Genomic DNA, 70044 nt, shown 5'->3' with positions numbered 1-70044 from the left:
CTCCCTCCTTGTCCAATTCGGACTAGGGGGAGAGGGGGCGCGCGGCCTGCCCTGGCAGCCCCTCCTCTTCTCCACTTTAGGCCCATGAGGCCCATTAACCCCCCCGGGGGGTTCCGGTAACCCCCCGGTGCTCCGGTTTTATCCGAAACTTCCCCGGAACACTTCCGGTGTCCGAATATAGCCGTCCAATATATCAATCTTTATGTCTCGACCATTTCGAGACTCCTCGTCATGTCCATAATCACATCCGGGACTCCGAACTAACTTCGGTACATCAAAACTCATAGACTCATAATATAACTGTCATCGAAACCTTAAGCGTGCGGACCCTACAGGTTCGAGAACAATGTAGAAATGATCGAGACACGTCTCCGGTCAATAACCAATAGCGGAACCTGGATGCTCATATTGGCTCCTACATATTCTACGAAGATCTTTTATCGGTCAGACCGCATAACAACATACGTTGTTCCCTTTGTCATCGGTATGTTACTTGCCCGAGATTCGATCGTCGGTATCCCATACCTAGTTCAATCTCGTTACCGGCAAGTCTCTTTACTCGTTCCGTAATACATCATCTCACAACTAACTCATTAGTTGCAATGCTTGCAAGGCTTATGTGATGTGTATTACCGAGAGGGCCCAGAGATACCTCTCCGACAATCGGAGTGACAAATCCTAATCTCGAAATACGCCAACCCAACATGTACCTTTGGAGACACCTGTAGAGCACCTTTATAATCACCCATTTATGTTGTGACGTTTGGTAGAACACAAAGTGTTCCTCCGGCAAACGGGAGTTGCATAATCTCATAGTCATAGGAACATGTATAAGTCATGAAGAAAGCAATATCAACATACTAAACGATCGGGTGCTAAGCTAATGGAATCGGTCATGTCAATCAGATCATTCACCTAATGATGTGATCCCGTTAATCAAATAACAACTCTTTGTTTATGGTTAGGAAACATAACCATCTTTGATTAATGAGCTAGTCAAGTAGAGGCATACTAGTGACACTCTGTTTGTCTATGTATTCACACATGTATTATGTTTCCGGTTAATACAATTCTAGCATGAATAATAAACATTTATCATGATATATGGAAATAAATAATAACTTTATTATTTCCTCTAGGGCATATTTCCTTCAATCAGGACTTCAAAGGCGTTTCTAACATCATGGAACATATGAGATGTTCCAGGAGTTGAAGTTAATATTTCAAGCAAATACCCGAGTTGGGAGATATGAAGTCTCCAACAAGTTCTATAGCTAAGAGATGGAGGAGAATAGCTCAAGCAGCGAGCATGTGCTCAGATTGTCTGGGTACTACAATCGCTTGAATCAAGTGGGAGTTAACCTTCCAGATAAAATAGTGATTGACAGAATTCTCTAGTCACCATCACCAAGTTAGTAGAGCTTCGTGATGAACTATAATATGCAAGGGATAACGGAAACGATTCCCAAGCTCTTTGCGATGCTTAAATCGACGAAGGTAGAAATCAATAAAAGCATCAAGTGTTGATGGTAAACAAAACCACTAGTTTCAAGTAAAGGGACAAAGGGAAGAAAGGGGAACTTCAAGATGAACGGCAAGCAAGTTGCTGCTCAAGTGAAAAACCCAAGTCTGGACCGAAGCCTGAAACTGAGTGCTTCTACTGCAAAGGGAGTGGTCATTGGAAGCGGAACTACCCCAAGTATTTGGCGGATAAGAAGGATGGCAAAGTGAACAAAGGTATATTTGATATACATATTATTGATGTGTATTTTACTAGTGTTCGTAGCAACCCCTCGGTATTTGATACTGGTTCAGTTGCTAAGAGTAGTAACTCGAAACGGGAGTTGCAGAATGAACAGAGACTAGTTAAGGGTGAAGTGACAATGTATGTTAGAAGTGGTTCCAGGATTGATATGATCATCATCGCACACTCCCTATACTTTCGGTATTAGTGTTGAACCTAAATAAGTGTCATTTGGTGTTTGCATTGAGCATGAATATGATTTGATCATGTTTATTGCAATACGGTTATTCATTTAAGTAAGAGAATAAATTGTTGTTCTATTTACATGAATAAAACCTTATATGGTTACACACCCAATGAAAATGGTTCGTTGGATCTCGATCGTAGTGATACACATATTCATAATATTGAAACCAAAAGATGCAAAGTTAATAATGATAGTGCAACTTATTTGTGGCACTGCCGTTTAGGTCATATTGGTGTAAAACGCATGAAGAAAATCCATGCTGATGGGCTTTTGGAATCACTTGATTATGAATCAATTGATGCTTGCGAACCATGCCTCATGGGCAAGATGACTAAGACTCCGTTCTCCGAAACAATGGAGCAATCAACAGATTTGTTGGAAATCATACATACTGATGTATGTGGTCCGATGAATATTGAGGCTCGCGATAGGTATCATTATTTTCTGATCTTCACAGATGATTTGAGCAGATATGAGTATATCTACTTGATGAAACACAAATCTGAAACATTTGAAAAGTTCGAAGAATTTCAAAGTGAAGTGGAGAATCATCATAACAAAAATAAAAGTTTCTACGATATGATCGCAGAAGGAAAATATTTGAGTTACGAGTTTGGCCTTCAGTTAAAACATTGTGAAATAGTTTCACTACTCACGCCACCTGGAACACCACAGTGTAATGGTGTGTCTGAACGTCGTAACCGTACTTTATTAGATATGGTGCGATCTATGACGTCTCTTACTGATTTACCGCTATCATTTCGGGGTTATGCATTAGAGACAGCTGCATTCATGTTAAATAGGGCACCATCTAAATCCGTTGAGACGACACCGTATGAACTATGGTTTGGCAAGAAACTTAAGCTGTCGTTTCTTAAAGTTTGAGGTTGCATTGCTTATGTGAAAAAGTTTCAACCTGATAAGCTCAAACCCAAATCGGAGAAGTGCGTCTTCATAGGATACCCAAAAAAAATGTTGGGTACACCTTCTATCATAGATCCGAAGGCAAGATATTGATTGCTGAGAATGGATCCTTTCTAGAGAAGGAGTTTCTCTCGAAAGAAGTGAGTGGGAGGAAAGTAGAACTTAATGAGGTAACTGTACCTGCTCCCTTACTGGAAAGTAGTTCATCATAGAAATCTGTTCCTGTGACTACTACACCAATTAGTGAGGAAGCTAATGATGATGATCATGTAACTTCAGATCAAGTTACTACCGAAACCTCGTAGGTAAACCAGAGTGAGATTCGCACCAGAGTGGTATGGTAATCCTGTTCTAGAGGTCATGTTACTTGACCATGACGAGCCTACGAACTATGAGGAAGCGATGATGAGCCCAGATTCTGCGAAATGGCTTGAGGCCATGAAATCTGAGATGAGATCCATGTATGAGAACAAAGTATGGACTTTGATTGACTTGCCCAATGATCGGCGAGCCATTGAGATTAAATGGATCTTCAAGAGGAAGACGGACGCTGATATTAGTGTTACCATCTACAAAGCTAGAATTGTCGCAAAAAGGTTTTCAACAACTTCAAAGTGTTGACTACGATGAGAGTTTCTCACTCGTATATATGCTTAAGTCTATCCGAATCATGTTAGCAATTGCCGCATTTTATGAAATCTGGCTAATGGATAAACAAAACTGCATTCCTTAATGGATTTATTATAGAAGAGTTGTATATGATACAACCAGAAGGTTTTGTCAATCCTAAAGGTACTAACAAAATATGCAAGCTCCAGCGATCCATCTATGGACTGGTGCAAGCATCTCGGAGTTGGAATATACGCTTTGATAAGTTGATCAAAGCATATAGTTTTATACAGACTTATGGTGAAGCCTGTATTTACAAGAAAGTGAGTGGGAGCACTACAACATTTCTGATAAGTATATGTGAATGACATATTGTTGACCGGAAATAATGTAGAATTATTCTGCAAAGCATAAAGGAATGTTTGAAAGAAGTTTTTCAAAGAAAGACCTCGGTGAAGCTGCTTACATATTGAGCATCAAGATCTATAGAGATAGATCAAGACACTTGATAAGTTTTTCAATGAGCACATACCTTGACAAGATTTTGAAATAGTTCAAAATGGAAAAGTCAAAGAAGGAGTTCTTGCCTGTGTTACAAGGTGTGAAGTTGAGTAAGACTCAAAACCCGACCACGGCAGAAGATAGATAGAAAATGAAAGTCATTCCCTATGCCTCAGCCATAGGTTTTATAAAGTATGCCATGTTGTGTACCAGACCTATTGTATACCCTGCCCTGAGTTTGGCAAGGGAGTACAATAGTGATCTAGGAGTAGATCACTAGACAGCGGTCAAAATTATCCTTAGCGGAATAAGGATATGTTTCTCGATTATGGAGGTGACAAAAAGGTTCGTCGTAAAGGGTTACGTCGATGCAAATTTTGACACTGATCCAGATGACTCTAAATCTCAATCTGGATACATATTGAAAGTGGGAGCAATTAGCTAGAGTAGCTCCGTGCAGAGCATTGTTGAGATAGAAATTTGCAAAATACTTACGGATCTGAATGTGGCAGACCCGTTGACTAAACTTCTCTCACAAGCAAAACATGATCACACCTTAGTACTGTTTGGGTGTTAATCACATAGCGATGTGAACTAGATTATTGACTCTAGTAAACCCTTTGGGTGTTGGTCACATGTTGATGTGAACTATGGGTGTTAATCACATGGTGATGTGAACTATTGGTATTAAATCACATGACGATGTGAACTAGATTATTGACTCTAGTGCAAGTGGGAGACTGAAGGAAATATGCCCTAGAGGCAATAATAAAGTTATTATTTATTTCCTTATTTCATGATAAATGTTTATTATTCATGCTAGAATTGTATTAACCGGAAACATAATACATGTGTGAATACATAGACAAACAGAGTGTCACTAGTATGCCTCTACTTGACTAGCTCATTGATCAAAGATGGTTATGTTTCCTAACCATAGACATGAGTTGTTATTTGATTAACGGGATCACATCATTAGGAGAATGATGTGATTGACTTGACCCATTCCGTTAGCATAGCACTTGATCGTTTAGTTTGTTGCTATTGCTTTCTTCATGACTTATACATGTTCCTATGACTATGAGATTATGCAACTCCCGTTTACCGGAGGAACACTTTGTGTGCTACCAAACGTCACAATGTAACTGGGTGATTATAAAGGTGCTCTACAGGTGTCTCCAAAGGTACATGTTGGGTTGGCGTATTTCGAGATTAGGATTTGTCACTCCGATTGTCGGAGAGGTATCTCTAGGCCCTCTCGGTAATACACATCACATAAGCCTTGCAAGCATTGCAACTAATGAGTTAGTTGTGAGATGATGTATTACGAAACGAGTAAAGAGACTTGCCGGTAACGAGATTGAACTAGGTATGGGATACCGATGATCGAATCTCGGGCAAGTAACATACCGATGACAAAGGGAACAACGTATGTTGTTATGCGGTCTGACCGATAAAAGATCTTCGTAGAATATGTAGGAGCCAATATGAGCATCCAGGTTCCGCTATTGGATATTGACCGGAGACGTGTCTCGGTCATGTCTACATAGTTCTCGAACCCGTAGGGTCCGCACGCTTAAGGTTTCGATGACAGTTATATTATGAGTTTATGAGTTTTGATGTACCGAAGGAGTTCGGAGTCCCGGATGAGATCGGGGACATGACGAGGAGTCTCGAAATGGTTGAGACGTAAAGATCGATATATTGGACGACTATATTCGGACATCGGAAAGGTTCTGAGTGATTCGGGTATTTTTCGGAGTACCGAAGAGTTACGGGAATTCGCCGGGGAGTACATGGGCCTTATTGGGCTATACGGGAATAGAGGAGAGAGGCCAAAAGGAAGGAGACGCGCGCCCCCCCTCTGGTCCGAATTGGACAAGGGGTGCAGCCCACTTTTCCTTGTTCCTCTCCCCCTCTTTCCTTCTCTCCTACTCCAACAAGGGAAGGAGGAGTCCTACTCCCGGTGGGAGTAGGACTCCCCCCTTGGCGCGCCCTCCTCCTAGGCCGGCCGCCTCCCTCCCTTGCTCCTTTATATACGGGGGCAGGGGGGCACCCCATAGACACAACAGTTGATCATTGATCTCTTAGCCGTGTGCGGTGCCCCCCTCCACCATAGTCCTCGATAATATTGTAGTGGTGCTTAGGCGAAGCCCTGCGACAGTAGAACATCAAGATCATCACCACGCCGTCGTGCTGACGGAACTCTTCCCCGACATTCTGCTGGATCGGAGTCCGGGGATCGTCATCGAGCTGAACGTGTGCTAGAACTCGGAGGTGCCGTAGTTTCGGTGCTTGATCGGTCGGGCCGTGAAGACGTACGACTACATCAACCACATTGTGCTAACGCTTCCGCTTTCGGTCTACGAGGGTACGTGGACAACACTCTCCCCTCTCGTTGCTATGCATCACCATGATCTTGCGTGTGCGTAGGAAAATTTTGAAATTACTACGTTCCCCAACAAAATCAACAACGACGGTTACGACACCTCCGGAACATTTTCGGTTTTTTCTCTCCGAAAATTCCCAAAAGTTGCAAGACCAATTATGGGGTCCTCTAACAATTTCCAGGCGAGTGCCGAAACCATTTTGACCTAATAATATATTCTGAAACAACTTTTCGGTTTTACCAAAACTCTTTCGGTGTTCTCTCTTCGGAACTCTTCCGTTGTCTCCGAAACTTTTCCGGTGACTTTCTCTCAGACTCCCTGTCTAGTATTCAGCAGATAGATGACTCTTAAGCGTGTGACCCTATAGGTTCGGTGAAGTATAGACATGAACTGGAACCCCTTCTGATCAATGATCAACATCAGAGTCGTGGACACCCATATTGACCCCTATACCCACACGAATGGATATTCAAGTGAACCCCCAGTTGCCGTGTGCTATTCCTATTGCTTCGTGATATGTTACAAATACCCGAGGTGAGATTTACTTGCATCCCCATGGATCAACGACTTGTCCACTATGCTAGTTACCTCGTTACCGATTTTGTTCTCTTTTCTCGTTTCCGTGTCGCGGCATCCCTGTGATCAAATCACACTGTGTCTGGCCAGACGATGATGGATACCGTAACACCGAGAGGGCTCGAGAATATCTCTCCATCGTCGGAGGAGCAAATCCCAATCTTAAGCTATCAAGTTACTTGACACACTTTTCCATGAACCCGTAAGCCGCTGTAATAGCCACCCATTTACGGATGACGTTTAACGAACCCCAAAGTTCATGAAGCAAGTATGAAGAAACTTGATACTCTCATGGTCTAAGGAGTTATGCAAACGTTAACCGTCTTTGTGTTTTGTATCATTAATTTGTGACGAATGAATCTCATAGTATAACATCAATCCGGGTCGATTCAACACAAATGTTCTCTTAACATTGTGCCCTCAAAGTTGTTGGCATAGACATGCCCATGACCAGGAAAACAGAATCATCATGCAACACTTGAGCTAGTCTTAGAGGCCAGACTAGGAATAATTATTACCGTTTATTATTCCACACGTGCATATGAGTCTTCCTCCGAGGCTCGTGTTATTGCAGACTCGAGAACCATATCAGTTATAACATGGAACATAAACATAATTATGAACATGGAGATAAGTAATAGCATTTATTATTGCCTCTAGGGCATATCTCCTACGAAAATGGTGTGAGAAACAATATTTTGAGAAAATTAATATATAACCATTGAAATAAGAACTATGAGAAAACTTTTTCTGTTAGAAACAGGAGTCAACACAATTATTATTTAGCTAAATGTTTTTTGTGAAGTTATAAAAAATATTGAGTTGAAACAATAGTCTGATTGCCATTGCAGGGTGAGGTATTTCGTTGTTCTTAAGATAAGTAATTTAATTAAAATCTATCCACTGCTTTGGAGATAGTTTTATTTAATTAATTTTATAGAAGGGTGGGGTGAATATCCATGTATGTTGATGTGGAATTCAGCGGACCAGTATAAGCAATTTCTCTAATATTGCTGAATTTAAATTAAACTAGTTGTGCTTTGCTTCAGTTCTATTTCTCGGATGATGATTGTCCGCCTCACTACAATATGCTTATTAATTTGTACTGAACTTTTTTATCCTTTCTTAACTAATTTTCCGCTGAAGTATAGTGATTTTCACTCGCCCAAACAAATAATATCACGTTACCCCACAAATAAATCAATTTAAGTGTTTTTCATGCTTGGTGAGTATTCTCCATTAAAGGGATGTCTATATGACTTGATTGATTGCATCGGACCACATCATAGTGTTTTTATTGTGTATGTATCCATAATATCTTAAATATCTATAGAACTTGCTGTTGGAAATATGCCCTAGAGGCAATAATAAAAGTATTATTATTATATTTCCTTGTTCATGATAATTGTCTTTTATTCATGCTATAACTGTATTATCCGGAAATCGTAATACACGTGTGAATACATAGACCTCAATATGTCCCTAGTGAGCCTCTAGTTGACTAGCTCGTTGTGATCAACAGATAGTCATGGTTTCCTGGCTATGGACATTGGATGTCGTTGATAACGGGATCACATCATTAGGAGAATGATGTGATGGACAAGACCCAATCCTAAGACTAGCACAAAAGATCGAGTAGTTCATTTGCTAGAGCTTTGCCTATGTCAAGTATCTCTTCCTTTGACCATGAGATCGTGTAACTCCTGGATACCGTAGGAGTGCTTTGAGTGTATCAAACGTCACAACGTAACTGGGTGACTATAAAGGTGCACTACAGGTATCTCCGAAAGTGTCTATTGTTTTATGCGGATCGAGACTGGGATTTGTCACTCCGTGTAAACGGAGAGGTATCTCTGGGCCCACTCGGTAGGACATCATCATATGCGCAATGTGACCAAGGAGTTGATCACGGGATGATGTGTTACGGAACGAGTAAAGTGACTTGCCGGTAACGAGATTGAACAAGGTATTGGTATACCGACGATCGAATCTCGGGCAAGTAAAATACCGCTAGACAAAGGGAATTGTATACGGGATCGATTGAGTCCTTGACATCGTGGTTCATCCGATGAGATCATCGTGGAACATATGGGAGCCATCATGGGTATCCAGATCCCGCTGTTGGTTATTGACCGGAGAACGTCTCGGTCATGTCTGCATGTCTCCCGAACCCGTAGGGTCTACACACTTAAGGTTCGATGACGCTAGGGTTATAAAGGAAGCTTGTATGTGGTTACCGAATGTTGTTCGGAGTCCCGGATGAGATCCCGGACGTCACGAGGAGTTCCGGAATGGTCCGGAGGTAAAGATTTATATATAGGAAGTCCTGTTTCGGCCATCGGGACAAGTTTCGGGGTCATCGGTATTGTACCGGGACCACCGGAAGGGTCCCGGGGGCCCACCGGGTGGGGCCACCTGCCCCGGGGGGCCACATGGGCTGTAGGGGGTGCGCCTTGGCCTACATGGGCCAAGGGCACCAGCCCCTAGAGGCCCATGCGCCAAGATAAAGGAAAAAGGGAAGAGTCCTAAAAGGGGAAGGCACCTCCGAGGTGCCTTGGGGAGGATGGACTCCTCCCCCCTCCTTAGCCGCACCCCTTGCTTGGAGTAGGGGGCAAGGCTGCGCCTCCCCCCTCTCCCCTGCCCCTATATATAGTGGAGGGGAGGGAGGGCATCCATACCTGAGCCCCTGGCGCCTCCCTCCCTCCCGTGACACCTCCTCCTCTCCCGTAGGTGCTTGGCGAAGCCCTGCAGGATTGCCACGCTCCTCCATCACCACCACGCCGTTGTGCTGCTGCTGGATGGAGTCTTCCTCAACCTCTCCCTCTCTCCTTGCTGGATCAAGGCGTGGGAGACGTCACCGGGCTGTACGTGTGTTGAACGCGGAGGTGCCGTCCGTTCGGCACTTGATCATCGGTGATCTGAATCACGACGAGTACGACTCCATCAACCCCGTTCACTTGAACGCTTCCGCTTAGCGATCTACAAGGGTATGTAGATGCAAACTCTCCTCTCTTTCTACTCGTTGCTGGTCTCTCCATAGATAGATCTTGGTGTTTCGTAGGAAAATTTTTGAATTTCTGCTACGTTCCCCAACAGTGGCATCATGAGCTAGGTCTATTGCGTAGATTCTTTGCACGAGTAGAACACAAAGTAGTTGTGGGCGTTGATGTTGTTCAATATGCTTACCGTTACTAGTCCAATCTTGTTTCGACGGTATTGTGGGATGAAGCGGCCCGGACCGACCTTACACGTACTCTTACGTGAGACAGGTTCCACCGATTGACATGCACTTGGTGCATAAGGTGGCTAGCGGGTGCCAGTCTCTCCCACTTTAGTCGGAACGGATTCGATGAAAAGGGTCCTTATGAAGGGTAAATAGCAATTGGCATATCACGTTGTGGTTTTGCGTAGGTAAGAAACGTTCTTGCTAGAAACCCATAGCAGCCACGTAAAACATGCAAACAACAATTAGAGGACGTCTAACTTGTTTTTGCAGGGTATGCTATGTGATGTGATATGGCCAAAAGGATGTGATAAATGATATATGTGATGTATGAGATTGATCATGTTCTTGTAATAGGATTCACGACTTGCATGTCGATGAGTATGACAACCGGCAGGAGCCATAGGAGTTGTCTTTATTTATTGTTTGACCTGCGTGTCATTGAAGAACGCCATGTAAACTACTTTACTTTATTGCTAAACGCGTTAGTCATAGAAGTAGAAGTAGTCGTTGGCGTGACAACTTCATGAAGACACGATGATGGAGATCATGATGATGAAGATCATGGTGTCATGCCGGTGACAAGATGATCATGGAGCCCCGAAGATGAAGATCAAAGGAGCTATATGATATTGGCCATATCATGTCACTACTCTATTTGATTGCATGTGATGTTTATCATGTTTATGCATCTTGTTTGCTTAGAACGACGGTAGTAAATAAGATGATCCCTTACAACAATTTCAAGAAGTGTTCTCCCCTAACTGTGCACCATTGCTACAGTTCGTCGCTTCTAAGCACCACGTGATGATCGGGTGTGATGGATTCTTACGTTCACATACAACGGGTGTAAGACAGTTTTACACAGCGAAAACACTTAGGGTTAACTTGACGAGCCTAGCATGTGCAGACATGGCCTCGGAACACGGAGACCGAAAGGTCGAGCATGAGTCGTATAGTAGATACGATCAACATGAAGATGTTCACCGACGTTGGCTAGTCCGTCTCACGTGATGATCGGACACGGCCTAGTTGACTCGGATCATGTGATCACTTAGATGACTAGAGGGATGTCTATCTGAGTGGGAGTTCATAAGATGAACTTAATTATCCTGAACATAGTCAAAAGACCTTTTGCAAATTATGTCGTAGCTCGCGCTTTAGTTCTACTGTTTTAGATATGTTCCTAGAGAAAATATAGTTGAAAGTTGATAGTAGCAATTATGCGGATAGTAGAAAGCTTATGTCCTTAATGGACCGCTTAGTGTGCTGAACCCCAAACGTCGTTTGTGGATGTTGCGAACATCGGACATACACGTTTTGATAACTACGTGATAGTTCAGTTAAATGGTTTAAGTAGAGGCACCAAAGACGTTTTCGAAACGTCGCGGAACATATGAGATGTTTCGAGGGCTGAAATTAGGATTTCAGGCTCGTGCCCACGTCAAGAGGTATAAGACCTCCGACGATTTTCTTAGCCTGCAGACTAAGGAGAAAAGCTCAATTGTTGTGCTTGTGCTCAGATTGTCTGAATACAACAATCGCTTGAATCGAGTGGGAGTTGATCTTCCAGATGAAATAGTGATGGTTCTCCGAAGTCATTACCACCGAGCTGCTAGAGCTTCGTGATGAACTATAACATATCAGGGATAAATAAGATGATCCTTGAGGTATTCACGATGTTTGACACCGCGAAAGTAGAAATCAATAAGGAGCATCAATTGTTGATGGTTGGTGAAACCACTAGTTTCAAGAAGGGCAAGTGCAACAAGGGATACTTCATGAAACGGCAAATCAGCTGCTGCACCAGTGAAGAAACCCGAGGTTGAACCCAAACCCGAGACTAAGTGCTTCTGTAATAAGGGGAACAACCACTGGAGCAGCATTACCCTAGATACTTGGTAGATGAGAAGGCTGGCAAGGTCGATAGAAGTATATTGGATATACATTATGTTAATGTGTACTTTACTAGTACTCCTAGTAGCACCAGGGTATTGGATACCGGTTCGGTTGCTAAGTGTTAGTAACTCGAAATAAAAGCTACGGAATAAACGGAGACTAGCTAAAGGTGAGCTGACGATATATGTTGGAAGTGTTTCCAAGGTTGATATGATCAAGCATCGCACGCTCCCTCTACCACCGAGATTGGTGTTTGCGTTGAGCATAGACATGATTGGATTATGTCTATCGCAATACGGTTATTCATTTAAGGAGAATAATGGTTACTCTATTTTTGAATAATACCTTCAATGGTCTTGCACCTAAAATGAATGGTTCATTGAATCTCGATCGTAGTGATACACATTTTCATGCCAAAAGATATAAGATAGTAATGATAGTACCACTTACTTGTGGCACTGCCATGTAAGTCATAATGGTATAAAACGCATGAAGAAGCTCCATGTTGATGGATCTTTGGACTCACTCGTTTTTGAAAAGTTTGAGACATGCGAACCATGTCTATTGGTGTATATGCATGAAGAAACTCCATGCAAATGGATCGTTCGGACTCACTTGATTTTGAATCACTTGAGATATGCAAATCATACCACATGGGCAAGATGACTGAAAAGCCTCATTTTCAGTAAGATGGAACAAGATAGCAACTTGTTGGAAGTAACACATTTTGATGTGTGCAGTCGAATGAGTGCTGAGGCATGCAGTGAATATCATTATGTTCTTACTTCACAGATGATTCGAGTAAATGTTGAGAATATTTTCTTGATGAAACACAAGTCTGAATTATTGAATGGTTCAAGTAATTTCAGAGTGAAGTAGAAGATCATTGTGACAAGAGGATAAAATGTCTATGATATGATCATAGAGATGAATATCTGAGTTACGAGTTTTGGCACACAATTAAGACATTGTGGAAATTGTTTCGCAATTAATACCGCCTGGAACACCATAGTGTGATGGTGTGTCCGAACATCATAGTTGCACCCTATTGGATATGGTGCGTACCATGATGTCTCTTATCGAATTACCACTATCGTTCATGGGTTAGGCATTAGAGACAACCACATTCACTTTAAAATAGGGCACCACGTAATTCCGATGAGATGACACCGTATGAATTATGGTTTAGAGAAACCTAAGTTGTCGTTTCTTAAAGGTTTGGGGCTGCGACGCTTATGTGAAAAAGTTTCAGGATTAAGCTCGAACCCAAAGCGGATAAAATACATCTTCATAGGACACCCAAAACAGTTGGGTATACCTCCTAATTCAGATCCGAAAGCAATATGAATTGTTTCTAGAATCGGGTCCTTTCTCGAGGAAAGGTTTCTCTCGAAAGAGTTGAGTGGGAGGATGGTGGAGACTTGATGAGGTTATTGAACCGTCTCTTCAACTAGTGTGTGGCAGGGCACAGGAAGTTGTTCCTGTGGCACCTACACCAATTGAAGTGGAAGCTTATGATATTGATCATGAAACTTCGGATCAAGTCACTACCAAACCTCGTAGGACGACAAGGACACGTACTACTTCGGAGTGGTAAGGTGATCCTGTCTTGGAAGTCATGTTGCTAGACAACAATGAACCTACGAGCTATGGAGAAGCGATGGTGGGCCCGGATTCCGATAAATGGCTCGAGGCCATAAAATCCGAGAACGGATCCATGGACTTTGGTGGACTTGCCCGATGATCGGCAAGCCATTAAGATAAATGGATCTTTAAGAAGAAGACGGACGTGGATGGTAATGTCACCATCCATGAAGCTCGACTTGTGGCAAAAAGTTTTTCACAAGTTCAAGGAGTTGACTACGATGAGATTTTCTCATCCGTAGCGATGCTTAAGTCCGTCGGATTCATGTTAGCATTAGCTGTATTTATGAAATCTGGCAGATGGATATCAAAACGAGTTTCCTTACCAGTTTTCGTGAGGAAAGGTTGTATGTAATACAATCAGAAAGTTTTTTGTCGATCCTAAGGATGCTAAAAGGTATGCTAGCTCCAGCGATCCTTCTAAGGACTGGAGTGAGCATCTCGGAGTTGGAATGTATGCTTTGATGATGATCAAAGATTTTGGATTTATACAAAGTTTATAAGAAACTTGTATTTCCAAAGAAGTGAGTGGGAGCACTATAGAATTTCTGATGAGTATATGTTGTTGACATATTGATGATCAGAGATGATGTAGAATTTCTAGAAAGCATATAGGGTTATTTGAAAGGTGTTTTTCAATAGAAAACCTGGATTAAGCTACTTGAACATTGAGCATCAAGATCTATAAGGATAGATCAAAATGCTTAATAATACTTTCAAATGAGCACATACCTTGACATGATCTTGAAGGTGTTCAAGATGGACCAGTCAAAGAAGGAGTTCTTCCCTGAGTTGTAAGGTACGAAGTTAAGACTTAAAGCTCGACCACGGCAGAAAAGAGAGAAAGGACGAAGGTCGTCCCCTATGCTTTAGACGTAGGCTCTACAGTATGCTATGCTGTGTACCGCACCGAGAGTGTGCCTTGCCATGAGTCAGTCAAGGGGTACAAGAGTGATCCATGAATGGATCATAGGACAGCGGTCAAAGTTATCCTTAGTAACTAGTGGACTAAGGAATTTTCTCGATTATGGAGGTGGTAAAAGAGTTCGTCGTAAAGGGTTACGTCGATGCAAGCTTAACACCTATCCGGATAGCTCTGAGTAGAGATACCGGATACGTATAATGGAGCAACAATTTAGAATAGCTCCAAGTAGAACAGTTATTTGGAATAGCTCCAAATAGAGCATGGTAGCTACATCTAGGAGATGACATAGAGATTTGTAAAGCACACACGGATCTGAAAGGTTCAGACCTGTTGACTAAAACCTCTCTCACAAGCAACATGATCAAACATAAAACTCATTGAGTGTTAATCACATAGTGATGTGAACTAGACTACTGACTCTAGTAAACTCTTGGGTATTAGTCACATGGCGATGTGACCTGTGAGTGTTAATCACATGGCGATGTGAACTAGATTATTGACTCTAGTGCAAGTGGGAGACTGTTGGAAATATGCCCTAGAGGCAATAATAAAAGTATTATTATTATATTTCCTTGTTCATGATAATTGTCTTTTATTCATGCTATAACTGTATTATCCGGAAATCGTAATACACGTGTGAATACATAGACCTCAATATGTCCCTAGTGAGCCTCTAGTTGACTAGCTCGTTGTGATCAACAGATAGTCATGGTTTCCTGGCTATGGACATTGGATGTCGTTGATAACGGGATCACATCATTAGGAGAATGATGTGATGGACAAGACCCAATCCTAAGACTAGCACAAAAGATCGAGTAGTTCATTTGCTAGAGCTTTGCCTATGTCAAGTATCTCTTCCTTTGACCATGAGATCGTGTAACTCCTGGATACCGTAGGAGTGCTTTGAGTGTATCAAACGTCACAACGTAACTGGGTGACTATAAAGGTGCACTACAGGTATCTCCGAAAGTGTCTATTGTTTTATGCGGATCGAGACTGGGATTTGTCACTCCGTGTAAACGGAGAGGTATCTCTGGGCCCACTCGGTAGGACATCATCATATGCGCAATGTGACCAAGGAGTTGATCACGGGATGATGTGTTACGGAACGAGTAAAGTGACTTGCCGGTAACGAGATTGAACAAGGTATTGGTATACCGACGATCGAATCTCGGGCAAGTAAAATACCGCTAGACAAAGGGAATTGAATACGGGATCGATTGAGTCCTTGACATCGTGGTTCATCCGATGAGATCATCGTGGAACATGTGGGAGCCAACATGGGTATCCAGATCCCGCTGTTGGTTATTGACCGGAGAACGTCTCGGTCATGTCTGCATGTCTCCCGAACCCGTAGGGTCTACACACTTAAGGTTCGATGACGCTAGGGTTATAAAGGAAGCTTGTATGTGGTTACCGAATGTTGTTCGGAGTCCCGGATGAGATCCCGGACGTCACGAGGAGTTCCGGAATGGTCCGGAGGTAAAGATTTATATATAGGAAGTCCTGTTTCGGCCATCGGGACAAGTTTCGGGGTCATCGGTATTGTACCGGGACCACCGGGTGGGGCCACCTGCCCCGGGGGGCCACATGGGCTGTAGGGGGTGCGCCTTGGCCTACATGGGCCTAGGGCACCAGCCCCAAGAGGCCCATGCGCCTAGGGAACCCTAGAGGGAAGAGTCCTCGAGGGGGAAGGCACCTCCGAGGTGCCTTGGGGAGGATGGACTCCTCCCCCCCTCTTGGCCGCACCCCTTTCTTGGAGTAGGGGGCAAGGCTGCGCCTCCCCCCTCTCCCCTGCCCCTATATATAGTGGAGGGGAGGGAGGGCATCCACACCTGAGCCCTTGGCGCCTCCCTCCCTCCCGTGACACCTCCTCCTCTCCCGTAGGTGCTTGGCGAAGCCCTGCAGGATTGCCACGCTCCTCCATCACCACCACGCCGTTGTGCTGCTGCTAGATGGAGTCTTCCTCAACCTCTCCCTCTCTCCTTGCTGGATCAAGGCATGGGAGACGTCACCGGGCTGTATGTGTGTTGAACGCGGAGGTGCCGTCCGTTCGGCACTTGATCATCGGTGATTTGAATCACGACGAGTATGACTCCATCAACCCCGTTCACTTGAACGCTTCCGCTTAGCGATCTACAAGGGTATGTAGATGCACTCTCTTTCTACTCGTTGCTGGTCTCTCCATAGATAGATCTTGGTGTTACGTAGGAAATTTTTTGAATTTCTGCTACGTTCCCCAACAGTGGCATCATGAGCTAGGTCTATTGCGTAGATTCTTTGCACGAGTAGAACACAAAGTAGTTGTGGGCGTTGATGTTGTTCAATATGCTTACCGTTACTAGTCCAATCTTGTTTCGACGGTATTGTGGGATGAAGCGGCCCGGACCGACCTTACACGTACTCTTACGTGAGACAGGTTCCACCGATTGACATGCACTTGGTGCATAAGGTGGCTAGCGGGTGCCAGTCTCTCCCACTTTAGTCGGAACGGATTCGATGAAAAGGGTCCTTATGAAGGGTAAATAGCAATTGGCATATCACGTTGTGGTCTTGCATAGGTAAGAAACGTTCTTGCTAGAAACCCATAGCAGCCACGTAAAACATGCAACAACAATTAGAGGACGTCTAACTTGTTTTTGCAGGGTATGCTATGTGATGTGATATGGCCAAGAAGAATGTGATGAATGATATGTGATGTATGAGATCGATCATGTTCTTGTAATAGGATTCACGACTTGCATGTCGATGAGTATGACAACCGGCAGGAGCCATAGGAGTTGTCTTTATTTATTGTATGACCTGCGTGTCATTGAAGAACGCCATGTAAACTACTTTACTTTATTGCTAAACGCGTTAGTCATAGAAGTAGAAGTAGTCGTTGGCGTGACAACTTCATGAAGACACGATGATGGAGATCATGATGATGGAGATCATGGTGTCGTGCCGGTGACGATGATGATCATGGAGCCCCGAAGATGAAGATCAAAAGGAGAAAAATGATATTGGCCATATCATGTCACTATTTGATTGCATGTGATGTTTATCATGTTTATGCATCTTGTTTGCTTAGGACGACGGTAGTAAATAAGATGATCCCTTACAAAATTTCAAGAAGTGTTCTCCCCTAACTGTGCACCGTTGCTACGGTTCGTCGCTTCTAAGCACCATGTGATGATTGGGTGTGATGGATTCTTACGTTCACATACAACGGGTGTAAGACAGTTTTACACAGCGAAAACACTTAGGGTTAACTTGACGAGCCTAGCATGTGCAGACATGGCCTCGGAACATGGAGACCGAAAGGTCGAGCATGAGTCGTATGGTAGATACGATCAACATGAAGATGTTCACCGATGATGACTAGTCCGTCTCACGTGATGATCGGACACGGCCTAGTTGACTCGGATCATGTGATCACTTAGATGACCAGAGGGATGTCTATCTAAGTGGGAGTTCATAAGATGAACTTAATTATCCTGAAATAGTCAAAAGACCTTTTGCAAATTATGTCGTAAGCTCGCGCTTTAGTTCCACTGTTTAGATATGTTCCTAGAGAAAATATAGTTGAAAGTTGATAGTAGCGATTATGCGATCAGTAGAAAGCATATGTCCTTAATGCACCGCTCAGTGTGCTGAACCCCAACGTCGTTTGTCGATGTTGCGAACATCGGACATACACGTTTTGATAACTACGTGATAGTTCAATTAAATGGTTTAAGTAGAGGCACCAAAGACGTTTTCGAAACGTCGCGGAACATATGAGATGTTTCGAGGGCTAAAATTGGGATTTCAGGCTCGTGCCCACGTCAAGAGGTATAAGACCTCCGACGATTTTCTTAGCCTGCAAACTAAGGGAGAAAAGCTAAATCGTTGAGCTTGTGCTCAGATTGTCTGAGCACAACAATCACTTGAATCGAGTGGGAGTTGATCCTCCAGATGAGATAGTGATGTTTCCCCAAAGTCATTGCCATCAAGCTGCTAGAGCTTCGTGATTAACTATAACATATCAGGGATAGATATGATGATCCTTGAAATATTCATGATGTTTGACACCGCGAAAGTAGAAATCAAGAAGGAGCATCAATTGTTGATGGTTGGTGAAACCACTAGTTTCAAGAAGGGCAAGGGAACAAAGGGATACTTCATGAAACGGCAATTCAGCTGCTGCTCTAGTGAAGAAACCCAAGGTTGAACCCAAACCCGAGACTAAGTGCTTCTGTAATAAGGGGAACAACCACTGGAGCAGCATTACCCTAGATACTTGGTAGATGAGAAGGCTGGCAAGGTCGATAGAAGTATATTGGATATACATTATGTTAATGTGTACTTTACTAGTACTCCTAGTAGCACCAGGGTATTGGATACCGGTTCGGTTGCTAAGTGTTAGTAACTCGAAATAAAAGCTACGGAATAAAAGGAGACTAGCTAAAGGTGAGCTGACGATATATGTTGGAAGTGTTTCCAAGGTTGATATGATCAAGCATCGCACGCTCCCTCTACCACCGAGATTGGTGTTTGCGTTGAGCATAGACATGATTGGATTATGTCTATCGCAATACGGTTATTCATTTAAGGAGAATAATGGTTACTCTATTTTTGAATAATACCTTCAATGGTCTTGCACCTAAAGGAATGGTTTATTGAATCTCGGTCGTAGTGATACACATTTTCATGCCAAAAGATATAAGATAGTAATGATAGTACCACTTACTTGTGGCACTGCCATGTAAGTCATAATGGTATAAAACGCATGAAGAAGCTCCATGTTGATGGATCTTTGGACTCACTCGTTTTTGAAAAGTTTGAGACATGCGAACCATGTCTATTGGTGTATATGCATGAAGAAACTCCATGCAAATGGATCGTTCGGACTCACTTGATTTTGAATCACTTGAGATATGCAAATCATACCACATGGGCAAGATGACTGAAAAGCCTCATTTCAGTAAGATGGAAGAAGATAGCAACTTGTTGGAAGTAACACATTTTGATGTGTGCAGTAGAATGAGTGCTGAGGCATGCAGTGAATATCATTATGTTCTTACTTCACAGATGATTCGAGTAAATGTTGAGTATATTTACTTGATGAAACACAAGTCTGAATTATTGAATGGTTCAAGTAATTTCAGAGTGAAGTAGCAGATCATTGTGACAAGAGGATAAAATGTCTATGATATGATCATAGAGATGAATATCTAAGTTACGAGTTTTGGCACACAATTAAGACATTGTGGAAATTGTTTCGCAATTAATACCGCCTGGAACACCATAATGTGATGGTGTGTCCGAACATCATAGTTGCACCCTATTGGATATGGTGCGTACCATGATGTCTCTTATCGAATTACCACTATCGTTCATGGGTTAGGCATTAGAGACAACCACATTCACTTTAAATAGGGCACCACGTAATTCCGATGAGATGACACCGTATGAATTATGGTTTAGAGAAACCTAAGTTGTCGTTTCTTAAAAGTTTGTGGCTGCGACGCTTATATGAAAAAGTTTCAGGTTGATAAGCTCGAACCCAAAGCGGATAAAATGCATCTTCATAGGAAACCCAAAACAGTTGGGTATACCTCCTAATTCAGATCCGAAAGCAATATGGATTGTTTCTAGAATCGGGTCCTTTCTCGAGGAAAAGTTTCTCTCAAAAGAATTGAGTGGGAGGATGGTGGAGACTTGATGAGGTTATTGAACCGTCTCTTCAACTAGTGTGTGACAGGGCACAGGGAGTAGTTCCTGTGGCACCTACACCAATTGAAGTGGAAGCTTATGATATTGATCATGAAACTTCGGATCAAGTCACTCCCAAACCTCGTAGGATGACAAGGATGCGTACTACTTCAGAGTGGTACGTAATCCTGTCTTGAAGGTCATGTTGCTAGACAACAATGAACCTACGAGCTATGAAGAAGCGATGGTGGGCCCGGATTCCGATAAATGGCTTGAGGCCATAAAATCCGAGAGAGGATCCATGTATGAAAACAAAGTGTAGACTTTGGCAGAACGGCTCGATGGTCGTAAGGCTAATGAGTACAGATGGATTTCAAAAGGAAGACGGACAATGATGGTAAATGTCACCATTAAGAAAGCTCGACTTGTCGTTAAGATGTTTTCCGACAAGTTCAAGGAGTTGACTACGATGAGATTTTCTCACTCGTAGCGATGCTAAGAGTCTGTTGGAATTATATTAGCGATTACTGCATTATTTATGAAATCTTGCAGATAGGATGTCAAAACATTGTTTCCTCGACAATTTTAATGAGGAAAGGTTGTATGTGATACAACCGGAAGGTTTTGTCAATCCCGAAAGATGCTAATAAGTATGCAAAGCTCCAGCAATCCTTCTAAGGACTGGAGTGAGCATCTCGGAGTTGGAATGTATGCTTTGATGATGATCAAAAATTTTGGGTTTGTACAAAGTTTATGAGAAACTTGTATTTCCAAAGAAGTGAGTGGGAGCACTATAGAATTTCTGATGAGTATATGTTGTTGACATATTGTTGATCAGAAATGACGTAGAATTTCTGGAAAGCATATAGGGTTATTTTGAAAGTGTTTTTCAATGGAAAGCATGGATTAAGCTACTTGAACATTGAGCATCAAGATCTATAAGGATAGATCAAAATGCTTAATAATACTTTCAAATGAGCACATACCTTGACATGATCTTGAAGGTGTTCAAGATGGACCATTCAAAGAAGGAGTTCTTGCCTGAGTTGTAAGGTACGAAGTTAAGACTTAAAGCTCGACCACGGCAGAATAGAGAGAAAGGACGAAGGTCGTCCCCTATGCTTAAGACGTAGGCTCTTCAGTATGCTATGCTGTGTACCGCACCTGAAGTGTGCCTTGCCATGAGTCAGTCAAGGGGTACAAGAGTGATCCAAGAATGGCTCACAGGACAGCGGTCAAAGTTATCATTAGTAACTAGTGGACTAAGGAATTTTCTTGATTATGGAGGTGGTAAAAGAGTTCGTCGTAAAGGTTACGACGATGCAAGCTTGACACCTATCCGGATAGCTCTGAGTAGAGAGACCAGATACATATAATGGACCAATAATTTAGAATAGCTCCAAGTAGAACAGTTGTTTGGAATAGCTCCAAATAGAGCGTGGTAGCTGCATCTAGGAGATGACATAGAGATTTGTAAAGCACACACGGATCTGAAAGGTTCAGACCCGTTGACTAAAACCTCTCTCACAAGCAACATGATCAAACATAAAACTCATTGAGTGTTAATCACATAGTGATGTGAACTAGACTACTGACTCTAGTAAACTCTTGGGTATTAGTCACATGGCGATGTGACCTGTGAGTGTTAATCACATGGCGATGTGAACTAGATTATTGACTCTAGTGCAAGTGGGAGACTGTTGGAAATATGCCCTAGAGGCAATAATAAAAGTATTATTATTATATTTCCTTGTTCATGATAATTGTCTTTTATTCATGCTATAACTGTATTATCCGGAAATCGTAATACACGTGTGAATACATAGACCTCAATATGTCCCTAGTGAGCCTCTAGTTGACTAGCTCGTTGTGATCAACAGATAGTCATGGTTTCCTGGCTATGGACATTGGATGTCGTTGATAACGGGATCACATCATTAGGAGAATGATGTGATGGACAAGACCCAATCCTAAGACTAGCACAAAAGATCGAGTAGTTCATTTGCTAGAGCTTTGCCTATGTCAAGTATCTCTTCCTTTGACCATGAGATCGTGTAACTCCTGGATACCGTAGGAGTGCTTTGAGTGTATCAAACGTCACAACGTAACTGGGTGACTATAAAGGTGCACTACAGGTATCTCCGAAAGTGTCTATTGTTTTATGCGGATCGAGACTGGGATTTGTCACTCCGTGTAAACGGAGAGGTATCTCTGGGCCCACTCGGTAGGACATCATCATATGCGCAATGTGACCAAGGAGTTGATCACGGGATGATGTGTTACGGAACGAGTAAAGTGACTTGCCGGTAACGAGATTGAACAAGGTATTGGTATACCGACGATCGAATCTCGGGCAAGTAAAATACCGCTAGACAAAGGGAATTGTATACGGGATCGATTGAGTCCTTGACATCGTGGTTCATCCGATGAGATCATCGTGGAACATATGGGAGCCATCATGGGTATCCAGATCCCGCTGTTGGTTATTGACCGGAGAACGTCTCGGTCATGTCTGCATGTCTCCCGAACCCGTAGGGTCTACACACTTAAGGTTCGATGACGCTAGGGTTATAAAGGAAGCTTGTATGTGGTTACCGAATGTTGTTCGGAGTCCCGGATGAGATCCCGGACGTCACGAGGAGTTCCGGAATGGTCCGGAGGTAAAGATTTATATATAGGAAGTCCTGTTTCGGCCATCGGGACAAGTTTCGGGGTCATCGGTATTGTACCGGGACCACCGGAAGGGTCCCGGGGGCCCACCGGGTGGGGCCACCTGCCCCGGGGGGCCACATGGGCTGTAGGGGGTGCGCCTTGGCCTACATGGGCCAAGGGCACCAGCCCCTAGAGGCCCATGCGCCAAGATAAAGGAAAAAGGGAAGAGTCCTAAAAGGGGAAGGCACCTCCGAGGTGCCTTGGGGAGGATGGACTCCTCCCCCCTCCTTAGCCGCACCCCTTGCTTGGAGTAGGGGGCAAGGCTGCGCCTCCCCCCTCTCCCCTGCCCCTATATATAGTGGAGGGGAGGGAGGGCATCCATACCTGAGCCCCTGGCGCCTCCCTCCCTCCCGTGACACCTCCTCCTCTCCCGTAGGTGCTTGGCGAAGCCCTGCAGGATTGCCACGCTCCTCCATCACCACCATGCCGTTGTGCTGCTGCTGGATGGAGTCTTCCTCAACCTCTCCCTCTCTCCTTGCTGGATCAAGGCGTGGGAGACGTCACCGGGCTGTACGTGTGTTGAACGCGGAGGTGCCGTCCGTTCGGCACTTGATCATCGGTGATCTGAATCACGACGAGTACGACTCCATCAACCCCGTTCACTTGAACGCTTCCGCTTAGCGATCTACAAGGGTATGTAGATCCAAACTCTCCTCCTCCTTCTACTCGTTGCTGGTCTCTCCATAGATAGATCTTGGTGATACGCGTAGGAAAATTTTGAATTTCTGCTACGTTCCCCAACACTTGCTAGAGTGTTTTAGAGTATATGAATCTAGTAAAGAACTTGGAAGAGGTTTCATAAGTAAATAACATGCAAGGCAGGTTGTCGTACCACTTATTCGACACAATTTTTTTGAAAAGATCATGCAGCACAAAACTGTTGTCATGCACCAATTCGCAAAATTGTAGGGTCGCCCGTGCCTGCCTAGGAGTCATGCTAACATGAGCCTTGACATACTTGATATCATACAGACATAACTGATTACAAGACTGGTTCATGAAGCCATTATTTTTTTATTGTCCATATATTATATTTTTTTGTAATCACTTATTGATTTACCAAAGAAAACATAAGTTTATTCAGCAAGTAGAAGATGGGACAGTTAAGGTGGGTTTCGAGGAATGATGTTTGGTAAGAGTACATATCTAGTGCAAACCGTACATTCAACGGAAACATGGAAACTTGATCCGCTGTCGTTGGATTGGAAATGTGCGCTGCGAGATGGGAGTACGTACAAATTGCAAATTGGACCCCGCAATAATTTTGTACTTCGGTACAGAAGCATGCCGAGGCTGAGTCGTCTCATACCTTTCCCCATGGCGGCATCCAATCCCGATCGAGTTCCTACCATGGGAAGCTAGGGTTAGGAGACAATGCTTCCCTCCAGCAGGACCCCCTCGTTCCGCTCTGGGCCAGCAAGCGGCTAAATCCTCTCTGGTGATTGTCCCGCCAGCAGTGACAGTCCTCCTCCGAGCGTTTCGTGGTGGGCCTGCGGTCAGCGAGCGGCGCAGCTGATTCCTCTCCGGCGATTGTCCGGCCAACCGTGTCAGTACTCGTCCGAGCGTTCCCCAACGACGTCGTGCTGGATCTAGGTCCCCAGGTATGAGGATGTCTAGTGTCCATGTTTTCTGCTTTCCCCTGTTCTCCTCCCGTGGCTCATCTAGTGGTTCCCTCTTCCCTAGATTGGGCTAGATTTGCAAAGCAAATAGACGAGGGGACAAGGTCGTAGCTAATTGGGTTGTCTCCTCTAGGATCATCACATCCTTTGAAGGAAGTAGGAGAGGGAACGAAGTAGTGGCATATTGTCAGCAGATGCAGATGTTGGTCTTGAAGAAATTGGGAAGGTATAATTTATTTTCTCCTAATTAAGTGTTATATACGTCTATGACTATATGTGCCTAGAGTGTGTGCTCTGTGCGACCGTGGTCTAATGAAAATTGATATATGTCTATGAACTGCTACTACTACTGCCTAGATGGAATTTAGATGATGATAAGTATGTGAATTTAGAAAACTCGAGTGGTGTCTAGGGCTTGTACGTGCTTCTGCAAATTTGCTAGATTAATTTATGTGTGTGTGCTACTGCTAGTAGTGTGATTGACAGCGAGAAAAAGAATGTGTGCCATTGGTACTAATCCTATTGACAGTGAACTGGTACTGCTAGTGCCATATTTACATCATTTTTTGGCTGAAAACATTCATGTGTAGTTTAAATACATGTGGAATAGATTAACTTACAACCCAGTCATTTCATTTAAGTCAACATGTGGAATAGATGATTGAACTTATATAATCAGCAAATTATATATGAAACCCATTTAAATACATTGTTTAAACTATTGAAAATAGTAATTTCAGTTAAAATTCTGTGTAGAGTAGCCATCTGCAGCAAAGACACAATCGAGTCATTTAGAGTTACAAAACCTCCAACCGTGAAACTTGCAGCCCAAACAAACACACCCTTAATGCAGCAACAAGGAACTCTTATGGCGATAGAATTGTGTGTAGTACGATGGGGAATAAGAAAGATGTTGGAACTGGTTGAACATAGAAAATTGTAGAAATGATGTTTGCCATTAGGTTTAGTTTCTATTGCTATTGATTAGTGAAGTGAGCTGAGATTAGGTATTGCAATTAGTTTCTATTGCCTGACCGATTCAACTCTTCTTTCAGGTTGCTTGGTGGCAAGATTTCTGCAAGTTATTAGGACTAATAGTACTGCATTGGTTTTTTCTTCTCCTAGTGCACTAGAACTAGGTGTTGAATGACTGATGTACAAATCCGCAGATTTGCCATCACTGTTAATTACTGTTTTCGGACCATTATCTTAACTGATGTACTTATGTATTGAAGTGATGCATTATTGAATTTGACTGACTCATATTGGTGCTACATAATCAGCACTATGTGCAACTGAACTGTTTGATTTACTTTAATTTGTTCTAGGCAATGGTTCCGGTTGTTAGAATGTGCTATGTAAAGTGCAAGTGTTTGGTCGTGGTTTCGGCTGTTGTATTGAGTCGTTTGCTTTACTTAAATTTACTAGGAACTGGGCAGAGTTCTCTTTTTCAGGGGTAGAGTTCTGTTGGACAGAGTTCTAATTCTACTCCTAGCATCTTTGTATTGAACTGTTTGCTTTACTTGCCTATGGCAGAATTGTGTTGAGAGAGTGTACTGTTGTTTTGTTTACCCAAATGGGGCGTTTGCTGATATAATATCAAAAATTTTACTTGCTTACCCCGTGTTGATTGCAACTAGTTTCACACCGCTGGTACAAAACGTCTACGTGGAGACATGGGGCGACGATGCTAGCTTTGATGACTTGTAAACACCGAGGGGTTATGTGCAAAATATCATTGCAACCCAGCGGGCGTTTATTTGCAAATAGCAAGTAGCAATGATGGATGGATCTAGTCCATACACACAGGATCCAACAGCCTGTGCTCAGGTTTCCAAGCTTCCACTGAAAATGTGATTTCCACCTGATATTGTCTCGTTTGGTAAAAGAATGGAAGGTTGGACGAAGCACTCCGCCTGTCAGGAAATTGAACACTATCCTTTCTTATAAGTAGTAGAGAAATCACTTATTGGTTTACCAAAAAAACCATAAGTTTATCGGTAAGTCAATAAAAGGCGAGACAGTAAGACGGGTTTCAAGGAATCATGCTTGGCAAAGAATTTAAGGTTGGAAGAAGCACTCCGGCTGGCAGGAAACGAAACACTATTCTTTTTTAAGTAGTGGAGAAGTAATAATAAGTAGTAGAGATATTAGTTCTGTCTTAAGCCAAACTTTCTAAAGTTTGATATAATTTATGGGTGTGGCTAGATCTCAGTTGACTGAGACTTAACCAAGTCTCAGTTAAGTGATAGTATATAAGATAGAAAAAGGCAAAACTAGAAAGAAATTTTTTGTATGAATTTTCATGCAAGATCAAAAGAATATAGTATCGACTGAGACTTAGCAAAAGTGATAATTTATATAGAAATATAATAATATCTGCAATACCAGATAAATATAATAAGGGCAATACATTTTATGATGGATCAAATGCTATTGAGTGAATGTTGCAATTTTTCTATAAATGTGGTCATACTTAAAAAAAATAAACTTAGAGAAAAACTAATATGTGAAAAAAAAAACCCGGAGGGAGTACTATTTTTGTGGGCACAAGCTCTGCGTGCTCAGTTAAGCAGAAACTAACATTTTTTGAGCGTGTCAATCAAGTAGGCCTAGTGTCAATGTTGAGAAGAGGCTTGGTTTCAGCGTGGATGTTTTATGCCAACATCGACAGGGTTTGATGCATGACGGTGACCTGATAGGATAATTGGTCATGGATGACGCATCACCATCGATGCTGCAAGTTGCAGCTGCATAATTTTGACACATGATCCTAGCAGCCTCCACCTTTCTTGACCAGATGTGTCACTTAGCCGCCACTACAGTCGCCACCCGCCACTCTCTTCTCCCCTTCCCTGGCCACATGATCCACAGTCCTCACCTTACTCAAATGGGAACTAGTATGGATACGACGTGGACAGTCTGAATCTCACACCATTTTTACATATTATATACACTCTCACAGATGCCATGGCGTGTGCAGTGTGCTGTATAAATTAATGGATGCCTCCACCTCCATCGCCCATCTCCATTGATCAATCTCACGAGCTCGCCGCGATGGAGCGGCAGGCCGAGTCCAAGCCCATCCCGCTGATGACGCCGTACAAGATGGGCACGTCCCTCGACCTCGCCCACCGGGTGGTGCTGGCCCCGCTGACGCGGCAGCGCTCCTACGGCAACGTGCCGCAGCCGCACGCCGCCGTGTACTACGGGCAGCGCGCCACGCCCGGCGGCATGCTCATCACGGAGGCCACGGGGGTCTCCGACACGGCGCAGGGGTACACGGACACCCCGGGCGTCTGGACGGCCGAGCAGGCGGACGCGTGGCGGCCCGTCGTCGACGCCGTGCACGCCAAGGGCGCCCTCTTCTTCTGCCAGCTCTGGCACGTCGGCCGCGTGTCGAAGTACGGGTTCCAGCCCGGCGGCGCCGCGCCCGTGTCGAGCACCGAGCGGATGGTCGGCCCGCAGGTCAGGCACGACGGCTCCACCGAGGAGTTCTCGCCGCCCAGGAGGCTGGCGGTGGAGGAGATCCCCGTGATCGTCGACGACTTCAGGAAAGCTGCACGGAACGCCATCAACGCCGGTACGTAGTACATGAGAACATATTGTACCCTGCTTTCCTCTGCTTTTCATTTTACACTCTGCTTTCCTCTGCTTTACATTTCAACTCTTTGTTAACACTCTGCTTTGCTCTGCACATCGACGGGCCAGGCTTCGACGGTGTGGAGATCCACGGCGGCAACGGGTACCTCATCGAGCAGTTCCTCAAAGACAGTGCCAACGACCGTGAGGACGGCTACGGCGGCAGCCTGGAGAACCGGTGCCGCTTCGCGCTTGAGGTGGTGGACGCCGTCGCCAAGGAGGTGGGCGCCCACCGCGTGGGCATCCGCCTCTCGCCCTTCATGGACTACATGGACTGCCACGACTCCGACCCACATGCTCTTGGCCTCCACATGGCCACGAAGCTCAACGACCACAGCATCCTCTACCTCCACATGATCGAGCCCCGGATGGCCCTCGTTGACGGCCGGAGGGTGGTCCCGCACCGGCTGCTGCCCTATAGAGAGGCCTTCAAGGGCACCTTCATCGCTAATGGAGGGTATGATCGGGAGGAGGGGGACAAGGCGGTCGCCTCGGGGTACGCCGACCTTGTCTCCTTTGGGCGGCTCTTCCTGGCGAATCCAGACCTGCCGAAGAGGCTAGAGCTCAACGCACCACTTAACAAGTACAATAGGATGACGTTCTACATCTCCGATCCCGTTGTCGGCTACACCGACTACCCGTTTCTTCCTTGATGCGTCATTGAACCATGAATAATGATTGCTCCATATATTGCCATGTGAAATTCAAATGGAACCTTTTCTTTTTCTCGGCTCTTCCCTTTTCCCGACATGTACAATGTGGCTTTCTTATGTACAATTTTTCCGGCTGTATAGAAGTCGCAAAATTCCGAGTGTTTAAGTTTTGAAAGATTAAATTTGAAAATATTGAAAGATCAAGTTTCAAATTTTCAAATTCCAAAAGTTTGAAAGTGTCAAATTATTGTTGGAAAATCCCAAGGCCTGGCATTTGTATAATTTGATTTTACCGGACAATTTAGATGACCCTTGTAGCCTATATGCAATATGCTAGAAAGATATTGTAGTTTTACTATCCATTTCTTAGCAATACATACAGCTCATTTATTCCTGTTCCAGGTATACATTGGTGTTGTCTGCACCAACACAACACAAACTCTCCTTCGCAAACTACAAATTCATAACCGGAAATCAGAAATAGCAGTTTTTGCATCTAACCCTATGGAGAAATAATGCTTCATGTAATCTCTCACAAGAGTTTCCCTATACAATGGTTTGTTCTCTTCAGACAACAGCTCCTTGATTGGACCATAAATCCTCGTCGAGGCTGGATGGAAATGCGTGCTGAAGAAGAATGCGATCGACACCCTAGGGGCAGCGTTCTTCGCCAACACCCTATGCTCCACACTCCTGAACCCGTCATTGGAGATCAGCTACACATTTTTTTTAACAAAATACATATAGTTCAAAATGATCAAGCACACTGCTTATTTGTTAAACAAAGGATTTAGGGTTGGATGGACACGATATATATACCTGTAAGAGATCGCCGATGTTCACAATGAATGCTCCTGGTGTGGGCGTGACATCTACCCACCGGTCCTCGTTGAAGGTCTGTAGTCCGCCGACTTCATCTTGGAGGAGTATGGTCAGGAAGCCGGCGTCTGAATGCCGGCTTGTCCCGGTTGCGAGTTCAGGCTGAGGGCAGGGAGGGTAATAGTGGCAGATTAAGATCTGTCCTTGGTCGCACTCCATTTCTGTTAGGTAACTTGGTTTGAGCCCAAGAGCTTCGGAGAGCAACTCAAACAAAGTCTTTCCCAATTTATTAACTTGCTCGGTATATTCAATCAGTGCATCCCTGCAAATCAACATTTTAGTCCCAATAAATCAGATCAAGAGTGATTCCTCACTAGTGCCGAGTGATTTTTTATAGAGCATCTTTTTGCTGTGAGTTTTCAGGAAAAAAAGATGTTCAAGAGAAAGTAAAGAAATTTTGACTCCTCGGAATAAAAATATTTTCTATAGAAAGTAATTTCGTTGCAGAACTTATCCCTGGTCATTTTGTCAATAACCAAGGAAGAATTCACATTAACAACAATACATACTCCATACTCAATACCAACTAGCGCGAAAGCCGTTGCGCGTTAGCGCATCCGTTTTCTTGCTCGGGAACGAGGGGACTAAAAAAATTGTCAAAAGCCATCTTTCTCTTTAACTAACTAAGTATTCTTAAAAATATGTATGTCTATGAGGTATTTTGACTTAATGGGAAGTAGGCATCTCATTCATAGGCAAGAGCAAGCGGCCTGAAGGCATGAACTGAAGGCAGGCAAGAAGGCATTAAATGGCTTTTAAGGATTCAGTGTAAAGATGCGGAGTACATTATCTTTCTTTCTATAAAAATACATATGTGAGTTCATCAAAGATCAATCCAACTGCCTGGTTGCTTGAGGTCAATTTGTATGTTTGTCTGTATCTCGACTAATCCACCTACTAGGTTGCTTCGGGAGATCAGCTTGTACGTTCGTTTGTGTCTCTCGATTAAAAGCATCGGCAAATCAAGTCGTACAAGTATATGCCGGAATGTATTTCGTGTATGGGGTTGTGCCGACAGATTAATGCACCGGGAGGGCTGCGCAAGGCGCGAGCAGTCGAGTACGCCATGGTTAATCTCGCAGGGCTCCTCGGGGCGACATGCCATCTTGCCGTCGTATTGGTGCTCCTTGTATCTTGGGAAGTTGGCAGAGGGAGGCAGCTGCCGATTTTTTGTCGAAATAGACCACCGGCCGAACGGAATTGTCAAAAAAGACTCCTTCCGGATGAAAGTGACAAAAAGGACCCCCTCGACCGTGGCGGCAGGCGCGCCAGGTGACACGTGGCACCTGCCGCCACGGCGCGAGGCGGCAGGCCCTGCCGCCACGGCGTCAGGCGGCACGCTGCGCAAAACGGGATACGACGTTGGCGACAGAACGGGCTGGCCTGGTGGGTCCCTGCCGCCTCAGGGGCTGGCGGCAGCCCTGGACATGTGCTGCTGCAGCGGCGTCGTTCCAAAAGAGTTAAAGGCTAGGGAACGGAACCAGTTCAGTCAAGTGTATCTACCAACTATATCTACCTAGCGGCCTGGGCTTTGATCAAAAGGAGTCCAACATGAAACGGCTTCAAATCGGTCTCTCTGATTCTATGTGAACCAAAGGCGAGAGCAGTGGTACGTTTAGGCTGCAGGGCTACCTAACTCGAGACGCTTCTTTCCAGGACTTTTCGCTTTGACTGGGACATTGTAAAATGGATCTGTCCGAACGGAGTCAATGGCGCTAGATCTTTAACTCTTTTGGAAAACGACGCCGCTGCAGCAGCGCATGTCCAGGGCCGCCGCCAGCCCCTGAGGCGGCCGGGCCCAGCTGCTACAGGGCTGCCGCCAGCCCCTTGAGGCGGCAGGGACCCACCAGGCCAGTCCGTTCCGTCGCCAGCGCCGTATCCCGTTTTACGCAGCTTGCCGCCTGACGTCGTGGCGGCAGGGCCTGCCGCCTCGCGCCGTGGCGGCATGTGTCACATGTCGCCTGGCGCGCCTGCCGCCACGGTCGAGGGGGTCCTTTTTGTCATTTTCATCTGGGAGGGGTCTTTTTTGACAATTTCATTCGTCAGGTGGTCTATTTTGACAAAAATTCGGCAGCTGCCTGGTGGAGGCGGGCAGGCCGCGTCAGGATTCCGGCGAGGTGCGGGGCGTTGTGAAACGACCAAGAGAAATTACATATCTATCCTTGAGTTAAAATTAAAACCGAAGCATAATAACCGTTGGATCGACTTAATACTACCCACTAACTTCGGTAGTATAATGCACCATAAAAAATCTCAAAAATAATGATTGCAAATAGTATCTCTCATTGAGAAAATCAGACAATAGATAATCAATACTAAATCAGTAAATTTTATCAACCCACTATGGTTCAACAAGAGGTACTCCCTCCATTCCGAATTACTTGTCGCAAATATGGATGTACCTAGATATATTTTAGTTCTAGATACATCCATTTTTACGACGAGTAATTTGGAACGGAGAGAGTATTTGTTAATGTGAATATAAATATAAGATGTTTTTGCAGTTTATCGGCCGCACTCACCGGCAGGTCTCCGGCATGTCGCCGACGTTGGGCGGGTCAGGGGTCACGCGACTCGTAGAGGTCGAAGTTGCACTGGTACTTGACCGGCTTGACGGGGTCACGCGAGTAGAGCCGCGCCTTCTCGGTGCCCTCGCCGCCGTCGGCCGCGTGGAACGCCCGCACCGCGTCCGTCGCCGCGGCCATCACCGCCTCCGGCACGCCATGGCCCGTCACCTGGAAGAACCCGCACCCTGCCGCGGCCAGGCGGACGGTCCCAAGGTCGATCACTGGGATGGCCCCTGGGTCTTCTTGGCGGCCTACGAGGACGGTGGTGTCCTGTTTGTCGTGGTGGCCTTCAGGGACGCGGAAGATGCGGGGGACGTGCGTGAGGCCGGAGGCGACGAGGCCGGTGACGCATTTTGGGATGAGAATCTCAGCGTACACATGGATATTCTTTTTCAAAATTAAACGATGTGACCATAAATTATAAAAACTATACTTATACTAGGTAATTGCTCGTGCGTTGCAACGGGGCATAAATATTCTAATGGTTCAGTACAATCATGGCAAATATATACCTTTACAATCCTCATGCACATCTTGCCAAATCATGTCTTGTTCATAAACATTTAGCTAGAAAGCAAATATAAGATGTAATGCATCCTTCGGTCCCATTTTTATATGGACAGAACATGAACGGGCAATGAAACCCCAAGATTGAGTTCTACTCCCTCTACAACAAGATATGTTTTGACTCTACGATAATGTCAAAAAATATCTTATATTATGTTACAGAGGGAATAGTTGCTTGTGTTTTTCGAACACCAACACATACATAATCATATTGTCATCTACCTCGCTTGGGAGATGAAGTGTATTGTATGTCTAATTTGCAAGTGAAACAATTGTTACCTGCACAAGAGATGTCATATTAAATTTCTCATTTACAAAAATAATGAAAGATGCATGCAATGATCACTCTAAATACAGAGTAGTACAACATGATGTTATGTGGTCCAGCTTCCACCCATGTCACCTTGCTCTTCGATGACGATCGAGTCTCTGGAGACGAAATCCCATCAGCAGCGCCCATGGCATATGATCACAATTTACAGGTTATACATTAACATATACCAACATACTGGAATGTATGGAAATCTGGACATTAGTGCATGCCTTGAATCATTGACTGTCTTGAGCTTGTACTCCTTAACTGTTTCACCACCTGAATCTGTACTTCCCCTTTATAATTTCTCATGTACAACATCAGCATGATCTGAGAAGATAAGCACTGTCCACTACCGCAGGATTGCTATTATCTGAATTCTAATTGGAGTCACATGCTCTCGCTGTCCTGTCTTGCTCTTGCAGCAGTAGCTGCTGCTGCCGCCTTTTTATTGGTGATCTCTCTGCTTTGTTACCACGCATAAGCACAATTAGAAAGCTGATGTGATGGTTGCTAATGCACGTACGCGAATGCAAGGAGCTCACCTCAGCGGGTGCTACGGACATGGCGGGCGGCCGTGGCGCAGCATCTTGAGAATCATGGTCTTGAGGTGCGGTACACCGGTGAGCCCGTTCGGTCGCCCGCGTCTACAGATGAAACGTGCCCACAACGATAGGCCATAGGGATAAGAAAGAGATATATGAATCACGTTTTCAGAAAATCCAAATGGATAGTGCATGTGCAGGGCCGTTGATGGGGGAGTGCGAGCAACCTAGAGATTTCTTTCCTTCTTTTCCGCAGATCTCGACAATTTCTTCCTGCATGCCACGCGCGGTCTCCGCGATTATCTTCCGTACATGCATCTGATTGCTTCCTTCTGATTTGTTTACCGATTGGTTGAAAAAAGAAAGGAAATTGATGACCTCCATTGAGTTTATTGCATTACCAAAGAGGATATTCATTTTTTTTGCGCAATCAAGGAGGATATTCATTACCGTACCATACATGTACTGATCACGTTTGTATTACAAAACAAAAAATTGGTTACCATACATGAATTATTTGATTGCTAAAAATATAGTGGGTCCATCCAGATGTGAATAAAACCGGCAAATAGGGAACCAGCAGAAAGAAAACCGGTGGAGGGAGGAAAGAAAATCGGTGGTGGGGTGGGGCCGTGGGGGTCGTACGAAAGGATGGACGAAGGGTGGGCGACGTAAGAGAGGAGAGGGAACCTTACGTTTCTTTTAGATAGTAGAGAAGACCATTTTTGGGGTGAAGGGAGCACATCAGATCAAACAAAAATTAAACGATGTGACCATAATTAAACGATGTACTGTTATGGGGCGAAGGGAGTACATCAGATCAAACAAAAAGAAACAACAGAAGGCCAAGATAAAACACAAAATTACATGAAAGTTCTCCATAGTCGTCGACTCTAGCTGCAATCTCTCGCAACTCGACTTTTCTTCATACATCTCATAAAGAAACCGCAGTAGATCAAACCTGCACAAGCTAAACTCATCTGAAAGGTTTCAAAGAGCCGTATCAGCCGCCCACCAAATAGGCGAGAACCTAAGATCTATTGACACACTACTGCCCGGGGCACACCCTTGCAAGACAGATTGTCGAACTATTACTTTGTTGTCGTACTATCAGGGAAGACTTCAGGAACGCAGCATAGAACGCCATCAACACCGGTACATACATGAGAACATATACTCCGCTCCCCTTTGTTTGCATTTTACACTCTGCTTTCCTCTGTTTTGCATTTAACACTTTGCTTTGCTTTGCATGCCGACGGGCCAGGTTTCGACGGCGTGGAGATCCACGGCGGCAACGGGTACCTCATCGAGCAGTCCTCAAGGACAATGCCAACGACCGGGACGACGGCAGCCTGGAGAACCGGTGCCGCTTTGCATTGGAGGTAGTGGACGCCGTCGCCAAAGAGCTGTCCCGACTCCGACCCACACGCGCTTGGCCTTCACATGGCCACGAAGCTCAATGACCACGACATCCTCTACCTCCTCATGATCGAGCCCTGGATGGCCCTCATCGACGGCCGGCGGGTGGTCCGGCACCGGCTGCTGCCCTACAGGGAGGCCTTCAAGGGCACCTTTATCGTGAATGGCGGGTACGACCGGGAGGAGGGGGACAAGGCAGTCGCATCAGGGTACGCTGACCTCGTCTCATTCGGGCGGCTCTTCCGGGCAAACCCAGACCTACCCAAGAGGCTAGAGCTCAATGCGCTGCTTGACAAGTGCAATAGGATGACGTTCTACATCTCCGATCCCGTCGTCGGCTACTGATGTCTACTACACAACCTTCATCTTGTAGACGTTGTTGGGCCTCCAAGTGCAGAGGTTTGTATGACAGTAGCAAATTTCCCTTAAGTGGATGACCTAAGGTTTATCAATCCGTAGGAGGCGTAGGATAAAGATGGTCTCTCTCAAGCAACCCTGCAACCAAATAACAAAGAGACTCTTGTGTCCCAAACACACCCAATACAATGGTAAACTATATAGATGCACTAGTTCGACGAAGAGATGGTGAAACAAGTGGTATATGGATAGTAGATAAAGGTGTTTGTAATATGAAATTATAAAAACAGTAAGGTAACTAATGATAAAAGTGAGCGTAAACGGTATTGCAATGCTAAGAAACAAGGCCTAGGGTTCGTACTTTCGCTAGTGTAAGTTCCCTCAACAATACTAACATAATTGGATCACATAACTGTCCCTCAACATGCAACAAAGAGTCACTCCAAAGTCACTAATAGCGGAGAACGAACGAAGAGATTATGGTAGGGTACGAGACCACCTCAAAGTTATTCTTTCCAATCAATCTGTTGGGCTATTCCTATAGGTGTCACAAACAGCCCTAGAGTTCGTACTAGAATAACACATTAAGACACAAATCAACCAAAACCCTAATGTCACCTAGATACTCCAATGTCACCTCAAGTATCCGTGGGTATGATTATACGATATGCGTCACACAATCTCAGATTCATCTATTCAACCAACACAAAGGAGCTCAAAGAGTGCCCCAAAGTTCTACCGGAGAATCACGACGAAAACGTGTGCCAACCCCTATGCATAGGTTCATGGGCGGAACCCGCAAGTTGATCACCAAAACATACATCAAGTGAATCACGTGGTATCCCATTGTCACCACAGATACGCACGGCAAGACATACATCAAGTGTTCTCAAATCTTTAAAGACTCAATCCGATAAGATTACTTCAAGGGGAAAACTCAATTCATTACAAGAGAGAAGAGGGGGAGGAGAAACATAAGATCCAACTATAATAGCAAAGCTCGCGATACATCAAGATCGTATCATCTCAAGAACACGAGAGAGAGAGAGAGATCAAACACATAGCTACTGGTACATACCCTCAGCCCCGAGGGAGAACTACTCCCTCCTCGTCATGGAGTGCACCAGGATGATGAAGATGGCCACCGGAGAAGGATCCCCCCTCCAGTAGTGTGCCGGAACGGGTCTAGATTGGCTTTCGGTGGCTACGGAGGCTTCTGGCGGTGGAACTCCCGATCTATTGTGCTCCTGGATGTTTTAGGGTATATGGAGATATATAGGCGGAAGAAGTACGTCAGGGGGCCACGAGGGGCCCATGAGGGTGGAGGGCGCGCCCTAGGGGGTGGGCGCCCCCCTACCTCGTGGCCTCCTCGAAGGTCCCTTGACATGCACTCCAAGTCTTCTGGGCTTCTTTTGATCCAACAATAAGTTCCGTGAAGTTTCAGGTCAATTGGACTCCGTTTGATTTTCCTTTTCTTCGAAACCCTAAAACAAGGTAAAAATAGAAACTGGCACTGGGCTCTGGGTTAATAGGTTAGTCCAAAAAGTGATATAAAAGTGTATGATAAAGCCCATAAACATCCAAAACATAAGATAATATAGCATGGAGCAATCAAAAATTATAGATACGTTGGAGACGTATCAGCATCCCCAAGCTTAATTCCTGCTCGTCCTCGAGTAGGTAAATGATAAAAACAGAATTTTTGATGCAGAGTGCTACTTGGCATAATTTCAATATAATTCTTCTTAATTGTGGTAGGAATATTCAGATTCATAAGATTCAAGACAAAAGTTTAATATTGACATAAAAATAATAATATTTTAAGCATACTAACTAAGCAATTATGTCTTCTCAAAATAACATGGCCAAAGAAAGTTCATCCCTACAAAATCATATGGTTTAGTCATGTTTCATTTTCGTCACACAAGAATGCTATCATCATGCACAACCCTGATGACAAGCCAAGCAATTGTTTCGTACTTCAGTAATCTCAAACCTATAAGCTTTCACGCAATATATGAGCGCGAGCCATGAATATAGCACTTGTTGGGGAACGCAGCAGAATTTTAAAATTTTCTATGCATCACCAAGATCAATCTATGGAGTCATCTATCAACGAGGGAAATAGGAGTGCATCTACATACCCTTGTAGATCACGAGCGGAAGCGTTCAAGAGAACAGGGTTGATGGAGTCGTACTCGACGTGATTCAAATCACCGATGACCAAGTGCCGAACGGACAGCACTTCCGCGTTCAACACACGTACGGTTGGAAAGACGTCTCCTCCAACTTGATCCAGCAAGGGGGAAGGAGAGGTTGATGAAGATCCAGCAGCACGACGGCGTGGTGGTGGAAGCAACGGTGATCTCGGCAGGGCTTCGCCAAGCGCAAGGGAGATGGAGGAGTGTCACGGGAGGGAGAGGGAGAGGCCAGGGGCTTGGGTGCGCAGCCCTCCCTCCCCCCACTATATATAGGGTGCCTAGGGGGGGACGCCGGCCCTAGGAGATCCAATCTCCTAGGGGGGCGGCGGCCAAGGGAGGTGCCTTGCCCCCCAAGGCAAGGGTGGCGCCCCCACCCCTAGGGTTTCTAACCCTAGGCGCAGGGGAGGCCCAAGGGGGGGGGGGCGCACCAGCCCACTAGGGGCTGGTTCCCCTCCCACTTCAGCCCATGGGGCCCTCCGGGATAGGTGGCCCCACCCGATGGACCCCCGGGACCCTTCCGGTGGTCTCGGTACAATACCGGTGACCCCCGAAACCTTCCCGATGGCCGAAACTGGACTTTCTATATATAAATCTTTACCTCCGGACCATTCCGGAACTCCTCGTGATGTCCGGGGTCTCATCCGGGACTTCGAACAACTTTCGGGTTACCGTGTGCTAATATCTCTACAACCCTAGCGTCACCGAACCTTAAGTGTGTAGACCCTACGGGTTCGGGAGACATGCAGACATGACCGAGAAGCCTCTCCGGTCAATAACCAACAACGGGATCTGGATACCCATGTTGGCTCCCACATGCTCCACGATGATCTCATCGGATGAACCACGATGTCGAGGATTCAATCAATCCTTATACAATTCCCTTTGTCAATCGGTACGTTACTTGCCTGAGACTCGATCGTCGGTATCCCAATACCTTGTTCAGTCTCGTTACCGGCAAGTCACTTTACTCGTACCGCAATGCATGATCCCGTGATCAACCACTTGAACACATTGAGCTCATTATGATGATGCATTACCGAGTGGGCCTAGAGATACCTCTCCGTCATATGGAGTGACAAATCCCAGTCTCGATTCGTGCCAACCCAACAGACACTTTCGGAGATACCTGTAATGTACCTTTATAGTCACCCAGTTACGTTGTGACGTTTGGCACACCCAAAGCACTCCTACGGTATCCGGGAGTTGCACAATCTCATGGTCTAAGGAAATGATACTTGACATTCAGAAAAGCTACATCAAACGAACTACATGATCTTTGAGCTAAGCTTAGGATTGGGTCTTGTCCATCACATCATTCTCCTAATGATGTGATCCCGTTATCAATGACATCCAATGTCCATAGTCAGGAAACCATGACTATCTTTTGATCAACGAGCTAGTCAACTAGAGGCTCACTAGGGACGTGTTGTGGTCTATGTGTTCACACATGTATTACGATTTCCGGATAACACAATTATAGCATGAACAATAGACAATTATCATGAATAAAGAAATATAATAATAACCATTTTATTATTGCCTCTAGGGCATATTTCCAACAGTCTCCCACTTGCACTAGAGTCAATATTCTAGTTACATTATGATCAATCGAACACCCATGCAATTCTGGTGTTGATCATGTTTTGCTCTAGGGAGAGGTTTAGTCAACGGATCTGCTACATTAGGTCCGTATGTACTTTACAAATCTCTATGTCTCCATTTTGAACACTTTCACGAATGGAGTTGAAGCGACGCTTGATATGCCTGGTCTTCTTGTGAAACCTGGGCTCCTTGGCAAGGGCAATAGCTCCAGTGTTGTCACAGAAGAGAGTCACCGGACCCGACGCATTGGGTATGACTCCTAGGTCGGTAATGAACTCCTTCACCCAGACTGCTTCTTGTGCTGCCTCCGAGGCTGCCATGTACTCCGTTTCACATGTAGATCCCGCCACAACGCTTTGCTTGCAACTGCATCAGCTTACTGCCCCACCATTCAAAATATACACGTATCCGGTTTGTGACTTAGAGTCATCCAGATCTGTGTCGAAGCTAGCATCAACGTAACCCTTTACGACGAGCTCTTCGTCACCTCCATAAACGAGAAACATTTCCTTGGTCCTTTTCAGGTACTTCAGGATATTCTTGACCGCTGTCCAGTGTTCCATGCCGGGATTACTTTGGTACCTTCCTACCAAACTCATGGCAAGGTTTACATTAGGTCTGGTACACAGCATAGCATACATGATAGACTCTATGGCCGAGGGATAGGGGACGACACTCATCTTTTCTCTATCTTCTGCCGTGGTCGGGCATTGAGCCGTGCTCAATATCGTACCTTGCAATACAGGCAAGAACCCCTTCTTTGACTGATCCATTTTGAACTTCTTCAATATCTTGTCAAGGTACGTACTCTGTGAAAGACCAATGAGGTGTCTCGATCTATCTCTATAGATCTTGATGCCTAATATATAATCAGCTTCTCCAAGGTCCTTCATTGAAAAACACTTGTTCAAGTAGGCCTTTATGCTTTCCAAGAATTCTATATCATTTCCCATCAACAGTATGTCATCCACATACAATATGAGAAATGATACAGAGCTCCCACTCACTTTCTTGTAAATGCAGGCTTCTCCATAAGTCTGCATAAACCCAAACGCTTTGATCATCTCATCAAAACGAATGTTCCAACTCCGAGATGCTTGCACCAACCCATAAATCGAGCATTGGAGCTTGCACACCTTGTCAGCATTCTTAGGATCGACAAAACCTTCCGGCTGCATCATATACAATTCTTCCTTAAGGAAACCATTAAGGAATGCTGTTTTGACGTCCATTTGTCATATCTCATAATCATAGAATGCGGCAATTGCTAACATGATTCGGACGGACTTCAGCTTCGCTACGGGTGAGAAAGTCTCATCGTAGTCAACCCCTTGAACTTGTCGATAACCCTTAGCGACAAGCCGAGCTTTATAGATGGTCACATTACCATCCGCGTCTGTCTTCTTCTTAAAGATCCATTTATTTTCTATGGCTCACCGATCAATGGGCAAGTCAGTCAAAGTCCATACTTCGTTTTCATACATGGATCCTATCTCGGATTTCATGGCTTCCAGCCATTTGTCGGAATCCGGGCCCGCCATCGCTTCTTCATAGTTCGAAGGTTCACCGTTGTCTAACAACATGATTTCCAAGACAGGGTTGCCGTACCACTCTAAGTTCAGTAGCAACTTGATCTAAAGTTTCAGTAGCAACTTGATCTAAAGTTTATGATTATACGATATGCGTGTTTCAGTAGTAGAAGTAATAGATGACGAGACAACTTCAAGAAGACACGATGATGGAGATCATGATGATGGAGATCATGGTGTCATGCAGGTGACAACGATGATCATGGAGCCCCGAAGATGGAGATCAAGAGGAGCAAAATGATATTGGCCATATCATGTCACTATTTGATTGCATGTGATGTTTATCATGTTTTACATCTTATTTGCTTAGAATGATGGTAGCTTAAATAAGATGATCCCTCACTAAAATTTCAAGAAAGGTGTTCCCCCTAACTGTGCACCATTGCGAAGGTTCATTGTTTCGAAGCATCACGTGATGATCGGGTGTGATAGATTCTAATGTTCGAATACAACGGGTGTTGACGAGCCTAGCATGTATAGACATGGCCTCGGGACACATGCAAAACACTTAGGTTGACTTGACGAGCCTAGCATGTACAGACATGGCCTCGGAACACGGAAGACCGAAAGGTCGAACATGAGTCGTATAGAAGATACGATCAACATGAAGATGTTCACCGATGATGACTAGTCCGTCTCACGTGATGATCGGACACGGCCTAGTTGACTCGGATCATGTAATCACTTAGATGACTAGAGGATGTCTATCTGAGTGGGAGTTCATAAGATGAACTTAATTATCCTGAACATAGTCAAAAGGTCTTCGCAAATTATGTCGTAGCTCGCGCTTCAGTTCTACTGTTTAGATATGTTCCTAGAGAAAAATTTAGTTGAAAGATGATAGTAGCAATTATGTGGACTAGGTCCGTAAACTAAGGATTGTCCTCATTGCTTCATAGAAGGCTTATGTCCTTAATGCACCGCTCAGTGTGCTGAGCCTCAAATGTCGTCTGTGGATGTTGCGAACATCTGACATACACATTTTGATAACTACGTGATAGTTCAGTTAAACGGTTTAGAGTTGAGGTACCGAAGACGTTTTGAAATGTCGCGAAACATATGAGATGTTTCGAGGGCTGAAATTGGGATTTCAGGCTCGTGCCCACGTCAAGAGGTATAAGACCTCCGACGATTTTCTTAGCCTGCAAACTAAGGGAGAAAAGCTCAATTGTTGAGCTTGTGCTCAGATTGTCTAAGTACAACAATCATTTGAATCGAGTGGGAGTTGATCTTCCATTAGTGATGTTTCTCCGAAGTCATTACCACCAAGCTGCTAGAGCTTCGTGATGAACTATAATATATTAGGGACATATATGATGATCCTTGAGATATTCGCGATGTTTGACACCACAAAAGTAGAAATCAAGAAGGAGCATCAATTGTTGATGGTTGGTGAAACCACTAGTTTCAAGAAGGGCAAGGGCAAAAAGGGATACTTCATGAAACGGCAAATCAGCTGCTGCTCTAGTGAAGAAACCCAAGGTTGAACCCAAACCTGAGACTAAGTGCTTCTGTAATAAGGGGAACAGCCACTGGAGCAGAATTACCCTAGATACTTGGTAGATGAGAAGTCTGGCAAGGTCAATAGAAGTATATTGGATATACATTGTGTTAATGTGTACTTTACTAGTACTCCTAGTAGCACCATGGTATTAGATACCGGTTCGGTTGCTAAATGTTAGTAAACTCGAAATAAAAGGCTGCGGAGTAAACGGAGACTAGCTAAAGGTGAGCTGGCAATATGTGTTGGAAGTTTTTCCAAGCTTGATGTGATCAAGCATCGCACGCTCCCTCTACCATCGAGATTGGTGTTTGCGTTGAGCATAGACATAATTGGATTATGTCTATGACAATACGGTTATTCATTTAAGAAGAATAATGGTTACTCTGTTTATTTGAATAATACCTTCAATGGTCTTGCACCTAAAATGAATGGTTTATTGAATCTCGATCGTAGTGATACACATGTTCATGCCAAAAGATATAAGATAGTAATGATAGTACCACCTACTTGTGGCACTGCCACGTAAGTCATATCGGTATAAAACGCATGAAGAAGCTCCATGTTGATGGATCTTTGGGCTCACTCGTTTTGAAAAGTTTGAGACATGCGAACCATGTCTATTGGTGTATATGCATGAAGAAACTCCATGCAAATGGACCGTTTGAACTCACTTGATTTTGAATCACTTGAGACATGCAAATCATACCACATGGGCAAGATGACTGAAAGCCTCGTTTTCAGTAAAATGGAACTAGAAAGCAACTTGTTGGAAGTAATACATTTTGATGTGTGCAGTCCAATGAGTGCTGAGGCGTGTAGTGGATATCGTTATGTTCTTACTTCACAGATGATTTGAGTAGATGTTGAGTATATTTACTTGATGAATCACGAGTCTGAATTATTGAAAGGTTCAAGTAATTTCAGGGTGAAGTTGAAAGATCGTCGTGACAAGAGGATAAAATATCTATGATATGATCATAGAGATGAATATCTAAATTACGAGTTTGGCACAGAATTAAGACATTGTGGAAATTGTTTCACAACTAATACAGCCTGAAACACCATAGTATGATGGTGTGTCCGAACATCATAACTGCACCCTATTGGATATGATGCATACCATGATGTCTCTTATCGAATTACCACGATAGTTTATGGGTTAGGCATTAGAGACAACCACATTCACTTTAAATAGGGCACCACGTAATTCCGATGAGATGACACCGTATGAACTATGGTTTAGAGAAATCTAAGCTGTCATTTCTTAAATGTTTGGGGCTGCGACGCTTATGTGAAAAATTTTCAGGCTGATAAGCTCGAACCCAAAGCGGATAAATGCATCTTCATAGGACACCCAAAACAGTTGGGTATACCTCCTGTCTCAGATCCGAAAGCAATAAGGGATTGTTTCTAGAATCGGGTCCTTTCTCGAGGAAAAGTTTCTCTCGAAAGAATTGAGTGGGAGGATGGTGGAGACTTGATGAGGTTATTGAACCGTCTCTTCAACTAGTGTGTGGCAGGGCACAGGGAGTTGTTCCTGTGGCACCTACACCAATTGAAGTGGAAGCTTATGATAGTGATCATGAAACTTCAGATCAAGTCACTACCAAACCTCGTGGGATGACAAGGATGCGTACTACTTTAGAGTGGTACGTAATCCTGTCTTGGAAGTCATGTTGCTAGACAACAATGAACCTACGAGCTATGGAGAAGTGATGGTGGGCCTGGATTCCAAAATGGCTCGAGGCCATATAATCTGAGAGAGGATCCATATATGAAAACAAAGTGTAGATTTTGGAAGAACTACTTGATGGTCGTAAGGCTGTTAGGTACATATGGATTTTTAAAAAGAAGACGAACAATGATGGTAAGTATCACCATTAAGAAAGCTCGACTTGTCGTTAAGATGTTTTTTCCGACAAGTTTAAGGAGTTGACTACGATGATAATTTCTCACCCGTAGCGATGCTTAAGTCCGTCGGAATCATGTTAGCATTAGCTTTATTTTTCGATTATGAAATCTTACAGATGGATGTCAAAACAAGTTTTCTTACCAAGTTTTCGTAAGAAAAATTGTATGTGATACAATAGAAGGTTTTGTCAATCCTGAAAGATGCTAACAAGTATGCAAAGCTCCAGCAATCCTTCTAAGGACTGGAGTAAGCATCTCGGAGTTGGAATGTATGCTTTGATGAGATGATCAAAGATTTTGGGTGTATGCAAAGTTTATGAGAAATTGTATTTCCAAAGAAGTGAGTGGGAGCACTATAGAATTTCTGATGAATATATGTTGTTGACATATTGTTGATCAGAAATGACGTAGAATTTCTGGAAAGCATATAGGGTTATTTGGAAAGTGTTTTTCAATGGAAAGCCTGGATTAAGCTACTTGAACATTGAGCATCAAGATCTATAAGGATAGATCAAAACGCTTAATGGTACTTTCAAATGAGCACATACCTTGACATGATCTTGAAGGTGTTCAAGATGGATCAGTCAAAGAAGGAGTTCTTGCCTGAGTTGTAAGGTATGAAGTTAAGACTTAAAGCACGACCACGGCAGAAGAAAGAGGAAGGACGAAGGTCGTCCCATATGCTTTTGTCATAGGCTCTATACGGTGTGCCATGCTGAGTACCGCACCTGATGTGTGCCTTGCCACATATATGGCAAGAGGGTACAAAGGTAATCTAGGAGTAGATCACCAGATAGCGGTCTAAATTATCCTTAGAGGAATAAGGATATGTTTCTCGGTTATGGAGGTGATAAAGAGTTCGACGTAAAGAGTTACGTCGATGCAAGCTTAACACCTATCCGGATAGCTCTGAGTAGAGATACCGGATACGTATAATGGAGCAACAATTTAGAATAGCTCCAAGTAGAACAATTATGTGAAATGGCTCCAAATGTAGCGTAGTAGTTGCATCTACAAGATGACATAGAAATTTGCGAAGTACATACAGATCTGAATGTTGCAGACCCGTTGACTGAAACCTCTCTCACAATTATAACATGATCAAACCCAAAACTCTTTGGGTGTTAGTCATATGGGGATGTGACCTTGAGTGTTAATCACATATCGATGTGAACTGGATTATTGACTCTAGTGCAAGTGGGAGACTATTGGAAATATGCCCTAGAGGCAATAATAAATTGGTTATTATTATATTTCCTTATTCATGATAATCGTTTATTATCCATGCTAGAATTGTATTGATAGGAAACTCAGATACATGTGTGGATACATAGACAACACCATGTCCCTAGTAAGCCTCTAGTTCACTAGCTCGTTGATCAATAGATGGTTACGGTTTCCTGACCATGGACATTGGATGTCGTTGATAACGGGATCACATCATTAGGAGAATGATGTGATGGACAAGACCCAATCCTAAGCCTAGCACAAGATCATGTAGTTCGTATGCTAAAGCTTTTCTAATGTCAAGTATCATTTCCTTAGACCATGAGATTGTGCAACTCCCGGATACCGTAGGAGTGCTTTGGGTGTGCCAAACGTCACAACATAACTGGGTGGCTATAAAGGTACACTACAGGTATCTCCGAAAGTGTCTGTTGGGTTGGCACGAATCGAGACTGGGATTTGTCACTCCGTGTAAACGGAGAGGTATCTCTGGGCCCACTCGGTAGGACATCATCATAATGTGCACAATGTGATCAAGGAGTTGATCACGGGATGATGTGTTACGGAACGAGTAAAGAGACTTGCCGGTAACGAGATTGAACAGGTATCGGGATACCGACGATCGAATCTCGGGCAAGTATCATACCGCTAGACAAAGGGAATTGTATACAGGATTGATTAAGTCCTTGACATCGTGGTTCATCCGATGAGATCATCGTGGAGCATGTGGGAGCCAACATGGGTATCCAGATCCCGCTGTTGGTTATTGACCGGAGAGTTGTCTCGGCCTTGTCTGCATGACTTCCGAACCCGTAGGGTCTACACACTTAAGGTTCGATGACGCTAGGGTTATAGGGAAAGTATGTACGCGGTTACCGGATGTTGTTCGGAGTCCCGGATGAGATCCCGGACGTCACGAGGAGTTCCGGAATGGTCCGAAGGTAAAGATTGATATATAGGAAGTATGGTTTTGGCCACCGGAAGTGTTCCGGGCATCACCGGTAGTGTACCGGAACCACCGGAGGGGTCCGGGGGTCCACCAGGTGGGGCCACCAGCCCCGGAGGCCTGCATGGGCCAATAGTGGGAAGGGACCAGCCCCTAGGTGGGCTGGGGCGCCTCCCACCAAGGCCCAACGCGCCTCCAAGAGGGGAAGGGGGCAAACCCTAGGCTCAGATGGGCCTAAGGCCCACCTAGTGGTGCGCCCCCCTTTCTCCCTCCTTGGCCGCCCCCTAGATGGGATCTAGGGCTGGCCGCCACCCCTAGGGAGGGAACCCTAGGTGGGGGCGCAGCTCCTCCCCTCCCCCTATATATACTTGAGGTTTGGGGCTGCCCAACACATGTGATTTGCTCTCCCTGTTGGCGCAGCCCTACCCCTCTCCCTCCTCATCTCTCGTAGTGCTTGGCGAAGCCCTGCTGGAGTCCCGCGCTCCTCCACCACCACCACGCCGTCGTGCTGCTGTTGGATGGAGTCTTCCCAACCTCTGCTTCTTCCCTTGCTGGATCAAGGCATAGGAGACGTCACCGGGCTGTACGTGTGTTAAACACGGAGGTGCCGTCCGTTCGACACTAGGATCATCGGTGATTTGGATCACGACGAGTACGACTCCATCAACCCGTTCACTTGAATGCTTCCGCTTAGCGATCTACAAGGGTATGTAGATGCACTCTCCTTCCCCTCGTTGCTAGATTACTCCATAGATTGATCTTGGTGATGCGTAGAAAATTTTGAATTTCTGCTACGTTCCCCAACACAAACCGGTCCGACGCACTCGTGTGTTGTCGCCGCCATCTTCCACAGGTCCGTCTTCAGAGCAAATATTGAGGCTTCTACCTTGTCTGGCCACTCAGCCATCGACGTTACCACGACACCAGACAGCTTCGTCCTCCTGCGCGAGTCCATCGCCACACATTGGACGCCGAATCTCCACTGCGCCACGCCACCGAGATACGTCACCATCAATGAGTAGGATGAAGCACCGCTCCGCCGAGTCCGGCAGGGTTGCTGACGACCAAGCACCGTGGAAGAAGGACTCCGAGGCTGAGCACATAGGCGGCAGAGCGCCAACGCACCGCCACCAGACGAACTCCGACCACGTCACCAACCTCCGCTAAGCACCCAAAGCATCACATCCACCCCAAGCTCACCACGAACGACACCCCCAAGAGCGTGACGACGCCTGGAGCGCCGCTGTCGCTCGATCCGGCAAGGATTTGGGCTTTCGCCCGGCATACGAGCTAGGTGGAAGGAAGAGGGGAAGGAGGCCACCTTGACAGCACCTACAAGAAGGGTACGGCGCCCTCGGGCGTCGCCGCCGTCGTGGCCAGCACTGCTGGCCTCGGATTTCTCCGGAGCCACCTCCCACCTCCAGCCGCCAAACAGGTACAACTCTAGCGACAAAGGCCGCCCAAAGCAGGACCATTGGAGGCAGCCCTGGTTGAAGTAGACGGAGGCCTTCAGATCTGGATCGGGCGCCGCCGAGACGCCCGCACCACAACCGCCACCTGCCGCCGCCTCGCCGCCCCCGCGGCCGAGGAAGAACGGCCAGCACCAACGAGCACCGGTCACCGCAGACCCGACGTCGATCCACCAGCCGAGGCCGCCGCCACGGATCCAAAGCCCCCCGAGGAAGAACAGGGCGGCCAGATCCTCGCCGCCACCTTCACCGGCGGCCGAACGACGACGAGGGAGAGGAGAGGTGGGGGAGAGGGCCGGCGGCGGGCTAGGGTTACGCCGCCCGAGTCGCCCGTGCGGGAGTGACGCGGGGGCCTAGGGGGCCTAGTTCACGCATTTGTTCTTCTCCCCTTAAAAATGGGGGAGAATTTCACTTCCCCGGCCTCTGCACCAACCGAATTTTTAAATGAGTATCAAGATATTTTTTATGAGTGGTTCCGCCACACATCAAACTTGATCCTCAATAAATAAGGGAAAATCCCTATGCATCACCTGTCAATTCTAGGAATTGAACTCGGGTCGTTAGGCTGCACAACCGCATGCCCAACCACTGAGCCAAGGCTCTCTTTGCTCAGATAACCTCAAAAGAATACTGAAATGTAACACAACAATTTATTGATAAAATAATTCAGTATAATACATGTTTCACACCAATCAAATCACATCAATAGAAGCAGTACAATGGTACACAACAGCATCAATGAGACACGAAGCACACATACACACTGACACTCTGAAAAGACACACACACACACAACAGTAATATAATGCAGTAACGAAGGCACGAAGGTAAGTTTTAAATCCTGCATAGGAGTCCGGAGCTCCACCCAGAGCACACGCACGCCCAGTGTAGATAGCAGGTCGTTAGGTTTTACTCCATGATAGAAACATCATGCGAATCAGCACTGAACGGTTGATCTTGGAGGATTATCTTTGGCCTGAAAATAGGACAGCTTGGATGTAGTGCAACAGCTTGTTCCACATGGTATGGGTCGAACTCGCCATTGAGCTCCAACTCTTTTAGGCTTGGAAGATTCCTGACGCCAGTAATGGTGTCCATGCTGGTGAAGGTCCAAACAATCTTTTCAAGATTGGGAGCTGTGCCAACGTCGAAATTAATACTTTTAATGTTGGAGACGCCCTCGATGACAAGAAATTGGATATTCATGAACTCATTAGCGATGAAGGAGAGATTGTGCTCTGTGTATGACTCATGCCGGAGAGTGAGGCAGCGAAGGCGTTCAAGCTTGCCCAGGGTTCTCATAGAACCATCTGACAACATTGTCTTGCGCAGAGTTATCTCGGCAAGATGTGGGAGCTCTTCAATCCAGTTGGGCAACCCCTTGGTGATGCCGTTGATACTAAGGCTCTCAAGTAGCTTGGGAAGTGATTGTGTGTGTTTCAGGTCCATGTTGAGATCCTCACCGCCCTTACTAGCCCAAACTGACAATTTGCAGAGATGTTCACTCAACTCAGTGACCACCCGGAGCAAATGATCGACATTATCTTGTTTACCTTGAATGACCACACCAAGATTTACAAGACGCTTGAGATTCTCGATGTGTTTCAACTCATCGCCACCTTCAAGGACTTGGACATGACTCAGTGTCTCCATTTTTGTCATGCTCCCGATCTTGCGAGGCATCCACACGGTGGAAAGCTCCTCCTCGGGCGAGGCACCGACCTGATAACCAACGGGGCCAGCTAGCAGATGCTTTAGCATCGGGAGAAAGAGGCCTTTTGTGGCAGAAGATGGAACCTTGGTCTGTCGAATATCGAGTGTCTCCAATTCATCCAGCATGTTGATTTTTCTGGGCAGCACAGAAATCTCTGTACTCACCATACTCAGATACTTGAGCTTCAACAAGTTGCTGCATATGATCTTGAGATGCCGGTTCTCTAGTTGCTTGCAGAAGTCTAGGTCCATCACCTTAACCCGTGCGGTCACTCGAGAAAACACAGGGAGCCACTCAACAAATGATGTGATTTGATCAGGGGCACCTGCTTGCGGTCCTAGCATTGCTGGAGAGAAGCAGTTGCAGATGCTACCACCACTCCCACTGCCTTGCTTCTGCTGCTGCTTCTGCTTATCTGAGACTTGGTTCCACTGGATATCACTGCTGATGGAAATATGGCTAGCAAGTTTGGCAGGCAGGCCGGCGTCCCCGAAGTTCTCATCCTTGACTGCCTTAGTAATGAAATCATAGACAATATTTTGCACCTTGCAGGAAATGACATTGCCTAAATTTCCAGTCCTGGTAATGTCCACAAACCCGTGAGCAACGAGGTCCTCAAAGCAGATCTCAGCTCTGTCTAGTGCTTCCCGGCCATCTCCTTGGGTTACATGGCCTTCGGCAACCCATCTTCTTACCAAGCTTGCCCTCCTGATATTGGAATTTGGGGCGAAGATGGATAGGTAGAGCAAACAACTCTTGTCCATCTCAGGCAGCTTATCATAGCAAAACTTCATCATCTTCATTCGGACGCGGAGACGCCGCTTGCTGCCATCAGGATCAGTTTGAGATTGGCCCGGTGATGGTGATTCGAGGCCTGTGCACAGGTCATCCAGTTGCTTCTTAACCGTATAGGGATTACCATGCAGGGTACCGAGCAACAGCTTCATGCAGAAGAGATCGGGGTCACATTGCTGCAAGACACGATGAATGCTGTCGATGGCCCCTGCCTCTCCATGGCATTGCACGGAAACCAGCCGCTTAGCTCTCTCCAAACAAAACTCGACAAAGGAATGGGTTTTAGTTCTGTTTGGAGAGAATTCCTTGGCCAGCCCACCATCCTTTGTGGTCACCATGATTGCACTACCAGGGGAGCAGCCAGAGGAATCTAGAATTTCCTTCATCTCAATCCATGGCGATGGGTGGTCTCCATTTTCAACAACAAGCAAGAACCTTCTACCTTTGACGCACTTTTGGAGCTCCTTCTTCACTTGTTGATTCTCCTTGTCCTCGAGCTGCTGGTCAACACTTACGCCTCCTTCTTGATGGGCAGCAGCAGGAGCATGAGCAGGAGCCGGAGCAGGAGGGAGCTGCTGGTCGTCACTTGCTCCTCCTTCTTCATGGGCAGGAGCAGAAAGCTGGTCAATCATGGCTTGGAGTACATGCTGGGGCTTCTGAGGCCTTTGGATGGTGATCCAAGCTTTGCAGTCGAACTGGCTTGCCACCCAAGGATGTTGGTACACTTTCTTCGCCAGGTCACCACCGTCGGCTTCATCTGGTGCTACAACAGCAATGACTATGGGTCGTCCATCTGCAGCACTGGCTCGGATGGCCTCGGTTGTACTTGTAGCCGCCGGTGCTGCAGGTTCTTCTGCATGAAGCTCGGCTCCATTGTTCTTCAGCCAGTTGATGAGTTGAACCATTCCATCCTTGAGAATCTCAGGCTCAAGGTCAGTGGCAAGCAAGCCTCGCCTGTCAGGATCCGCCTCCTCCCTCACAGCGCCAGCAATCTGATTGTCTCTGGCCGGGACCGTAACACCGTACCTCAGACGGCGCTCGCCGACGTCACGCGCGCGGGACTTGAGCTCCCGGATCTGTGTGGCCACCTCATGGCGCCCGGGGATGGTCCGCAGGAAGAAGAAGGCACGGCGGGCGTGGCCCCAGACGCCCCTAACCCGGGGGGCTGGGCCCACGCGGCGGCGGTAGAGGTCGACGCAGAACTGCGTGTCGTAGGCGAGGTCACGGACCTGCTTCATCCACGCGCGGACCTGATGGTCCCGCTCGCGCTCCTCGCCGGCCTCGGCGAGGTGGTGAAGGAAGCCGTTCATGCTCTCCATCTCGTCCTTGATGAACTGCGCGTCGCGGCGCACCCCGCCCAGCAGCTGCGACTCGTCGCGGATGGCGGACGAGAGGAGGCTCAACAGCGGGTCGATGGCACCGCGTACCACGTACACGGCGCCGCTCATCTTGCCGCCGGCCGGCTCGGGCTCCTTGTACGTACGTACGTACGTACGTACGTATGTGCTAACTCTACACAGCTTAACAGAAATACATATCAACTAGAAGAAGAAGAAGCTGGTCGAAGTAAAGAGACCATGATGCAACGCTAACCAACTTGCTTTGGCAGAGGTTAATTATCCTTGCCACGCTAGCTAGTTCCTTTACCTTTTTCCTTTTGCTTAATTTACCGCAGGTTCCTCAAATATTGTACGCAAAAGAATCTTGGCCATGGCTCGATGCCGCATGCAAAGAAGCAACGTATCATACATACCACCAGGCTCAAGTAAAACCAACGATAACGGTGGCTTTGTTCATTTAATAATTTATTAACATGTTTTATACGTAGTATATATCTTTGCCATGGACCGATGCTGCATGAAAAGAAGCAACGTATCATACATATCACGGCGCTCAAGTAAAGTGATTTAACGTGCGTTGGTTGGACAACACGAGTCTAAACAATAGAGAAGTGATAGATGATTTATGGGCGAACCAACATGTGGTTGGATGATTAGGAGGACAATGGCATCCCTGCCTATCAAAGTTCAAGTCTTAAATTTGATATTGTTGCTCGCATTTTGCTGGATTTATTCCACGCCTTCTGACAATATGCATTCAGTGGAGGAGACTTTCCGTGCACTACAAAAGGTGGCTGTGACAAATTCGCCAATCTTCAAGATGATGTGTCGACTCAGTCTTCCAGCGGAACCTTTTTTCATTTGGTAACATTTTAGCATGTTTCATACGTATTATATCTTGGCCATGGATCGATGCCGCATGCAAAGAAGCAAGGTATCTTCCATACCACCAAGCTCAAGTAAAACCAACGATACCGTTCGCTTTGTTCATTTAATAATTTATTAACATGTTTTATACGTACAAGATCTTGGCCATGGATCGATGCTGCATGACCCGGGCGAGAAGAGATTTGGCAGCGGATCGACAGAGTTTTGGTCTGCCCGTCAAATTGCTAAAGACACTTTTAGCGAGGGTTAGTTGTTATCTTGATGGTCAGATCTAAATAAATGGGTCTGATCGTAAGGCTCCGATTACTCTGTGTTATTGTGTGTACATTAGTGAGGTGCTCTTAGGAAAGAAAATATTCGCTTGTTTAATAGTAGCACAAATTCTTTTTTTTTCTCTACTAGAAAACATTGCCCGTGCATTGCAACGGGAGACAAAAAAATCACATTGCCAAGCCTCTAGATACACGTCCTCTATTTCAACATGACTCTAAATTTAAAAAATGGTAGCTATTTCAAAGTTATTCATCATATACTAACTGGTTAATTCCACTTAAAAAGAAATTGACATGTTAATCCTTTAGCCCGTTGAATGGTAATGCTCTCCTTTTGTGATGCTTGGTTGGATGGTGAATTTCAGAAACTCATCTCATCTCTCCTTCTTCCTAACATATACTCCGTGCTTCACTAGGGAGCAAAAGGGAGCAACAACTCCAAGTGTGTGTCAACAATTGCTAATGTCACCACGTGACACATGTGGTAAGCAATCCAAACAATAAAAAAAACAATTGCTAATGTCCCTCTCCAGCATCACGTTTCTCCATCAAGAGAATGTAGAGCTTTGATATTTCGTACTTCATATGACAACAATAATATAAGCCAGGATGAACCAACTCAAAAAATTTCACATAATCTTCTTGATTATGGTTCAAAGGATGGGAAAAAAATTGTGGGTTTGCAATCAGATTATTCATCGAAAGTAATAGAGTCTTTTTTGAACTTTATTATCCATGATTATGATAGCTTTATATTTTTCTCCAATCTATCCATTTGGTTTGGCTAACTAGATTGATTTATCTTCAGTGACAGAGATGCTTTGTGGTGGGTTCAATCTTGCGGTGCTCACCTCGTGACAGGAGGGGTAGCGAGGCATATATTGTATTGTTGCTACTAAGGATAAAACGATGGGGTCTATTCATATTGATTGAGTTTACTTTGTCTACATCATGTCATCTTGCTTAAGGCATTACTCTGTTTGTCATGAACTTAATAACATAGATGCATGCTGGATAGCGGTCGATTGGTGTAGTAATAGTAGTAGATGCAGGCAGGAGTCGGTCTACTTGTCACGGACGTGATGCCTATATATGTTATCATTACCATGAACAACATCATAACTATGCGCTTTTCTATCAATTGCCCAACAGTAATTTATTTAGCCAGTGTATGTTCTTGTTTCGAGAGAGAAGTCTCCAGTGAAAATTATGGCCCCAGGGTCTATTTTTAGTAATATTATAAAAACCAAAAATATCTAGCTGCAATTTATTTTATTTTATTTTTATTTTGTATTTTATCTATGTACCTATACAAGATTTAATCTTTGTAAGTAACAAGTTCAAGAGGATTGACAACCCTCTTGCCCGCATTGGGTGCAAGTATTTTTGCTTTTGTGTGTGCAGGTGCTGTTCACTGGGGTTTGTCTGATTCTCCTATTGGTTCGATAACCATGGTTCTCACTGAGGGAGATACTTATCTCTATTGTACTGCTTCACCTTTTTTTTTGGAAAAATCCTAACACAGCTCGCAAGTAGCAGCGTGCTCTAGCGATGCCACACGTGACATGCTTATTGAAATGTGTGAAATGCAGGGAGGATAATTTGGAGGGCATGTACACCCGGTCAAATGAGGGTTCGCCGTGGACACTTTCGGAAACTATCCGGATGTGTCCACGGTTATATGAGGGGGCAATGTTTTTTGAAATAGTTTAAACTGCTTATCACATGTGTTATCGTGGTTACGATGGTGCAAATTTAGTACGAAAGCACGTACAATGTTCGTCATGGTTGGTTGAAAATAAATACCCCAATATATACTGCTGGGTGCTTGCGTGTTTGGTGGACCTGTATCACATCGCAAGAACAGGTACGTGACATTTTTTTTGACACGTACGTAACTTTGATTGGAGTCCGAACCGAACACTAGGTTTTGCCTGCATCTTCAATATGGGAGTTATTACGTGGCCCTCCCTCCCTCACTGTGCTCACGCCAATCGCATCCAGACCTAGAGGCCTAGAGGGTAGAAACCGAGGAGCGACTAATCAGGCGTGACGGCCATGGAGGCGGCAGGGATACAGGCGGTGGCAGTGGCGACGGAGACGGAGACGATGGCAGCGGAAGCGACGATCACTGGCGGCTCCCCCCGGCTGTCCGACACTGACCGGCCCAGGTCGAGCTCCCCAGTGGCACTGAAGTGCCAGAAACTTGCCGATACTAACAAGGCGGATGCCGGGAAGGTGAAGAGGTCCGTCAGGGTGACCCAGGAGTACATCGATACGCTGCTGCGTCTGGAGCGGGAGAACCCCCTGCCTCCCTTCGACATGGACTCCCTCGACGGGTACACCGGTAATGCCCATCTCCGTGCGTCCAAGGCCCTCTGTGCCGAGATGAGGGAGAAGCTGCGACAAGGGAATGCTGACATCCTCGACCAGTACCGCCATCTTGGCTACGCGTACGCCGAGGTCGAGGAGGCCGGCGACGATGAGGAGCTGGACGCCCCGTTTGCCAGGGTACCGGCTGGATCAACTAGAAGCAATTTCGGTTCAGAGACTAATTAGGGTTGAAGTTGATGCCTGCGATGCATCGTAACTATCATATACAGTACCTCTTTTGACTTTTTTTGTGTTGTTAAATCCGTAGTATTGTCATGATTATGCTATACTGTTTAACCCTCGTGCTAAATGATAATCATCATCTCTCTGCGCATTGGCGTGGCATTGGATCTCTATTGATTCGCGGAGAGCTCTTCAGATACCCTGCTGTTGTTTATCTCTGAAGATCTACGTCCGGTCCATCATATATTCATGCGTTTTGAGGCAATTTGCATCTTGTGCTCCTTGCACTTGCTAGCTAGGTTTTGTACTTAATTTGGATTGCCTTGTTTGAATATTTAGATGAAGTAGATCTTAATAGTGAATTTCTCAAATATGCAAGTGCCTCCGGAAGAGCTCCCATATAAGATTTTCCTTGCTTTCTAGTACGTCTTTAATTTAATTATTTTCCAGATTGCATTAATGGAATATCAAACCAAACGTACGGTTAGTATACACACATTTTCTTTTATTTTCCCTACAACATTTTTTCACGCCTAGACATAAACCTTGAGCTCGACGAGATTGAACTGATTTGCCCTAGTTTTGTGCATGAGCATCCAGAGAACCTGTGCTGGTCGAGACATAATAACATTATTTAACATAAACCTTCACGTGCAAGAGATTGGAACTGGGCTGTCCCGATCACATTTCGGTTTTTGCTCACAGCCGTTCAAGAAAAGTTTTATAGTCGGAGTATGCCAGTATAAGAATCAACGGGTATTACATGTGTTTATGGAGAGCCATGGGTGGAGAACTGACACCGTATGTTGTCTTTGATGCAAAATATGAAAGGACAGTATGATCTGCCATGGTGTGTTATGGGGGATTTCAACGAAACTATGTGGTCTTTTGAGTGACTTTTTTTGACACCAAGGAATGAAGCCCAAATGCTTGCCTAAATAGATGTACTTGAAACATGTGGGTTGACAGATATTGACTTTTCAGGTATTGCACACACATATGATAATAAAAAGGGAAGGAAGACCCAATGTAAAGGTGAGACTCGATAGGTTGGTTTTAAACAACAAATGGATTATGTATGACGCATCAGTCGTCCATCTGGTGAGCCCCCATTCTAATTAATCATATCCTTTCTCCTACTCAACTGTGAAAGGGAAGAGGCACAACAACATATGTCAAAGTATATAAAAGATATATAAGATCATGTGGGAAGCTTTTGCGGACAACTCGAGCGGACCCAAGAATCCTACCCCTTCCCCAAAACAAAAAAACCTCCTCCCCTCTTCGCGTCGGAGGAAGCTGAAGGGCGAAGCCACTGCGGCCAACAATGGTGGTGAGGACCTGGCTCGTGTCATGGGGTGTGGTCTCGGGCACGGCGGATGCCCCCTCGGCAGCGACGACGTTGTGTCGTGGCTTCTCGGTTCTGACAAGGCCAGGCCGGTGGCCTGCCTCCTCGTGCGTGGTGCAACAGGCGGAGCACTGCGTGGTACTGCTGAATCAGGTCGTTATCAGTTAGATCTCGCTTCATCGGTTCGGCTCTTGCGGGCCTCCATGACGGGGTTTGCTTCTCTCTACGCGGGTGCAGTGACCTCAGATAGTCATGGTGATGATCCAGATCTGGTCGGCCGAATGGTGGTCCCTGCAGACTAGAGTGACCTCATATGGCTCTATGACGACAGACGTCCCCGCAACATCTTCAGAGAGGGTTCATCTCTTTAGATCAAAATGTTGACTTATGCCCTGAGATGTAAACTATGGTTGAAGGCTTGACGCAAAGGGATGGTTGTGTAGCGGCGGCGGTTACAGATCGCATGTAGCTGGTGGGATTGCTAAATGATGGCGACAATACAGGAGTGACTTCGATGGTGGTGCTACGTGCACTCGGTCTTGAGCTGCGGGGTGAAAGCCTAGGTCTGACCCGTGCTAGTTATACCTGGCAATGGATACGTTTTTTTACACTGTTACCTTCTTGAAGGCATTGATCTGATATGCTCGGACAGGTTCTTCAGGGTTAAAACCTATATTCTAGTCTTGATGGTTGGATCCGGTTATGGCGACTACGTCAGCATTGCTCTGTTCCTGTAGGTGTTGCTGTTGAAGAACTTTGTCGTTCGCGTGGAGTCATTAGATGGTTTGTGCAGATATGATATTGCTATAGTTTGCCCATCGCGGATCTGATCGCTTTGTTTTTTCCTCATCTACACATAGCTTTGGTCTTATATGATTTTGCTAGTTGTCGGTGTCTTTTGTGTGTGTTAGTGTTGGTTGTGTGCATCCTAACTATGCAGAGACCGAGTGTGTGGTCATAATGTTTGTATCCTCTTGATGTTCCATTTTAAACCAATAAAATCCACCTTTATAGAAAAAGATCATGTGGGAAAGAGAAGCTAGTCTAGCTGAAAGGATTGAGTCGGCTTGGGGTAGAGCTGGGCACAAAGTTAACCTCGGGGATGTCAGGTCATCGCTCGGAATCCTCATGGATGATCTGCGTGTTTGGAGTAAGGCCACGTTTGGGAAAGTGGTCAGTCCGATAGAGCAAGCTCGGTGCCAAATGGAGCAACTTGTGTCAATGAATGTAGATAAGGAAAGTGTCTGATCGCATGAACAAGCCACTTTACAGAGAGGAACTTATGTGGACGCAAAGGTCACGTGTGGATTGGATTCCGCAAGGTGATCGCAATACAAAATTCTTCCACGAAAAGAGGGTTCAAAAGAACAAGGTGCATTTCCTACTCGACGATGTTGTTACGCAATATATGATCAAAAGGTAATTGGAGGTATGGTAAATGACTATTTCCAAAATTTGTTCATATGAGATCATACTTTAGTCCATGGAAAAAGTGACAGCGGATAGGAATGCTCGGTTATGCTCTGATTTCGCTGACAAATAAATTGCACACAGTCACTTTCAGATCGGTCCTCTGAAGGCCCTGGACTATGATGGATTTCCGGCATGTTTCTTTCAGCGTAACTGGCTTGTTCTGAAGAAGAAACATCACGTATGCAATAAAGGAATTTTTCAGAACGGGGTCACACCGGTGGGCATTAATGACACGGTGATCATCCGTATTCCAAAAAATAAATATCCATCCCGTGTCTCTGGCATCTGCCCCATCAGTTTGTGCAATGTCTCATATAAAATTGTTGCTAAATGCCTAGTGAATAGATTGAGACTGATTCTTACTGATATTATTTTCCCCTATGAGAGTGCCTTTGCTCTAGGATGGCTGATATCGATAACGCCCTGCTTGCTTTTGAGTGCCTTTGTCAAATGACTCATATCCAACAGGAAAATAAATCAAAGAATAGCTTCTATGCTTATAAGTTGGACCCGTCAAAGACCTTTACCGTGCTGACGGGGGTTCATGGACCAAACGATGCAAAAGTTAGACTTCACTCATTGGTGTGTCTCACCTTCTGTTTCCTAACAACACACTCCTTTTTTTAAAGTAGAAAAGAATCGAGCTCAGAAATTAAAGGAGGTGATAAAAACTTATGATAAGGAACGAGATAGTTGATAAACCCTCAAAAGTGTTCCATTCAGTTTGGGGACAACTGCCCAGCAAATATCCAGCAAGAAGTGAAACAAACTCTTGAAGTCGAACGACCTGATTTTGAAGGAAAGTATCTTGGCCTCCTATCGTTGGATTGAAGGATGCATAAAGGCTAATTTCAAATGCTACAAGAGAGTATAACGAGCAGAATTTTAGTGGGAGGCACTATGTCACAGGCCGCTAAGTAGACCGTGATCAAGGCTAATTGCACAAGCCATTCAAACGTACATGATGGGAGTTTTCAAGGTGCCAAATTCGGTGTATGACCATCTTACAAGGCTTGCTAGGAATTTTTTCATGGGGTTCAAAAAATAGGAGAAGGAAGACACATTGGGCTGCGTGGGAGAAAGTGAGTCAACCAAAAATAAAAGGGGGCCTAGGATTCCGGGACTTCGGGGCCTTTAACCAAGCCATGCTAGCTTGGCAAGTGTGGCGGCTGCTCATTAACCCGGATTCTCTCCGTGCCCAAGTGCTTAAGGCGAAATATTAGCATAACGGGGAACTCAAGGATACCGTTTTTTCAGGCAATGCTTCACCAACATGGAAGGCTATACAACATGGCCTTGAGCTACCAAGAAGGGACTAGTTTTGCGGATTGGCAATGGGGAACACGTTTATATCTGGCATGACCCCTGGCTGTCGAGACCGCTAAGCTTGCGTCCCATGGCAAAGCTTTGCCGAGTGTCCCAGGAAAAGTACTCGACAAACATGGCTTTGCAGGACCATCGTCAGCCAAGTGACATACGCCGACTATTTTTGGCCCATGACCTAGTGCTGCTGGCGTTCGGCAAAAGGGGTGAATTTGATAGTGGAGATAGTTCAAATCCATGACTAGCCACCGGAACGAATGGATCCGGCGACTATGTGGCCATAGTGATTGGTCTGGCACAGAAACGGTCCATCACATTGTCATTGGCTTGGCCAACCTTCATATTTCTTTGTTCTACATACCTCGATATCTCCAAAATGTATGTTAAATCACCGTAATCGTCGGTGAAATACCACAATAAATAATGTGGAAGCTTCGAAGTCTTCATCATTGCGTTATCCATACTAGAGAGATTTCCCTTCTCTCTTCCTTTAGCACTTTCTTCAATAATATACGCAGCACATTCCTTAATACCTTAAAGAGTAACTGATGATCAACAAATGTGCTTGCACACGACTGTATACAAAACCAAGCTTGGGGGCGAGTTTTCCACATGTGCAAGGCGACTGGCTGAACCATGCAAGTGCTAGTCAGCTGTCCACTAGCTAGCACGTGTGCAGACTTTTTGAATAGAGCACGTGTGCAAACCAACATGCACGTTCTACATTTCCCTCAAAAAAAAAACATGCACGTTCTACATGTGAGATGTGACTCCATCCGGCTAATAAACATCATTAACTGCCGGTGACTGATCCTCATTAATTAATCACATTAGGTCAAATAATTAGCCGCCATCTTTTCTTTTACAGAAGTGATGTTTGCATGCTTAAACCAAAATATGTTTTTTTACGCTGCACTTTTATATGTCTTCATACTTACACATGTACTACATCAGTATGTGTGGTAAGCAACTTTTTTGAATGAAAGTTAAGTTATGATGATTTAGATCGTTACCTCTACGTTAGAAAATTAAAGTACATGGCCGAAAAAAGTTCATAATTCAAACTCATTCATGCCAAGTAATCATCACGCTAGCAGCTAACTTAAAATTAGAATTACCCCGGCAAATTAGATGGGTTACACAAATATGTAGTATAATATTCTTACACACGGGCATAGCGTCTACCACATGGCCATGGGGGCGTCTCCATTAACCCGGACGACCCGAGCGCGGGAAGAGGTCGTGCGTCCGTGCGGGCTTGTGCTGCGCAAGGCCGGGTCCCCGCGCCATGACGGCTCATGCGTCCGCCGTGCATACAACATGGCCGGACCACCGTGCTTTCTGGAGCCACCCACGTTTTTGGCCTTTCTTCTTCCCCGTCGCTGTCGCGGCACGATTTCAGCACGAGCATCTGCGGCAAGCGCACTCACCAGCTAGAACATATAAAGAGCACTCGAGCAGCCAAGTCGGCAAGCGCACGCCACCAACCATCCACGATCACGTACTTACGCCAGTAATGCCACTAACCATGTCGGCCGCCTCCTCTGAGTCCTCTTCCCCGGCCTATGACCGCACGGCCGAGCTCCACGCGCTGGACGCCACCTACGCCGGCGTGCGTGGCCTCGTCGCCTCTGGTGTCACTCACGTCCCGCGCATCTTCCGCGTCCCCAACCAGCACCATGAGCCACGGCAGGACGCCACCGTCCCCGCCGGCCAAGAACCGGCAGCCATCCCGATAATCGACCTCGGGTGCGGTGACCACGCGGCAGTGGTGGCTGCTGTGCGTCGGGCCGCGGCGGAGTGGGGGTTCTTCAAGGTGACCGGCCACGGCGTGCCGGAGGACGCGATGGCCATGGCGATGGATGCGGTGCGGGCGTTCCACGAGGCCGATGGTGGCGAGGGCAGCGACAAGGCGCGGCTATACTCGCGTGAGCCGGCGAGGGCGGTCAAGTATCACTGCAACTTCGACTTGTACCAGTCGCCCGTGGCCAACTGGCGCGACACACTCTACCTCCGCATGGCGCCGACCCCGCCCGACGCCGATGACCTGCCGGACAGCTGCCGGTGAGTGCTCTAGCTGTATCACAGTAGTTCCTGCTAGCTTGGTTCTATGACTGGCACGAGCTAGAGCTAGGCCACATTTTTTCTTATAATTTATACCTATATGGAGTATGTATTATTTGTTTGAGTTCATTCTTGGTTGCTAAATACTCCCTCCATCCCGTAATATGAGAGTGTTTTTGACAATAGTGTAGTGTCAAAAACGCTATTATATTATGAGACGGATGGAGTAATTGATTAGAGCTAAATTGTGCAGTGAAATTACTTTCTATAGGGCATATTGTGTTTTTAGAAATTATACTTACATAATATGTCCAGAATAAACAACTCAACACTCAAATGTTGATTTGCAGCAATGTGTTGTTTGACTATGCTCACCAAGTGAAGAATTTGGGGAACACTTTGTTCGAGCTGCTCTCGGAAGCTCTTGGGCTCGAACCAAGACACCTCGCAGATATAGAGTGCAACCAAGGGCATGTCTTACTATGCCACTATTACCCTCCCTGCCCGGAGCCTGAACTCGCCATCGGGACAAGTCGACATTCAGACGGTGGCTTCCTGACCATACTTCTTCAAGACGAAATTGGCGGCCTCCAAATCTTCAACGAGGATCAGTGGATAGACGTTGCGCCAACGCCCGGGACATTCATTGTTAATATCGGTGATCTCTTACAGGTATTTAAATCATGGCCAACCACCCTTAATTATTTGTCAAGGGCTTGTGCTGATCATTAACTATTTCCTTTATGTTACAAAAATGTGCAGTTGATCTCCAATGATGGGTTTAGGAGCGTGGAACATAGGGTATTGGCAAAGAACGTTGCTCCACGGGTCTCGATCGCGTACTTCTTCGGCACACAAAAGGATCCGACCTCGACAAGGATTTACGGTCCAATTAAGGAGTTGTTGTCTGACAAGAACCTACCGTTATATAGGGAAACCCTCGCAAGTGATTACATCAAGCATTACTACTCCATTGGGTTAGATGCAAAAACTGCTCTTTCTCATTACCGGCTATGAATTGTGATATGTGAAGGAGAGTTTGTGCTCTGTTTGTGCAAACAACAACCATGTATGTGTAGAATATGAATAATTGAGTAATGTACAATACTAAGAAATGGATCGTAAACTTGCTTACATGCGATATTGCAGTTTTCTTACGACTAGCATGGTGGGCAGTTGCGGATCCAGGAATTGAACATGGCCGAGGCGAACATTTATGGTATAATTTGTTTTTGTAAAAACGCAAGTTTACTTAACCAAAAACTCATGAACTCAATTACCAAAAACTGAAAAAGGGTCTTCAGAACTACTAACATAGAGTGTTGCTGCTTGAAATGCATACTCAATGTCATAATACAACCCCACAATACCAAGTGACACCTACAGCATGTGAAACAAATAATTATGAATGTGAATCTTAGCACCCATGTGATAAGAGTTGTAGCTTTTGATACAAATAGTAAACGATACAGCCATATGTGAAAATTTAGTAATTTACCTTTGTATGTAAAACGATAATCCTATACTAGTAGTAAAGAAATATTTCAAATGAATTGTTGTGTTGATAAGGTTCACTTTTCACCCAAAAAGCTATTGCATTCTTATTTCAAACTATTAGTAACCTTCTTCTTTCTATGAATCTTGAAGAACACATTCAGGTACTCAGATACAATGACTATTTATTCATTCTTGTAAAATGGTTATTTTCTTACAAGTCGTACTTTCCATAATCTTCTTCATGTTTTGATGCCATCGTTTTGACCAACACTGTTGAGTTCCATAGATCTATGGAGTAGGGGAACAACTACTCAGATTTGTGGTACCGATGTCGACCTTCTTTAGGTGTAAGGCCAGCCGGAATGGCACTCCTATTGGGGTGACTATCGGACAGGAGCTCCTTCAGCTTGGAGTAATGTTTACTGTAAATTTCCAATGACAAAACTGACTCTCCAAAATCCAATCTTTAAACGGATTTTGGGATGAAAACATCAGCTCACATATGCGATATTCAGATCGATGTCGTAGGAACCTAATGAATATATTTCACAAACAAAGAAAACATTACATCGGGAGCGACTACCCATCAGGCACTTAATGATTTTTTGGCGTCCAGTTAAATTCGTTAGAACCATTCATCTGAAAATCAACTGTCGATGTTCATCTTTTTCTTGTAAAAGAAGCTAAAATAAAACTAGAACAAAAAAGAAGTTTGGTAGGCCCAAGCTGAGGAGTCATCCCAGCATGCCTGGGTGGCCCATGCCCATTTCAAAAAGGTCAACTCGGCTGGCCAGCATAACGAAGCACATCATCAACGCTGCTATGAACGAGAGTACGACTACAACAGCAATGAGAGGGTTTCATCTAGGGCCGCCGCCACCATAGCGGGGGACTTTTCAGTCCCCTCGCTTCCGGCTGCCATCTTGCCATTGAGAGGTGAGGGGACCTCGCATCTTGAAGAGTTCTATGTTTTTTGTCATCATCTAGTGATCATCGTTGTTTGTGAGAATAAATTTACTCTCGTTCTTTTGACGGTGCCAGGAGATTAGAGAGTTTCCTGTCCTCGCAGATCTGATTATTTGGATCTGATGAGTTTATGTTGGTGTGTCAACCTTTTTTTTGTTGCTTTGATTCTTTGTGGAGTTGAAATCGTTTATCGACATTATAGTGAAGATACAGTGATCCGACGGCCTGCGCTTCTAGGGAACCATCCCCGGCCCAAGTACATTCATCAATTAAGGCTTCCCATCTTTTTGGATGGGCGACTCAAGGTGCTTCCAAAAACCATTATTGGTAATGTTCGTGTGGTTGAAACAGTGACAACATCGTTGCTCCATTCTAATTGCACCCTTTTTATCGAAATCTTTGGAGTATTTCGTCCACTCAACTGGACCTTTATTTTGCCTAAAAAAAGTTGGACCTTTATTGGCACATCACAAAGATAGTCGTTAGGATGACGTTTTCAATCTGGGGCTACGACAACGCCATCAACCAAGTGTTCCTACAACACCAAGCTCTTTTGCTAGTTACACAAGAGCGTAAAACAATGTGAAAAAAAATTGTAAGAAAAAACTCGAGCAACCTCGCAACCCAGCTAGCTAGGCAACGAACAATTGATATATGTGAGAGGAGGCACTAGGTGCAGGGGAACTGAGTTTCTCATGCGTGCCTTTTCTTTTGGCTTCTGAGTTTTAATCTTTGATATTTTTTGAATGAAAAGTTCAAAATAAAATTTATATTCATGTTTCTCGTGAGGAGGGCTTTCAAATAAGAACCATTTTAAATACATTTTGAGGAGTTTAAAAAACTTCTGTTAAGTTTCAACCTTTGAAACTTTATACGAGCGACAGACAAAATAACAACTTTGGTACAAAAAAACGTTTAAAGATTCAACTCTGATACTTGATACGAGCAAGATTTGGGTTACCAAGGAGGACATTTTTATCATGGGTACCATGGTTACCGCGAAATTCCGAGCAAATTCTGGATGAAATTTTAGTTCAAATTTTAAATTCAAATTTTTGCGACCGGAAACTTGAGAATTTGATTATGATAGCATGGTTACTCTATTTATAGCATATAAGCAGTTTACACATTTCTGCATTTCAGCCTCGGTCGTACCAACTCTCCACCTATGTGCTTCTGCATTTCAGCATGCAAAGTTGAATTATTGGACATGAATCTACATATTATCTTACATATTAATCTCAGGAAAGCATCACATCTCCTTCAACATGGGGTTAATCCAGTGAGCTGGACATGGCTGCCATGTGATGTGTGGGAAATCGACAACGAGATCAATACATGCTTTCTTGAGTCACAAGCTGGACAACATCTTCCTGCCCTATCTCTTCAATCACTTCTTTGACGTGCTCATACAAAAACTTTGAATTTTGCATGTGTCCAATTCATTAACAGATTTGTAGAAATACATATGCCCATTGGAGAAAACCATAAAGTTTATAATGCTCGAATGCTTGAACGAGAAGGGCCGGCCCATGATCTGACATGATAGTAACATCCTATGTTGGCCAATCATCTTTGAACTTGGGCACATACTGTTGCAACTCTTCATAGATGGAATTCAGATAAAGTCCATAAATATATATCCCTTTAGGGGTAGGCACGCCTGTGGCAAGGTCTTGAGTCAATTTTAGGGCTCCTACAAAGTATGGACAATTGGCTTTATGCCTAGGGATGTCATTAGCATGAAACCATTTGGAACAAGCCTTCCCAATCCTTGCTTCATATTCCGCCTTGTTAATACACAACTCTAATGTCAGCTGTGGCCTAGTCTTGCTATATGCCAAATCAACGTTAAAGAAGTCTCTGACTCCGCCTGGTTTGCTCCCTTTGATATCCTGAGTTGCTGCCTCTAACACCGCACATTCTCCCATGATCTTCACGTAATAAATTTTGTAAGGTCTATCATAGTATATCATTGTTCTCATCTTCACAATCAATATGTATTGATGCACCTGGATTTTTCATATGGTTGACCTCATCTACTACTCTTTTCTTTCCTTCTTTGCTTCATCCTCCTATCAATTCCCTCTGGAATGTCTTACCAAAATATAGCAACTACATGATGAGGCGCACTCAGGCAAGAGTAACACTTAGGACCCAGTCCAGCTAAGTGATGCTTGAATTAGGTTTAACCCCGACCAAGTTTAATAGTCCCACAATATCCACAAGACAATGCATTTTCTTCCAATGGTTTCCCATGACACCATATATTTGTTACATCATTTGCATTACCTTAAATAAAAATACATGTGCATATGTAATGATTTTTCATGTAATTTGGATAAAATTTGATTCAAAGCAAAATGAATGCACACTAGATAAGAATCCATGTTTTAAAAAGGGGCGTCATTTATGTTGCCCCTCCTTCAAACAATATATCTATTTGTATGGCTACTCCGATATAATCATTACAAAAATATTCTACAATCAATTGGGGCATCCCATACAGAATCTGTGAATTTGGCCATTTCAATGACAAACTGACAATCACCATGGGTTATTGGCAAACTATGAACTGCCTTATTAAAACAATAGACAAAAAAAGACGTTTACTAAAGTTAATAACTCAATGTTGTTTAGCCTTATTATAAGGACACTAGACATGAATCTAGTACAAATTGTTTGAAGCAGGGTAACAACTATACTAAGCATAGCTCAATTCCAAATCTCTAGATCTTTTCTTCATCTCTTGGAAAACTGATTGATTATTTACTATCGTCAATGCAGTGGCTCAACAATTGCATAGGGAGAAGGAATTACGCATCATTTATCATGCTAATGTTCTTTGTTTTGCTGATGGTGGGTGCCAGCCCTGAATTTTTTTTGCAATCTTTATATGTTTCAAAATTCCACTATTTAGCAAACTAAAGAAATATACCAAATAGAACTGGTCAAACAAAAAATTCTTGAAAACTAAAGAAATAACTTTTCTTTGGTATTGGAATCGGCAATGGAACCTCCGGGCCTCTGCATATGCCACCTTTATGAGCCACACCGGTGACAAGCCCGATCCGGATGATGTTGTCCATGAATCCCATGGCTTGTCCTCCTCCTCCTCCTCCTCCTGATGAACGGTTGATAGGGATGGTCACGCTACCACTTCCATGACCTCTGCCTCCAGATCTGCTTTGTTGGCCATCAATAAAAACATCACCTCTGCTCTGACCGACGGCTATAGACATAGAGAATTTATGATTATTTGCAAGGGTTTTCATTTGGTTTTCACTGGGTTAACATCACATCTCAGTTATTTATAATGCTAATACTTCAAGAGAGATGGAAATTCATCTTTCAATTGTTTGGCATAAAGTATTGCATATGCAAGGAACCAAGGAGAATCACGACAAACCTAGCCAAATGGAGCAACTTCCATATTGGGGCCTCACCCACCAGGCGAGCCAGAGTGAAAGACGACCTTCCTGCGAGCACCCCCGCTCGCATGGATGGTCGTATGAGGTGCATGAAGCTTCATCTTATCAATACAAGACACTTTCGTGAAGGGACAACACACATTGGAGAACCCTAGCCATTGCCACCACTACCAGAACACAGAGAGAAGAGATCTGGAGAACCACCAGAGATCTTCGTAGTTTTGATCCTTCCATCTCCATCATCATTTCATCATTCAACTATTTCAAGAGGAATTCCAAGTTGTAATATCGATTTGTAAACTCTATTCATACTCATCTGGAGATCGAGACTTGTTTGATCATTCATTTCATTGTGGATGTTTACGGTCTTATTGATATGGTTTTAATGGGTTTATTCTCCGAGATGATTGGTTATTCTCCTATGTTTGTGAGTAGTTCCCCCTAGGCATGGGAGATGTAGGTGAGTGGTAAGATTCATTTGTGTCCATTCTATATGTTATCATTTGTGTTTGTAGTCTTATGATTTGTCTAGTAAGTTGTTATTCTGTGGTGAACTCTATGTGTGTTGTCCAGAGGGCCCAGGCAACATGATCTCAAGATCTACACAGGTAACACATATTTGTTTAGGAAATCTATGACCTTTGACGTGACAGGTGGAGACATCTATGAGGACCGAAGATAATATGTGATAACAACGATCCATTAAAGTAACTAGTAAATGCGCACGTGCAACACACGTTAATCGTTAGGCAATATATTAATTGCATGTGGATATTAGGTATGCTATTATTTGTCTATTAGTCATGTGATTAATGCAATATTTGGTATGATATTAATTGCATGTTAAACACGTTTAACGCTCGCCATTGGAGCAGTCTAGGTCGTTGGATTGACTTAGTTCGATGGACGAGATCAGTTGGATCTGCCCCTTTGGGTCTTTTTATATTGATATAGATGCTTGGTTCTAGTATAAGGACCTTAATTTTGGATACAACCACTCTATGGCAATGGCAAAGAAGGACCATAGAATGGAATATTATCCCTCCTGGAGGAGTTCCATAACCTTAGGGTGATCCGCCTACCGAACAAACAAATTAAACACTATATTCGTGATACAAGGTAACTGGTATTACCGTCGCACTTGCACACTTGATGTATACCATAAAAAGAATTCTCTCCACACCTAACCTCTTCATTGAAGGAAAATAACCTTAGTTTCCGTTTTATTTATGTTCCTTACTTTCAAATGCATTATGCTCGTTGCCACAGACTCATCATATTCACTACTCTGGTCTATATGCCTCTTAGGACAATAACGATATTTGCAAAATCACAAGCAGTTATTCATAAGAATTGTGACAACTTATGTGTGACAGAAACGATACTTATAAATACTCTCCTTCTCTCTTTGTTGGGACGATTAGTAATTTAGATACTTATGCAAAAGTGCTACACCACCCTGTTTGGCTTGTAGGACATCAAGACGCATGACCTGCGCCATGGATGTCGGCGATGACCGCTATTCCTACTGTTCGCAGCTTGCCATCGCCCCGCCCCTCCCCTTTCCAACAGCCACCATGACGGAGAGCACCCCACTGCCCCAGGTGGAGGTCGTGGAGTGGCGAGAGCATGGCCGCGCTGCAGCTAGATAGGGAGCCAAGGGATGGATTGTGCGCCACCTTTGCTGGCTCACTTCCGCCATGCTGGTTGCCGCTAACATTTTGCGGGAAATGGATTCGAGGAGAAGAGACGAGAGAGACTGAGTGTTTTCGGTTTCTAGGGTTAGTGCGTGGCTGTATAGTAGCAAGACGCGGCATGGTTTCCTTGGCTCTCGCAAGGCCGAATTGTTTTGCTCAAAAGGCCCATATACCGGGGGCGGCGAGAAGCTCGGTATCCGCCCGGTAATCGGTTTTCTCTGGCGGTACCCAAAACTTGGATACAAGCGACCGAGAAAATCACAAGTTTTAAATGCAAAATCGTAATTTTCAAATATCAAAACTTAAACGTATTATGCCCTCGTGCAGGATCCACCTACTTCGCAGATCGCGAAGCAATCAGGTGACCAGAAGGGATGGGCAGGTGCATGCTCCCGCTCCTACATCCCCCTACGAATTTTTGCCAATGAGAACTGCTACATAGACGATGGCCTGTGCCCGATCTCTGGACGACAAGATACAACAGCCATCGATCACCTCAGTTCACGTGGGCTATAGCCATCGATCGCAAGGTCGTCTGCAGATCGTCTTCCAAATTGTCGTGTGCAGAGTAATTTCGTCTGCCGATATATGACACCT

General features: G+C 44.8%; 2 protein-coding genes and 2 pseudogenes across 2 annotated transcripts; 3 read left to right on the top strand and 1 right to left on the bottom strand.

Moving 5' to 3' along the window:
* Positions 1 to 27674: 27674 nt before the first annotated feature.
* Positions 27675 to 29067, top strand: LOC119352763 (putative 12-oxophytodienoate reductase 5). The gene is made up of 2 exons (XM_037619344.1): positions 27675 to 28275; positions 28404 to 29067. Exons 1-2 carry the CDS (start codon positions 27696 to 27698, stop codon positions 28985 to 28987), a joined length of 1164 nt encoding a protein of 387 aa, XP_037475241.1. The 5' UTR covers positions 27675 to 27695; the 3' UTR covers positions 28988 to 29067.
* A 192-nt stretch (positions 29068 to 29259) lies between these two features.
* Positions 29260 to 33795, bottom strand: LOC119357420 (annotated as a pseudogene).
* A 48-nt stretch (positions 33796 to 33843) lies between these two features.
* LOC119357419 lies at positions 33844 to 35622 on the top strand (annotated as a pseudogene).
* Positions 35623 to 61080: 25458 nt separating this feature from the next.
* LOC119357417 (1-aminocyclopropane-1-carboxylate oxidase homolog 1-like) lies at positions 61081 to 62873 on the top strand. The gene is made up of 3 exons (XM_037624381.1): positions 61081 to 61856; positions 62207 to 62528; positions 62619 to 62873. The coding sequence occupies exons 1-3, from the start codon at positions 61081 to 61083 to the stop codon at positions 62871 to 62873; spliced, it is 1353 nt and encodes a 450-aa protein (XP_037480278.1).
* The last annotated feature ends 7171 nt before the right edge of the window (positions 62874 to 70044 follow it).

Source organism: Triticum dicoccoides, chromosome 2A, assembly GCF_002162155.2.
Source record: "Triticum dicoccoides isolate Atlit2015 ecotype Zavitan chromosome 2A, WEW_v2.0, whole genome shotgun sequence".
Taxonomy (NCBI): Eukaryota; Viridiplantae; Streptophyta; class Magnoliopsida; order Poales; family Poaceae; genus Triticum; species Triticum dicoccoides.
The sequence above is the reverse complement of the archived record's forward strand: the minus strand, read 5'-3'. Positions and strand labels throughout refer to the sequence as shown.

Coding starts and splice junctions, on each gene's coding strand:
- LOC119352763 (XM_037619344.1), top strand. CDS start 27,696: ATGCCTCCACCTCCATCGCCCATCTCCATTGATCAATCTCACGAGCTC. Junction 28,276..28,403: donor ACGGAACGCCATCAACGCCG/GTACGTAGTACA, acceptor TCGACGGGCCAG/GCTTCGACGGTGTGGAGATC.
- LOC119357417 (XM_037624381.1), top strand. CDS start 61,081: ATGACGGCTCATGCGTCCGCCGTGCATACAACATGGCCGGACCACCGT. Junction 61,857..62,206: donor GACCTGCCGGACAGCTGCCG/GTGAGTGCTCTA, acceptor GTTGATTTGCAG/CAATGTGTTGTTTGACTATG. Junction 62,529..62,618: donor ATATCGGTGATCTCTTACAG/GTATTTAAATCA, acceptor AAAAATGTGCAG/TTGATCTCCAATGATGGGTT.